The sequence below is a fragment of the Aptenodytes forsteri genome, unplaced genomic scaffold (genome assembly GCF_000699145.1).
Source record: "Aptenodytes forsteri isolate BGI_AS27 unplaced genomic scaffold, ASM69914v1 Scaffold2, whole genome shotgun sequence".
NCBI lineage: Eukaryota > Metazoa > Chordata > Aves > Sphenisciformes > Spheniscidae > Aptenodytes > Aptenodytes forsteri.
Window position 1 is genome coordinate 12,492,384 of NW_008795695.1, and position 66,396 is coordinate 12,558,779.

The 66,396-nt window shown below is 46.9% G+C and overlaps 1 protein-coding gene across 2 annotated transcripts; it reads left to right on the forward strand.

Moving 5' to 3' along the window:
• Positions 1 to 10,313: 10,313 nt before the first annotated feature.
• Positions 10,314 to 58,531, forward strand: PDE9A (phosphodiesterase 9A). Of its 2 annotated transcripts, XM_009283005.1 has the most exons (18): positions 10,314 to 10,382; positions 23,050 to 23,120; positions 24,750 to 24,827; positions 25,150 to 25,193; positions 32,263 to 32,317; positions 33,148 to 33,218; positions 38,152 to 38,236; positions 42,353 to 42,434; positions 44,790 to 44,864; positions 48,005 to 48,091; positions 51,215 to 51,319; positions 52,458 to 52,540; positions 53,419 to 53,575; positions 54,759 to 54,872; positions 55,547 to 55,651; positions 56,412 to 56,540; positions 56,730 to 56,825; positions 58,481 to 58,531. In XM_009283005.1, exons 1-18 carry the CDS (start codon positions 10,314 to 10,316, stop codon positions 58,529 to 58,531), a joined length of 1,557 nt encoding a protein of 518 aa, XP_009281280.1. The 2 variants fall into 2 exon arrangements, with proteins under 2 accessions (XP_009281280.1, XP_019328593.1); XM_019473048.1 differs by lacking the exon at positions 24,750 to 24,827.
• The last annotated feature ends 7,865 nt before the right edge of the window (positions 58,532 to 66,396 follow it).

Below are 66,396 nucleotides of genomic sequence, written 5' to 3' on the forward strand. Positions count from 1 at the left end.
CACATTTCTCGGGGGGGTGGGTGTGTTTGGGGGGGGGGGCATGTTCATAATGCACGCCATACTTTAAAGATTTATAGAGACTCACACAGACATGCATGTGCACACAGGCATGTGCACATGAACCAGGCACACCTCTGAACAGCAGCTCTTCAGCAACAGGCACAGTTCTTCAAATAAAACTCTGGTTTCACTCGCTCACTCTGGGAACATGCTGTGATTGGGTTGGGGGAGGGGAGAGGGATGTGTAGAAGACAAATAGACCAAAAGCACCATTTTATTAAGAGAAACAAAGTGATGTGTTGCCTTTGGCCTTCTCCCTAGCAAGAGCGAGGGTCAAGCACTCATACGCTCCAAAGCAAGCAGGGCTTGGTGTGTCTAAAGGGGTCCTGTTTTGTTGGTAAGTGATTCTGGCTCTGTGGCTTTTCTGCTGCTTGTCAGCACCGTCCCTTGGGCAGAGGGAAGGCGGAGAGCTGGTTGCACTGCTGGCAGGAGAGCCAGATGGCAAACGGTGGGGACACTGCGCCCCTTGGATGAAATGGGGCAGGGGGAAAAGTGTGGAGCCCCTTCGGCCGTGGCAGGTGAAGACACTAGGGCAGATAGTGGGGAGCAGACCACTGGTCAGAGATGATGATGGAAGAGCAGCAGCAGAAACAAAAAGTAAGAATAAAAGTGCAGGGAAAAGGTGTGGGGTTGGAGAGAAGAGCTGGGCACAACATTGTGCCCTTTTTAGTGGAGGGCTGCTGGGTCTTTACTTTATTTCTGTGTGTTTACTTCATTTCTGTATGTTCTTGATCTTCTCAGTCTCCTGTCCGAGAACTTGTTTGCTGCCTACAGGAAGCTTTTAGACAGTGGCTAAGAGCCAACAGTGCATTTTCATCAAACGCTTGGGCAGAGGGAGAGATCCAAGGAGGGGAAAACCTTCACATCCAGTCTCCAGGTTGTAGGGAAGCAGCTGAAGGTGGGAGGATAAGGATTAAAAAAAAAAACAAACGGGCGAATCCAGTGAAATCCATTCAAAGAAGGAGGAAAAAGAAGGAAGAAAGGAGGAAGAGGAGGATGAAAGACTAGGAAGGAGACATGGCTTCAGCTGTGTTGGAGTGTGACGGGAGAGGATCCAGCCACTAACAAAGCCCCTCTGGAAGAAGCTTCCCACTAAAAGCCAGCAGCTGTCACGCCGGGAGCCCTCGGTGACGGCCGCAAGGGTTGTCCCTGGTGATGGTCCCTGAGCAGCTCTCCTCAATTCTGGGGCTAAATTCATGATGTAGACCTAACCTCAATGTGGTGACGTTGGGTCCTTCCCTGTGCAGGAGCTAGGAAGGTAAGCACTGGCTTGAGCTTGTTTTCTTTACCTTTTGCAGTATCTTGGACTTTAATGTTCACATCTCAAAACGTATGTTACTGGTCTCGGGGTTCACCTGGGGCCACTTCTAAGAAAGGGAGGGTGCAGGAGGAGAGGGGAGGTGTGGGCTGAGACCCAGCACTGTGGTGAAAACTTGGGTTGTGCAGGGCAGAATCAAATGGAGGATGGAGAAAGGGTAGTGAAAAATATTTAAAAAAAAAAAAATCAGTTTTTGTGTGAGGCACTTCCTCCCTCCATAAGCTACTTCCATTTCATTTTCTGTAATACTTCAGTGCTGCCCTTTCTTCTGACCATACCATTAATTTATGATATTTACTGTTTTACTCGGGAAATGGAATCGTCTTATTGCATGAAAATCTCAGTTCAATTTTGTTCCTTAGTGAAAGTTTCTGGCTTTCAAAGTTGTAGAGGAAAGCTCACGTGTGTGACCGGGATGAACAGTCAGGTTCAGAAAATAGGAGACAAGTAAAAAGCAGAGCCACAAATGTGTTATTTGAAAGCAGATGCTAATGATTTCTCATCCAATCTTTTGAGTTCCTTTGGTCGTGACCTATGATTTTTAGAAAAGGTGATAATGCTAATAGAGAGACGTGTGACAGGTGATTGTCTAGGTAACGCTCCCAGGGAAAAGCGTCACTCAACTCAACGTAGTTTTGGAAACTGCAAGAATAGTTAAAAATTTCCCCATTTCATGCAGCCTTCAGTATTCTAGTGGAGCAGATCAGGTACTTCCAGTGCTATCTGAGGCTTTTGTCATCCTTTTCACACAGTGTCTATGGCTCTGTTCTGGCCTCCCACCCTAAAAGCTGAGACTCTTTAATCTCTTTTCTTGAGAAATTTTGCTTCTGCCCGTTAATGAAAACAGCACTGAATGATCTGTGCTAATAGAACAAATATGAGAAAATACGTACAATATAGAAAAATGTTATATATTTGAGGTATTATCTAGCTATTTATGAAGATCAGTATTTTTAAAATCATGTTAAAATAGAATGTCTAATTTTTTATGTGCTGCAAAGAACAGTGCAAAGTCCCTTTATGCCGACCCCCCCAGGAATTCACATGGATAGCTCCGATTCTTATGGGACGCAGGTGTGATGCAGTTGAGGTACAACCTCCCACCCCGGGTCCGAACTTTGCCAATGCACCCAGCTTGCTGAAAAGCAACCCCAAGTAGTGAAACATTTCACAGCCGTTCCTGCTGATGTGATGGTAGTTCGGTGTTGTAAGGAGGGGGTGATCGCCAGCGAGCGGACGAGGAGGCACCCGGGGATGAGTCAGGGATGCAGCAATGATTGCCTCCTGCTCTGCACATGTCAGGTCTTTAGCCCAGACACAAAAGTGCATGGACACCGCCATCCCTCAGGCCCCACATCTCGGAAGGCGTGAAATACATTACGCCAGGCTGGCCCAGTATTAGCAACCCTTTGTTAATCTTCGGGTTGCCAAGGCTGTAGGGTGTCTGAGGTCTGCTTGTCAGAAAGATGGAAACAGCTGATCTACAGTGAGTCACTGAGCTGCTCAGATGGCAGTCTCCCAAAACAGGCATCTGAAGTAACTTCACTTTCCTGCACCACATAAAATGCCAGGCAGTTTTCTCCAAGTCGAGCCATGTATCGCTTCCCTCCTGTTTGGGAGCACGGGCTGCGGCCCCCGCTCAGGCTTTCCCGCCAAGAGCATGAGCCAGCCTTGTCCAGTAGAGGGAATTGACTTTTCCATTTCTTGGCTATCATCCCTCTGAATGATCTAGCGGGTGACTCCGGACACAGTTAATTTCATTTACTGTTTTCTTATCAGCTCTTGAAAGTTCCAGTTGGGTCTGCTCGTTTCTTCCATGACCTTATGAAAATACAGCTTTTACAGCTGGGCTTTCCCAGAAGCCCTACACCAGGGATGCAGCAGGCTGGCTGCATGTGTCGTTAGCAGCTAGTTAGGGTCTGTGTTTACGTAGGTATTGCATGCTTCCTATCATATACAGCAGTGCCTAGGGCAAGATTGCAAGGCACTCAGGTACTCTTGGCTCCACCTCAGTACTTTAAATGAAGGGCTAGGAACAGATAGCTGGATTACAGAGATGGGAAGGGAGTGAGAAATGAAGGGAAGAGGTGGAAAATGAAAAGCAGAGAGGGAAGGGAGCCTGTAAATCAAGCTGCAGGGTTGCAGGATTGCTTAACGGAAGAGGGTGCAGCCAAGTCCCCCTGTAGGCAGCTAGCAGCACCCGGCACCGCGGCATGGGGATGCCCGAGGTCCTGCTCGCTCCTGGCAGGGAGAAGGAGGCCAGCAGAGGGGTCTCCTGGGGAGGTGATGCAAAGTGCTCTTAGCAAAATCAGGACCTAAGGTGGTCTGTGCCACTGCGTTGCAGAGCCTGTGTCAAGGACCTGATGCTAGTGCCGCAATGAAAAGAAACGCTTGTGGAGGCTGAGCTTCCTCCACACCCAGCAGGGAGCAGGGAAAGGCAATGGGTTTACACCGCTGGGAGACCTTCAGGAAATCAACCTGGGGAGCTGCCAGATATTGCAAGTGCTTTAGAAAACAGATTATTAAAAAAATTGCTAACATAGAGCTGGAGAAAGAAGTTTTTTTCCTCAGTAGACAAAAGAGGAAAGTCAAGAAATGCCAGATGCTGTAACGGACACACGCTTTCATTAAGTGGAAGGATCGCCCATGGCTTGAGACTGCTCCTCTTCTCCAAGCCAGTACTGTACACACGGACAAGTATTTGTGAGTTAACAGGGTTTGCTATTTTTACTTTCCCAAGATTTAAGCCTATTAACTGGCATGTGTGAGTGTTGAGACGCAAGCAAGAACTACTGTTACCAGAATTTTAACAATTGTAAACAGAATAAAGGCAGTATTATCACCGAGGTGGCCAGCATTGTTGGATTAAAGAGCAAGGCTGGTTCCCAAGTGGGTAATACTACATCTCCAGCCCACAGGGCTGTATATCTGCACCCTGCTGCCCTGGACCAGCCACGTCAGGAGATGCTGCAGCTCCCTTCCAGCCCATGTTCCTGGGGGTTTGCCATGGAAACCAGGATGCGGGCAATTACAGCTGCACCGCATGGATTAGGGCTGGGGCTGGGGTGAGCAACGGACTCAGAAATGGGGCTGGAGCCAAAAGCGAGGTGGAGAGCTGCGCTGCTGCGTGGTGAATGGCCAAATGCAGGCTTTCAGGACCCATATAGACAAATCATATAAAGGTCCTGGTATTAATAATCAGTCATTCTGTAATTAGCATTAAATATGATCATTTCCAGGACCGGTCCTGTGGAAACCTGGCAGTGTATAAAAGAAATGGGCAAAGAAGGGAGCTAAAATTTCTGTATACAGCAAGCCATACTCTTCCATAAAATCATAGAATCGTAGAATCATTTAGGTTGGAAAAGACCTTTAAGATCATCAAGTCCAGCCGTTAACATAGCACTGCCAAGTCCACCACTAAACCATGTCCCTAAGCACCACATCTTCACGTCTTTTAAATACCTCCAGGGATGGGGACTCAACCACTTCCCTGGGCAGCCTGTTCCACTGCTTGACAACCCTTTCAGTGAAGAAATTTTTCCTCACATCCAATCTAAACCTCCCCTGGCACAACTTGAGGCCATTTCCTCTCGTCCTATCGCTTGTTACTTGGGAGAAGAGACCAACCCCCACCTCGCTACAACCTCCTTTCAGGTAGTTGTAGAGAGCAATGAGGTCTCCCCTCAGCCTCCTTTTCTCCAGGCTAAACAACCCCAGTTCCCTCAGCCGCTCCTCATAAGACTTGTTCTCCAGACAAACCCAGCACCTCTGCCCCAGCACCTCGATGTCTTTCTTGTAGTGAGGGGCCCAAAACTGAACACAGTATTTGAGGTGCGGCCTCACCAGTGCCGAGTACAGGGGCACGATCACTTCCCTACTCCTGCTGGCCACACTATTTCTGATACAGGCCAGGATGCCATTGGCCTTCTTGGCCGCCTGGGCACACTGCCGGCTCATGTTCAGCCGGCTGTCGACCAACACCCCCAGGTCCTTTTCTGCTGGGCAGCTTTTCAGCCACTCTTCCCCAAGCCTGTAGCGCTGCATGGGGTTGTTGTGACCCAAGTGCAGGACCCGGCACTTGGCCTTGTTGAATCTCATACAGTTGGCCTGGGCCCATCGGTCCAGCCTGTCCAGGTCCCTCTGTAGCCCTCCATAGGCTTATGGAAAGGAGTGAGAGCTGGACTGAAAAGGTTAGTCATGCTCTGCAACAGGCGTGATGGAGGAGCTTACGCTGGCATAGCCATCGGTTTAGGTATTAACAGCGTAACCGCCAAGGAAAGTTAATTCCTGTACAGACTCAGCCCTGACTCACGGGTCTGTGGGGGAGAAAAATCTAGAAGCAAGAGTGGTGAAACACCAAAGGTGGTGAAAGGAGGGAGAGCAGACTGAGCGAAGCAGGGAGGTGAAGAGGAGCTGGGAGAGCGAAGGGGAAACCTTCCCAGCTCCAGGGGCTATCAGGCATTTCGGTAGGTTTGAGGAAAACGGTGTGGAGAGGTAAAGCAGTAAGACGAGGCCCTGTGGGAATGTGGAGACAGACAGACACATGCAAGAGACCTACAGCTGATAGAGGGGACCTGCAAGAGAAGGGATTAGTGGGCAGAGGAGGCAGCTGAGAGGCTTAGATACGGAGTAGGTAAGGAAAAAAGTTGATTTTTAAAAACTATTATTCTCTGCTTTTTCTTCTAGGCAAACTTTATTCAAAATATATCATCGTCCTTACAGTACTTGGCTTGAGTCATGCTCCAGCTGCCCATACCTTCTCAGGCCAGGCTGTACCTTTGCAATCCCAATGGCCCAGGAAGCATTTCCAAATACAACCTCAGACCCTAATCAGCCCCCTCCATAGGCACCAAGGTACTTTCTGTGCTTCGCACAAAACCCAAGGTTTTCCCTTCCCAGCCTCAACCACAGGCACCTCTTCCTACCCTTCAGGTGGGGTGAGCTATTTGGTGTTGAGTCCAGCCCCACGCAGCCTCCCCGGGAGGGTGGCAGGACAGGGGCAGGCACGGCAGGCAGGGCACCGAGAGGTCTCGCTCCATCACGGAGGACAAGGAGAGGCAAATTGTGGCAGAGAGTGAGGAAACAGGGTTCAGCGATGACTCGTGGAAATGCCTTTCTCTGAGGAAAAGTGAATGGGAGATCTTTCACTGAAAGGTTTGACTTATCTGGCTTTTTTTTCTCATCTAAATCCCTTTGAAGATTACCGCCCTGCACTCCCCCAGTTTGGATGTGCAGCTGCTCACAGCAGGTTGCAAGGGGCACTTCATTTCTTGAGTGCTGCAGGAAAACTAGGTTTTAGAGAGGCTGGGGGTCATGTTCTGCAGTGGGTGCCACCATGTGAGCACAGCGACTTCAGGATTGGTGAAGCGAGCCCTGGAAACCCTGTCCCATGGCTGTAAATAGGTGACTGTGATTGATGAGGATGCTTCGGAGAAAGGACAGATTTTGGGAGACTATTGCAAAAGGATGTTGCCACCTCAAGACATGTCTGACAGGGGCAGCTCCTCGGAGGGGCCACACAGGCTGGCAGTCCATGGGAAAGGCGAGCGGAGGCAGCGGAGGTGCTGTTCCTGCCTTGTCCTCAACGGCTCGCCACCTCGGTCTCTTCTGCATAGTTGCAGCTGTGGGCAGAGGGGACAGAGTGGACAGGGATGGTGCCATGCCACCCCATGCCAGCCCTGCATGGAGAGTGGCTGGGGCAGCCCTCTTCATCCCTAAAGCTTTACACTCACCCTTTAAGCAGGGTTTGCAGCAGTGGGGGATCTCGACCCGTGTAAAGACAGTGTGGATGTTTTGTGCCTTGACAGCAGTGAGTCCAAGTGCAAACCGTGTGTGATCTGAATATCCTACAGTTACACCTTGGAAACTCTAATAAAGCTGCCTCTGAACCGCATACATGGAGCAGACGCCGGGACTGGGAGACAGAGGCACCTTTTTTACTCCTTGGGAGCATCCGCCGGGGTAAGTGACATCTCGCTGGGGCACTGCCAAATCGTTGGGCCAAAGGCTCAAGCCCCACAGCCCTCTGAAAGCCACATCTGCTTATAAGGGTTGTGTGTACAAAGTGGTGTGTGTTGGCCTCAGTAAACAACTTAGCAGAGAAGGCAAAGCAGAGCTGTGCTACACTTGACATGCCTCCTGTGGTCTCGGGGATAATAGCTTAGTGCTCGTCAAAATGCTCCTTTAAGGCAAACAATGGAGAAACATTGTCTGGCGCTGTATTGCCAGGATTTGGCCCAGCTGATGAACAGTTGAAGGGTTCGAAAAGATAGGATAATTCTTCCAAGTCATTTTTGCCCCGCGTTGCACAGCGTATAATGAAATAAGGAGATTCGGGAGGGTTAAACTAGCTAAAGGACATCCTCTTTGATGAACGCCATCTTTTGTCGCATTTCAGGCATGGGCCTGAGCTGTGCCTTAGATTGCATCAGGCTTTTACCATCATTTCTGAGAGTTCAGCTTTTGTATATTCACTTCTACAAGAAAAGTTCTTGAAAAGTGCAGTAGTCAGCAATTTTACAGCAAAGCAATTTTTCCAACAAGTATTAATGTAATTAAGGGGGGGTGGGATGTGTGCTGGAGCTTAAGAAACACAATTTAAATACACAGGGACAATAGATATGACAAGGAGGATGGAGAGGCAGGAACAGGATCATCACCTGGATTTCGGAGCCTGTCTTTTTGCTGGCTGGAGAAGCTAGTCACTTTTTTAAATAGAAATCAAAAGGTGGATGCTCACCGATGTGAGATTCTGATCATTAGATGTCTCAATGACATGCGATCAAATCCTGCAATGCACCAGTGACCTCGTCTGACCACTCTTGGAGTGGGTCATCACAGGGGGAGATCTGAGCCTTCCCCTCTACAAGACCCAACACCCCATGTGCATCTCCCAGCGTGAGTACTTTTGCTGCCTCTTTCTAAATGGCTGCATTTTTGTCATCATGGCCATCTTCCTCGGGTAGCTGCTGCTTGTCAAGGTCAATCAAGTCACTCAGGAGTGAATCATGGTAAAACAGGGTTAAGGCAATGCTTAGCAGAGCAGGGTATGAAATGATTGGTCACAGAAGTCCCGACTGATGTACAGAAGCAGAGTGGGGTTGGTGTGGAAGGGCTCTTGCAGTGGGAGAGGCTGCGCCCACCTCAGAATAGCCATGGGGATAGCCTACGGGATAGCCTCCAGGATAGCCTAGGGGATTAGCCTCCAGGATAGCTTACAGGATAGCCTATGGGATAGATTGCAAAATAGCCTAGAGAGGATAGCCTGGGCGGTAGCCTCCAGGACAGCTTACGGGATAGACTGGTACATAGCCGAGGGGATAGCTTACAGGATAGCCCATGGGATAGCCCTACAGTGGCAAGGGCTCCCTCCTGGAAGACTTAAGTGCCTGCTCCAAGCTGGCAGAGGAAGGATATGAAGCAAAGGCTTGCACCCCCCCAGAAAAAGTCACCTTGCCGCTGGCTCTGAGGGCATTAGGAGTACCGCTGGCTTCGGTTCGAAAGGCCAGCCTGGCTCTGGCTCCCAGGCTGGCTCCAGGACACGCTCAGCCCCGCCGGCTCTTACGAATCCCCTTCTGACAGCGAACGAGCCCTGCCTGCGTGGTGCAGGGGGCAGCCGAGGCTGCACTTCATGCCGTGCTGTAGCCCGCAGGGCCACGTTGGCCTCCTCTGCACATCAGTTGTGCCTCGCTTATGTTGCAGCAGGGGCCTGGGGGTGGGCAGGGAAGGCAGCACCGACCCTGCTTCCACAAGCCCAACTCTCCCAGAGTGCGGCGCAAAAGAGGCTGGGAAATTTTTTCGCAGCTCCTCTATCAGAAACCTCACAGAAGACTGAGAACTAACGCTTGCAGGACTGTTTCCAGCCGCTGTGCATGCTTGCAGCCCATCAGACAGCCTCTCACCTGCGAGGGCGGAGGAGATGCTGTCTCCAAAGCTCTCTCCCCTCTGTGACCGAGTGTCACCCGCCGCTGCTTCAGCTCCCCACAGGCGCAGGCACTACAGCACAGCACAGACATGCAGCAGATGGCATTTGGCATCCGCTCAGAGAATCGACCGTCGGATGCTTTGCTTCCTCCTGGTTTTTGGCTGTGCCTTCCCATGGGAGATGCCTTTGCCAGGATACTTCACGTTCCCTTAAATCACAAATTCCTTCGCTCCAGGGGCGGCACGGAGGGTGTTGGGTGAGAGCATGGGCTTTACGCTTTCTTCATGCTTCTGGAGCTTACAGAGAAAAAAAAGCTGCTGCTTTTTCTTTCCGTCCTTGTAATGATAACAGAAGGGATGTGGAAATTAAGCTGCCAAGTTTGGGCTGAGATGGTCCGAGCCCTGGCTGTGGCAGGTGTCTGAAAGGACACTCCCAGCGCAGGGCGCAGCTGGGAGCCTGTCACACCGCTTGCAGGGCGCGGGCAGCTCACCAGAAGGGTCATCACTAATTAATAATTACGGTCCTATTTCACCACAAAAACAAATGACATCTCTCACCACCCTAACGAAGGAGGTTTCCCCCCCACCCCAGCCCCCCTGGGGGATAAGTGCCACTTGGTCTTGTGTGTAAGAGGAGCTCATCAGCCCCAGGGTCAGAGCTACAATGCAGCTGCCCAGCAGCTCTCAGCCCTAAAGCCAAGAGGGGTTGTTGCTATGGGAATCGAGAGGGCACTTGCAGACAGCATCTGGAGCCTGTGTCTTTCCCTGTCCAAGGCAGCTGGATTTGGAGGGAAGCAAAACTAAAAGGAGGTGGCAGAGAGAGACAGAGGCACAGCAAAATGCATGCATGTTAGAGGAGGGACCTTCCCAGAATGAGAGTACAGTGGGATACAGAAGAGTGGGGACACCAAACTGTCAGGCAGCGGTGGCTCGGCTTGGTAGGATAAACCTTATTTTCTGCTCTGTTTGACACTGGAAAAAGGTCCAGTGAAAGCCCAACTGTAACAAGATGGGATCTGCCTCCTCAACTTACCGGCCCAAGTGTATTTATTTGGATATTGATGGAAGAATTCAAAAGGTACTTTTGCTGTTTTTCACAACGTAGTGTTTCCGGACGCAGCAGCAGCTGCAGGCTGTGTTTGCTGCACAATCTATTTCTGTAACGCGAGTTAGACGCGTGTTTGCATTCAGCGCCGTTGCGGGCTTCAAATCTCTTTTTAAGGGGAGGGGGGGGATCTTGAGTGGCTTCTGCTTTGTACACGGATGTTTATTTAAAGGGGAAGGGGAGGCTGGCAGCAGGGGAGCGCTGGGCACTGCCAGCTCTCACTGCCTGTGTGGGGACCCTTGGTTTAGCAGCCGTGTAGGCTTCCTCTCCCGGAGCAGCGTCGCGACATGTTTACAAAGTTTTGCCTGCGGGGAGGTTTTCACCTAAGAAGTGGGAGCCGGAAAGCACAGTGTGCCGAGTTATTTGCAGATTGCCTGCCGGCGGGTTTTAGCGATGGGCATTTTCCTACCGCCAAGCTGAACGGCAGGCAGGTGCCCGGCTGTTGTGCGATGGGGTGTGCCGCTGCATCGGTGGGGGGCTGCGGGTCCCCGCCACCTTTGCCAAGTTGTTCGTAAATGGCGATAAACATTAATTAAAACTTCCACTTCCATTAGCCTGCCTTGTTTGCTTAACTACGGTTCACAGCACAGGGGAAACTGCGGGAGAAATGTGTTCTGGCTAAAAGGGAGAGCTTGCACGCTGTCGAGCTGACAGCCCACTGCTTTTAAACAGAAACAATGCCGCCGCATTTTTGTAAGTCGTCTTTTTCTTCTTTTTGTCAGCAATTCTTTGGCCACAAACCAAGTGCCTTTTTTGTAATAGAGTGAAAGCGGCTGCGAGGATCAAGAGCAACTAAACTCTGACTTGCAAAATTCAAATCTCTCTCTCTCGTCTTCCTGCTCTAAATCTTCATTTCACCCAGCCTCGCCTTTTGTTTCTCCTTTAAAAAGGAACAGCAAAGATACCCTTTCCCTTCCCTCCCCTTTGCTGTACGAGTGACCGCAGAAATGAGGCAAAGGGAAAGCTGATACTCACAGTCCCGTCCCACCGCACACGCCTCCGTTGCCTATGGTCCCCTCTGCCACTGCCCTGGAGACCCACCGTGACTGCCAGAGTCCTGTCCTCAGGAACAAGACCTCGGAGAATCCAAATCTGCACCAGATCCCCCACAGCAGGCTGCTCCTCTTCATCCATCTCGGGGCTTAGACGTGACGAAGGTCCCTCTGCTGCCACGGACTCCTCCACACCGGCGTGCGGGAGCGTGCCGGCTCTGCTGACCTGAAGGCGCCGCTTCTCTTTTGCCGGGGCTTAATGAGTTGGTCACCTGGCAGCCCCCAGAGGCAAGGCTTGTACGGAGCTCCCTGGCACCTTTACTGTTTCGGTATTTTGAAAGGGTGGCAAGTATTTCCATAGATGTTGGTAAAGCACATAGTCTGTTGTCTACTCTGGTTTTAAAAAAAATAGCATTTCTCAGAATCAGTCTCTGGAGAGTAATTTTGACATTAAAAACGCAGAAGAGGCACAATCGCATGAGCAAGCTAATACAAACTCAGGCAGCATTAAGTTTTTTTTGCTCGATAAACGTTATCTGTTTCTTTTGTCAGATGTGAAATTCCATCTGTGCAATGTTTGGAAGGATTCCTGCAGTAAAAATGCTGCGTAAATGGGGTTCACCCAGGGGTAAGCAGGGCATATCTCAGATTCTCGTGCCTCCTAAGTAACAACATCATTAGAAAGGAAAAAAAAAAAGCAACCCTTAATCTTCCAAGGAATGCAGTATTGGAGGCTTCTAAAGCGAACTCATTAAATCAATGCTAAGCTACTCGTCAACCCAGTAACGAGGTATGAGTTTCATTATAACAGCACTTGTTGAGTTAGAAAGGGCTCAGCTCCAACTTGTAACTGGCTTGCTGGACACAGCAGAGTCATGCAATAGAACTGGGCATCCTACGATAGCGCTAAGCTGTGATGGCAATTATTCACAGGTAATTCTGTGTTTCTGCGACCTCCTTCAGAATTTCCACCGGTGCGGCCACAGGGCATGCTGCTGACTTTGGGAGAAGTTGTTTCGCCTTGGCACTGGGGTGAATGAAGGGACACACCAGGCTCAGAGAGCCGCATGTTGCCTCCCCCAGGAACCTGCGCATTGCAGATGAGCACTTGAAAGTGCTCTGCAACAGCAGTGTTGAATTAAGCTAAGTAGGACCGTGTATTGGCAGGTCCAGGGGGGCACAGCGGGGAGGGCAAAGGGACGCGGCAATTGTTGGAGGAGAGTTTTCTGGCTTTGAAACCCTTCTCAGTGGTTGTTGAAATAAAGGAGGCACCATCAGCAGGGGTCGAACGCAGGACCACGCCTGAGGCCAACACGTCCCAGAGGAAGGGCTGAGGTCCATACCTGCAAGGCCAGCGTCATGAACACCCAGGAGTCCAGTAGCCTCCTGCGGGAGGGCGGTGGGAGGCTGAGAGCAGAGGGGAGCCCAGCCCAGTGCTGCAGTGCATCACTCCTACATCACACTGGGGAAGCCTAGCCCTCGTCTCAGTAACTTCCTCAGCTCCTGCCCTTTCCCCTCGGACCCATCCTGCCTGCACCCACAAAGGCTCCCGGTCATTTGTCAGTTTGATAAACTGACCTTTCAGAGGCACGGGAAGGCACAAAATGGTCTTCACCAAAGCTGACCACGGGGACAGGCTCTCCTCCAGTGGGCAGAGTTGACTGAGCGTCTCCCCATGCTGGGGCAGCAAGGGCTCTGCTTTGGGAGGGACATGGGATGACCCACCCCGGCCCAGCAGACATCAACTGTGAAACCCTCCACAGGCACCTGAGCTCAAGATCCCCAAAGGGGTGGCTTTTGTGTCCACCAGGGGGAGGCTTTGGGCTGCTGGTAGCTGTGTCCTGGCCAAGGGGCAGAGGATGGGGGTCTCCCATGGGGCGGCCGCCTGCCGAGCTGGTGGAGGTAGAGCCGAACACAAAGCAGGAGGTGGAGGGGACAGCTGTGCCAGGGCTGCTGGAGAGGGAAGATCAAAGGCTTTGCAGCGTTACAGCCACATGCTGAACTAGGGCTCTGTGCAAACCGGCTTCAAAAAGGTCACTTGTTCTTGGAGCTGGTTGAAAAATGAAGTTACAGTGTAATGTGCTTCCTATCCAGTGCCTATGTAAAGGGGATGCACGCCTGGGGGAAACAAGCGCTGCTTGGTTTATTTATTTTTAAAGGATCGTCTTGCCCAGAGACACCCAGCAGTTCATTACCCGCTTGCCTGGACACACACCTCCCTCTGCGCTTCGCACGTGTGCCCAGGGCTTAGCACACCCGTGAAACACATCTGTGTCCCACCCTGCCACAGCCTGGTCTGCTGCCACGCAAAGGAGAAGATGGCAGGCCAGGGGGAAGCCATGGCTGTGTTTCATATAGCGGTAAGGTGATCTTGCAGTGCCACCGTGGATGGGGATTTCTCGTTGTTCCTGGAGTGCCAACTAGATGGGGTCGAGCACCCAAGCCCCCAACCTGCCAGCGGAGAAGTGAGGTTTGCTCTGCCAAACTTAAGCCGGATCTAGAGTCTTCTTTTCCTTCATAATGTTATTAACCCTTTGGCTGCGTTTTTAAGAAAAATTCCTATTGAGTCTTTCGAATTAGAAATCCACCAGCAAGAAAATGTTCCCCAGCCCATGCCCAAATTTTCTTCATGAAGAAACTACTGGGGAACACTTTCTTTTGACCTTCGAGATTTAAATGGTAGCAGAGCCAAACCAGCCAGTGGCCATATTCCCAGATGGGTGGCTTCATGGCTCTCGTTTTCAAATGTCACAGGTAGTGGCTTTGCTCACAGAGTTGTAAGGAGTTCCTCTGAGAAAAATGCTTAATTCAAGAGGATTTCTGTTTCCAGTGTCTTAATCAGCATCACATTTGTAACAAGGATGGAAAGTCAGAGGGGTACAGAGCCTGAGCTAACTGGAAAAAAGAAAAGGACCACTGCCTTTGTCAAGGATTCAAGGAAATCACTCAGGATGGTATTTTCTTCCTCTTCAGAAAGCAAGTAAAGAATTTTGGAGCCGTTTTGCTGGTTGACTGGGTCATTCTGGATGCCAAACAGAGAAATGACCTTCTTTTTTCTCAAAGAAATGTATTGAATTCAACCTTTCTGGGTGTCTACTGTACTGACCTGTGGAGCAGGACACTGATCCATCCACAGCCATTGTTCTTCTTTGCCCGAGGTCCACAATGAACAGAACAAAGCTAAGATTGCATTTTGGTGCTGTGGTTATTGCACTGAAACATCAGTGCATAGGAATCATTTCTGTCATGTGAGATTTTCTTTTTAATTAGAGCAACAGCAACTGTGGTATAAATGCCTAGACTCTAGCAAACCCAACAGATTCTTCCAAAGCTTGCCGTGCTATTTTTAACACGCCAAACTAGATTCAGATTCAAAACAAAACACAGCAGAAAAATAATGGCGTGATGATCAGTTCAATATTTTTGCATCCCCGTGACTCTCTCAGCACAGCAGGGCAAGCATGCTCTGTGGTGCCCACGGACCCAATTCCCTGTCTGTTTGGACCGGGGATTTAGGGCAATACCCTTTCAGCTGCCGACCATCAGAGGGGTGCACAGAGGTGGGGTTCCCAGGCAGTCGGGACATGGAGACCTCCGGGGGCTGCTCTGCCTGGCCGGTGTTCACAGGTTCCTCCCGCACATGGACAAGCCGATGCCAAAACCCTCTTTAGCATGGTGAGGCATAAGTATGGTTTTGTGGGAGCGAGGCCATTTTCTTAGTGCTGGCAGATCTCTGTGGGCAAGGGAGGGTGCAGGGCAGCACAGCCTGAGTCTGGCCAGTGGTCTCGGCTCACCTCGGCTCTCTGATTTTAGCTGGCCCTGGTGAATTCAAGGCGGCTGCTAGATGTTCTTGTTGTAAAGCAGCAAGAAATGAACAGCGGGTTTCTAAAACTGCATCACATTACAGCACATAAACATTTTAAAGAGTAAAAATGGCTTAAAACCAGGCTTTTAAAACAGTGAGAGAAAATGTCATACTTGAGGCCTCTCTCTCCCTTCTCTTTCCTCCCCAGCGAGGGATCCTCAGAGCATTTAGAGAGCCAAACCATAATCCTAGCACAGCTCCGTAATTCCAGCATAGCTCCATCACTCTTCTGTACCCATCACCCAAAAAGGCTCGTTTACTGCTGTTTATCTTTCTGAAGTCACATGCAGTCTATCATAGTTATTACAGTTTATGCTCACGTTAGCCAAGGCAAAGTGTAGGTCTTAACTCTCCCGCTAGCCTTACCTATGGATTCAGACAAGCCAACCGTAGCAACTTATGCTACTCGCAAACAAACTCTTTTGGCTTAATACAAACAAGACAAAACCATTCTGTTTCTATCGCCTTTCTAGTGAACTTACTTCTACAGCTGCAAATTGGCCTTTCACTGGCCTCTCACCATACCTGTTTTTCCTTACTCCGTTAACTAACATTACCCTTCTGACAGTCCTGTATTATCAAGCGTGTTGTAATGTCAGACGTTAATTGTGTGAGCAGTTTTGAAACAAGCAGCCTAGCTTCACTCACATTTAGTGAGGACATTTGGTGCTAAAGCATGCTTATTATTCAGTTTACGAAACATTTCAAACTTAATGCATTAATGTGCTACAGGGTTAATTGCACTTAGTACTCCATTAGCAGCAACCGCGTGTCCTTTTTACGTTAAGTAAAGCCAGAGTATAGACATTTCTGTCATTTGTCAAAGGTTGAAATACTTTTATGTCTGCTGCAGAAAATAAGAAACTTTCAGCTCAGCCTCTCACGACCAGCCTTGCTGGATCCTGGTTACATTCTGCCATTAATCATTAGCACCGAAAGATTGAATAGTAGCAATATGTCCCTTAGTATAGTCAGCAGGTTGCACAAGGCTCTCTTTAATGTAACCTGGCTTCCTCTACGAGCCCCAGAGACTCTAAAAAGTAATGAGATCCTTCCTTGCTCATAGTGACAGAGCCAACCCCCGCCATGCCATCCCTCTCAATGGACGTCCAAGATTGCCCTGGGGGTCACACGTATGAGTGTATCTCAGACAATTTCTCTTGCCTGAAAAGAGAAAAATCTCTTTTCCCGTAGCGCTCTGTTCAGGGATGTTATAAGGATGGGAATTGCGACTTACCATATAGCCACGTGCCTCAGGATCCTGATATGTCAGCTCTGTCTGGCGGCTCCTGTTTCTCATTTTAAGGTAACGTATATAATTAGGAAACTAGTGGGATTCACCCCACTTAACCGTTAACCATAGCCATCTAAAAGTTAGTGATGACTGCTCCAAGCTAGTCACACAGGTTCCCCCGTAGTCACTGGGGAGGTGGGTGGTACCTCCAGAGGATGATTCATCCCATCTTAAACCGGGTTTTGGGGACGTGTGGGCTGATTTACCCTTTGGAAGTTGTCCTCTTTCTCTGCTGGCAAGAGAGGGAGTCTAGCAGAGCAACATGCATGAGATGCCAAACTTGTAGATGTTTGAAGTTACGTCAGACGAATCCCACCCGTACATTTCACCTAGGTGTCGTGTTGAAATGAATGTTGTCAAGCCGCGTCACTGCCCGAAAGTAAGTGTGAATCAGCAGGACTGCAGAGCTCCAGTTGTTGGAAGTAAAACATCTACCACGCCTCTCATCCTCTAACAGAAGCAGTGTTTGAAGAGCCCGGGGGAGCCTTCATTTTCGCTTGGTCTCTCAGCTGAGGGCTCTTGCGCTTTCTTCCCCACACACGCACATGCACACACACACTTATTCTCTGTTCCTCTCTTAGAGAAGCTCCTACTGCATCAAACAGATGGCAAATCTGGCATACTATTTTTAATACTGCCTAACATTTGAAGCTCAGATAAATGGAGTGGTTTTCCGAACATCGACTGTTAATTAGTGCGAGAAATAAAAAGCAGGTATTTTGGATATAGCTGGGCTCATGCTATGCCCGTATCTGAATTCAAAGAATGAGAAACCTGGGAGATGTTTAGATGTGGGGTTTTAGTTAAGGCTTCTGTTGGATATTGGGAACTATGACTGATAAGGTCATTTATCACCATTTTTTGAGGAAGACTTACTTGCTTATGTGTTTAGAAATATGAATTCCTTCCAGTGATTTCTACAGAGTGGTATCTAAAAGTTCTGGATCCTGCTTCATTTTGATATGAACAACAAAGACCGCTGGAGAGATGGGGAAAATCACAACGAAAAATTTCACGGCAGCCTTCTGCCTTAGCAATTCAGAAATCCTCCGTGAAACCTGCTGTTACAGAAGCAACAACAATTTTCACAGTCCCTGCAAGATACATAACTGAGTTTTACCAGACTTTTTCCTGACACACTCTCCTCCAATCTCATTAATGAAAGATTGTCATTTTAGATTGTTTCAACTCCGCACTTTCAGCCCTGACTCTGAACATTGCTCACTGAGCTGAATGAAAGACATCACCACGTGCTAAAAGTCTTGAACAGAGCAGGTTGAGACCAGCAAAAGGAAGTAGGACTGGAAACTGAGGATAGGCGGCTTTGAAAATATGTCTGCATTATTTATTTAGGAATTTTACTAGGGTAAAAAAAACAAACATGAGTTAAATTCTTGGAAGAAAACTCAATTACCAACAACAGATCAGAACAGGATAACATTCTGGATACATTTTACAGTTTACAAAGAGGATTAGCTGTTCTGAGGATCAAATATAAAACAGAAATTGGATTTGTAGGCTGTGTTTTTACACATCCTATCTGAAAGCAAAATATAATGTGATTAGTTGTAAGCTGGTGGGTTGCAGAGTATATGCACTATGGTTCCTTAGTAATATCTCCATCACAATCCTTAATATTGAACTGCTCCTCTGCGTGGGAAAGCCAGCCAGCGTAGCAGGGCTCTTAATCCCTACTCTTTCTGATAGGGCTTTTAAAATCCTTGTCCTCGACCAGAGGTGGATACTATGGATTAAGAGACAATGGCCCCTTATTTCAGAGGAAGATGTTTCCAAAAATGCAGAACTGTCACCAGGAAAGAAACCAGTCCCACAGAAGTGAGCTCTGGGCCAGGAACCAGGCATCCCCATCTAGTCACGCTGTCATACTTCACAGTCACTGCATGCTTCATCAAAATATTATTTCCACTCCAAAAAGCCTCAGTTATTATTCATTCTGCTTTTCCCCCCTTTGCTTCATGTTACTTTCCAGGGCAGGCAGACAACGTTCCCCACTTAGATCAAATGGCTACTTCTTCGTCTTGATGAAGAATTACTGAAATGATCAAGCTGAGCATTCAGGGAAGACTAGTTTTCCTGTCTTTTTTTTCTACACATGGTAGAAGTTTTGCTAACAGTAACAAGGACAGAAATATGAAATAATGTTAACTCTCAAACAATTAATTGGTTTGCAGATTGCCGCATCATTTTTGAGGAATACATTCTTTTTCCTCCTGGCACAAATTCAAGGGAGATGCAATTTACAGGGTTTATATGTGGCTGATTTTCTTAATGGCATTTAGTCATCAATCTGCAGGCTGAAGCAGAGGCCTCTGTTTCCCTTTCCCATGCGGCGTATAACCTCTGTGACTCTGCTTACATGATTTTGGATCTGCCTTTGCTTTCAGAAATCACACTGGCAAATGAGTGTCTTGTGTTGTCCAGTCTTGCAGGAGACTCTCATGTCACCAGGCAATATTGGAGTCCCTGTGTACACTCTTTCTCGTAGGAGGTGCATCAGGAGCTGCATCCCTGGCTTTTTTGGGCTGTGCTGACTTGTGTGACTATGCACTTTTTTGACACGTATTATGGGGAAACCTGTGTGTGCCTATACATGTATGACCTTAGCCCACTACCACAGCTGTAGAAACTGCTGTGGCCTCCTGCCTTTGGCTTCTGTTATGCTCCATAGCAAGGTCTCAGTCCTGTCCTAACCAGTGATTTCTTCCATCGCTGGGCACTAATGCAGAGCGCGAGGTGCTGTGAGACACGTCGTAGCAGTGGCTTGCCACCCAGGGATAGGAACTGGGACCTAAGCAAGATGATGACTGTGGGTCAGAGACAGCTGAGACAGGTTTGAAGGGAGATGAAGTCCCTCACTGCTGACTGTGGGATAAGACCCACAAACAGTTCCAGAAAGGTATCGTCATGGAGGCCTGGGTTGAAGAGCAATGGCTTCAGGACATCTGCCCAAGTAAGGACATCTTCACAGGACTGGGTAAGATGCTCACTTCTCCACCCAGTGCCAACAGGGCTGCCTATCCTCAAAGCTGCAGGTCAACCATCTTCCATGGTCACAGGAGAAACCATGTGTCCCATCTGGCTGAAGCATGGCTGCAAGCCAAATGTCACTGTATTGCCTTCATGTTGCTAATGTCCCTGCAATGATAATGGACTTTAGGGAAATAGGATTCCTATACTGTGCTGGAGCCATCAATCATACACAGTACTATCCTCCTGTCTCTCCAAAATACATTCCAGTCATATTCCATCAGCACAACTGACATTGACTTTATTGGGAACATAAACCTGCAGGCAATAACAGGAACAATTGCATATTGCCGGGACACGTCTGAGGCTGGCTGCTTTGCTTTAGAACAGAAGGAAGTTGGTCAGAAAAGCTCAGCAGGTTGCAATAGAAGAAAACTTTAGTAGCATATGCTCTTTGATTAAAAAAAAACAACCAGCTGAGGACAACCACCCTGAGATGAGTATCGAAGTGTGGTGGGTGATTCACAAATCCACTTTTAGCCAACTTAAGTAAAAATGCCAAGTATGGAAAGCTAAAAAGCATGTATAGAGATAGCTCATAAGCTAGAAAATAGCACTTACAGTCTCTCTTTTGCTTCCCACTCTTTCGCTATTACATGGAGTAAAGGAGCATTAAAATTCATCCTCAATGCATTGAAAGCTCCTGCTGTTTTCTGTGAGTCAGGCCGGCTTTCTTACCTTTAATGTTTTTTAATTTTTTTTTTGCTAATCCTCTCTTCTCTTATCTGTCCCGGTCAATAATAATTGATTTCCAGAATAAGAAACCTCAATACCTGAAATAGCACTCCCAGCACATCACAAGCCTATACCCTCTGTTCAGGGTAAATTAACATCATCTCCTCAGTTACTGCGTGTACCAGTTGTTGTACCCTCCAATACTCTGTCAGCCAATTTTAGCAGCTGTCACTCCAGTAGGATGCTGTGTTCTGCTGGGAGTGGGGTTTCAGCCCTATCTGAACTTGACTGGCTGTTTTTTATTGCTTTGATTGCTGCTATTTTAATAACCAAGGGTCCGATCACTGGGCAAAGCAGGCTTTCAAAACACACCTGGGCATTAATCCCACCCATTGCCCCGGTAGGAGTTACTAACTACCTCAGCAATCAAGTGCCTTGATGTTTTGTAAAGTAAAAGATATTGCCTGGTGTAATCTCATCTGGGTTGGAAAACGGGGAAGGTGGGTGTGCACGCACGTATCAGTCACAGCCACCTCTTGAGGTGACCAGTATTGCTCTCTTCTCTACCACAAAACCCCTGACGCTTCTCTCAAGAGTAAGAGGGCTCCTCACCACCCGTGAAAACTGAGGTCTGAAGCCTTGCTTCAGCATCACCTCGAGTGTCGGTGCGTCACACCCCAGGAACAACAGGACTCAGCCAGGCTGACCAGATCTTGCCATTTTGTCCTGACTCTCCCAATACTTCAGGCTCGCGATGTCCTGAGCATTAGCAGCTCCTCGCTGGCAGAACGTCCCGCAGGCTCTCCCATGGCTTCACCATTGCCAGTGGCAGAGGTCCGGGTCAGCGCCACACGACACCTCTGGGTGAGAGATTTCCCCTGGTGTCTGAAAGCACCTTAGAAAAGGCACATGGGAACCGTGTTTTTGCAACGCTATTACGATTTAGGAATTAAAGCACTCAGAGACCAAGACTGCTGGAGTGAGGCTGCAGGCTTAACTAACTCCTGGCACCTACACCTTTCAGAAGGGTCTTTAATTAGATGATGACACGCTATTTTTCCAGCATGGTCCTCACCTTGCAGAACACATGGGGCCTGCTCGACCGACCAGATCCGGGGAGGGCGGCGGCAGCCCCTGCTGCCTGCAGCCCCCGCTGCCCACAGCCCCTGCCTCCTCCTGGCAGCATGAGGCAAGGCAGCGAAAACAAACCATTGGAAGGCTATCCAGGGTGGATGTTCCTCATTTTCTGGGTCACCAGCCCCGAAGCTGATCTGTGGGCGTGCACATCCCCTGTGCCCGCGATGGACAGCAATGGGAACTGTGCCTGAGGATATGGGATGCTACAGGTGGTCATGAGGGGTGGAAAATAGCGTTTCCAGCAAGGCACCCGCAAGGAGAAGAGACTTTTGACCTTGCTCTCCCTGTGCCTCAGACCTCATCTGTAAAATATCACTTTCTTGCTCCTCCTGAGTTTTGCCATTAGGTCTTCACAAGTCCCTTTGAGCTGCTGCATCCCGAACCCAGTTGCTCTGTGGCTATTTCTTCTTTGGGGGCACGAGGCAGCTGAGCTCCAGCGCTGGCCAGGGAAGCTGCCCTGCTCCACACCACCACTGGCCCCCACAGCCTGCAGCCACCCTGTTAACACCAGCAGCCCCCAGACAAATCAGCCCTGCCACTCGCTGTTGTTCCTGGCTTTGAAAAGATGAGCCGGACCTGACTGCAATGAGGCATTTTATTTCCATGGCAGGTTCAAAGCCTCCACCATAGTCAATCAAAGGCACACAGAGAGGCTTTCTGCCAGCCACCCTGTTAACACCAGCAGCCCCCAGACAAATCAGCCCTGCCACTCGCTGTTGTTCCTGGCTTTGAAAAGATGAGCCGGACCTGACTGCAATGAGGCATTTTATTTCCATGGCAGGTTCAAAGCCTCCACCATAGTCAATCAAAGGCACACAGAGAGGCTTTCTGCCCCCCACCCCAGCTGCAGAAGAGCTTCTCAACCAGGGAGCACCATCACCCACATGTCCTGGGGGACACAGGAGTCTTGGGGAAAATCGTGGCATGGGATCGCGTCATTGAAGGCTGTATCACAACGGGATCAAGGGGATGTTGTGTTCCCAGACCCACCACTCGAACAGTCTTCTCCACATAGGGGCTGCCTGGTGTGTGTGGAAGGGCAGGGTGATGAAGAGGTGTTTGGGGGCATGGGAAGGTAACAGTGGCAAATCTTGTAATTCAAGGTCTGAGCTCTGACCTAACAGCAGGAACGATACAGCCTGACGGCAGGAAATTTGGCACAACCTGGGGGGAAAAAAAACCTCTGTTCTGTTTCAAGTAAGCTTAAGCTGGTGTAGTCCAAAAAGCAGTGCCCTTTTATACCATCCAAGGACCTCCCCAAATCTGGGCTGTTTTCTTCCTAAATCTGGGCTCTTACATCCTTAAATTTGCAGTTGTTATCATCTTGCAGCAATACTGCATTATGAGATACCTTTTGCTCTCAGTTCACATACGTTATTGCTCTACTTCTGAACAGCGCAATTAGGTCTCCAGAGCCTGCTTGCTTTATCGAAAAAAGCACAGGTATTAAACAGGAGTAGAGAAATATTCCAGCTCACAAGTCAAATCAGATAATTGAAGTGGTAGGATGAGCCTTAAAATTAGCCCAGTTCACCCCTGAATAGAGTTCATATCGCACTGGGAACTAACCGTCCTTTCTCTTCTTTGTCTTTCCTTTTTTTTTTCCCCTGCTGCTGTTCGGTTTGGAAGGTGATCTTTAGTAAATATTGCAACTCCAAAGATATCATGGACCTCTTCTGCATTGCAACAGGGTTACCAAGGTAGGTCTCTCTTTTAATTTGCCCAGCCCTGAGTGCACACGGTTGAGTGCACCTACCAGTTATACCTCAGCACTACATTTTTGCCCATATCGAGTGAAACGCAACCATATGCTTAGAACCTGTTTTTTAGGGAAAAATTTGGGGCCAATGAGAAGCATTGCCACTTGGTGATAAGCTTTCTATTTAGATACAGTACAGTCTAATCCCAGGTATGGAACAGTCAAACACAAAGTACCCCAGCAGAACCATTTTATAGAACATGAATATCCCCAAATCCGTTGCCCAGGCCAAGTATTTCCTAATTTATAGAATCATAGAATCATAGAATCATTAAGGTTGGAAAAGACCTCTAAGATCATCAAGTCCAACTGTCAACCCAACACCACCATGTTGTCCTGCAAAAGTCCATGCATCTTTCCTGCTGTGATTTCCTGTAGGGTTTGTTTCTCTTACCTTCAACCTAGAGAGCAGCATCCAACTTAAATCTCTGTGTTGAGAGGGATCCAGGATCAGGCGTTCGTGTGTGTCAGGGTGGGAGAGGCCGGCGTGTGGTGGAGGGTGGCACGGTGTAGCACCCAACCACTTCTGCACCGCCTGTTCAGGGCGGTGGTGCAGGGGGAGGGAACCCCCCTAGTCACATCTAGAAGGGGGCATCTGCTGTCTGCATACGGGCCTTGAGCAGCACAGGCCAGATGCACAGCAGCATGCAAAAAGCCATAGTCTTTACCTTTGTACAAACAGGTTTACAATACAGAAAAAGCACAGGAAAATATAAGCCAATCCTTTAATCATGGGTTTATTGCATGGCTCCAGCTCTGGGGATTGAAAGAGAAAATTGTCTATATTGACTCAGCATTTGCATAAACTGCTGGACAGAATTAATGCCCTTTGCTGTTTATCCTGGCTATTTCCTCTCATTTGACATTACAGAGGTTAATAACTCTCATTTGCCTATGATGTCAAATACTTCCACTCCATCACCCAGGAAACTTTGTTTAGCAGTTTTAGTCATTCATGAACAGGGTGTTCACTGCGTAGTTGTAATTTTATTTTTATCAGAAGACTTCCAAAGAACTGTTCATTGAAATAAACCAGGGTCCTGGAGCCAGAGTAAACCTTCAAGGTTTACATCTAAGCCTATGAGATCACACCTAGCACAGTATAAAAAAGCAAAGGCCTCATATTCAGCATTTGTTTTGTTTGTTTTGGTAAAGGAGTAACTAGACAATTTTAAGACATTCATAGCACCGGTAGTCATTTGTATAGTGTGAGTCAATACATAGCTGCCGAGTCAATGTATAACAAAACATAGCTTTTTAATAGAAATTACTAGTTGATGAGTCAACAGAATACATGACTTACAGGGAGCAAAGTCTGCTCTGAGATCAAAGATGATCACACTTAACATTTTGCCAGAAACATCTCTGGTAATTGAAATGGGTGAAGCATCAAGCCTACCCCATCCTGTGCTTTCACCCTTTCTGCACCAAGGTAAAATGGGTCCAAGACAGTGCCAGGCCAGGCCAGGAGTACAGCAGGAGGGAAGATGGCTGTGCACCGTATGCAGCAGCACAAAATTTCAGCCAGCATTTCTAGGTCAAATAAACCTCCTTGAAACTTGCTTTTCAGGAACACAACAATCTCCCTTTTGACGGCAGACAATTGTATGGTATCCATTGATCCGACAATGCCTGCAAACTCAGAGAGGTAAGCCTTCAAAAATGGGGTCAAGCCCAAAGGAAGGGGTGGTGGTTGCCTGCAGATGCCTTTTGTGTGCAGGGAGGTGAGCAACTCCCTGGAGGGAGGGAGATGACAGCAAGAATTGCATGCTGGCTTATAACACTAATGCCTGCTGGTTTTGAAGATTTTTGCTTGTTATTAAAGTAGGAGTAATTGTCTGAGGAAAAAATACTGCTTTTAAGTGTTTAATGTAGAACATCTGTTCCCATCCCACCCTCTTTGCTGTCAAATATGAAATACAAACTTCTTTCTGAGTGTTGCTAACATCAACCCGCTCTGACTCTTCCAGGTCTCCATACAAAGTGATACCTGTTGCCACTGAGCAGCTCTCAGGTAAAACGACGCTTTTGAACTCAATTTACTAAAGCTGAATTTGCAAACATTTGCACGTGGAAATTATGTGGCTATGATGCAAGAAAGAAAGATGATGCTGTCATGGTTGTAGCTATGGCAGAATAAGAAGTGTTTGATCACAGTGTTCTGGAGGAAAGCTAAAAAAAGTCCCCAGATTTCAAAGTATTTGAGGGTGAGGTGGAATGGCTGGGGTCCAGGGGACTTTCACAGTGCTTAACTCTGGTCTGACTCAGCACCACTGATGTCTTGGGGAAAGTTTTGCATGGAGCAGTGGTTTTTTTCAGGCAACGCAGACGATGTTTGAAAGCCTGTCCTGCAGTGTTTTGTTAAACTTTTTCACCTCTCAGCAAAGCTCTGCTGGAAAGCTGAGCACAACATTTGAACCTCATGTTATTTCCAAACGGCTGAGGCGAGAGCACAATTTCTGTTGTGGGCATGGTAGCTCTAAGTGTAATAAATATTTAAATACACCTGAAAAGATTAAAGAAGGCCTGGTTGAAAGAACACATCTGGAACACCTTCCCCAGTGCACAGTGCTGTTGTACTCCACAGGCAGGACTGCAGTGGCACTTCTACCATTTCTCTTCGCCTGCCAGTGTCATGCTCAGGCCAGTAGCTCTCAGACACCGGAGCAGAGCATTTGCTTGGAGAAATTCCTGTAGGGCATCTGGCTCACGGTCTCTCTCAGCAGTGCAACTGCAGTATCTCCTGCCACTCGCTCCAAGGCAGCCTGAGCAAGAGCCCTAGCCTGTACACTGTGGAGCTATAGGGAGAGGCTGGCCACTGAGGCAGGGGCTGCGGACGGGTAGGAGACATCAGCTGGAGACACAGTTTGGAGCAGTAAAATGAGAAGATAGGAGAGACAAGGGGCAAGAGGTTAAGGTTATCTTGGAAACGTAGACTGCACAGAAAGAACAGGAGGGAGCCAGAAAGTCTTGGGCTGGAAAAAGTAGTTTGCAGGAATGGGTGAGGCTCTTAGATTAGGGGCAAGGCAGTTTTGCTGGTCACACCTCGTCTTCTTGCTAATGCTAATTGCAGGTCCCACCTCTTCTTGCTTAGGCTCCTGTGTGACACAAGAAAACGTAGTGTCTCACAGCACCGCCTTTTTTTAGATGGGGAGACGGAGGGAACCAAAGCTACTCTCTGAGGTACCCGTGTCTGCTGCGGCAGAAACATCTGTAGGAAAAGGGCACAGCAAGGCAGTGTAGGAGGATGTGCGGGGGGGACAGAGAGGCAGCAGCGGGGAGCTTGTGCATGCAGAGAGCAAAGGCGAATTGAGAGCAAAAAGAACAAAGAAGCTAGGAAACAGGGAAGAACTTTATCACAGTAAGATTTGTTACAAGCCATAAACAGGTCCCATGTCAGTGATTGCCGCTGTTACCAGAAGGAAGTAGTCAAAGCTGAGGGACGCACATGACTGCTAAGGGAAAAGAAGCTGTCTCCTTATTGTAACAAACTCTGCTGGAACAGCATCACTCTTCTGGTCCAGGAGTACACTATTTGCATTATCAGATCAGAAAAGGTGGGGTCTTAACTGGAGCGTGTGTCCCTGTGTACCAGCTGGCATGGGTAATCAATAGCCATTTGCCCCAAGACGGAGAAAGACCAGCAAACAGGGCCAGCGGGGCTGGAAAATGGCAAGAAAAAATCTGGTGGTAGGTTGCCAAAACATAAGACAGTCTGCTACAGAAAGAGGACGAAAGTTGAACGGAGTGTGATGGAACTAATGTTCCTTGGTATCTGTTTCTCTTTCACGTGGGTTGCCATTAATCTTAAGCATTCCTGACATTTTGCTGAGAGTAGGAAGAATAAACAGAGTGGGAAATTGTTCCTCTTCATTAAAAGAAAAAAACCAGCTCTGTTCTAGTCTTCACTTCTTAAACAAACAACTCTGCGTGATTCTGCTTCCCAAAGCAACTTGTCCAAATACATGCCAAAAAAGGGGTCACCCCAATTTTTACAGCAGTGGGAGGTAATGCACCTCTTTTCAGCAGTATCCCAGGCAGCTGGAAAGGAGTGATGCATGCTTCAGCAGAACAAAGACTGTAAAAGGTGGGACTGGAAAATATGATCCTTTGGGAGGAAAATATAAGCAGTGGCTTTCATCCAGCAGAGGAGATATCCACCAGAGTCCTGCTAAGAAACCATTCTTCATTTCCTGGCCATAGTCATGGGAGAGCGTTGGAATTAAAAAAAATTATTATTCCAGTGAGCATCCGTTGGATGCAGTGGTGATCGCCGTATCACTACGGGGTCAGCTGTCTGCAAGGCAAAGGCGGGGGCCCAGCTGGCCGGCTCTGAGCCTGTGGGACCGTTGCATCACGTGCTGTCCCTCCTCCCGTGGCCCCGGACCAGAAGGCGCGCGGCTGTCCGAGCAGAGCATCAAACACCCGGTGCCAAACCCTTCCTTCTCTCTGGGGTGTTTAAACTCCCAAGCCCATCGAACGGGTATCTTCTCTCTCCCGACAGCGGAAAGGCTCTGGTCTGCGTCCTCGTGGCGGAACAAACTGATGGCTGTGTTGTGGTTGTAATTAGTAGGGTTCAGGCACTCTGCAATATTGCTGGAGATGTCAATTAAATGAACAAACCCTACTAGCAGCGTACTCTTGAGAAATAAAATTGCTGTCTGTTACATTTCTGATAGTGCAGAGAAAGGAGCTATTGTGAAGCTCAAGTGAGCCTGATCCACCACGGTCCTAAACGGGGGGGCAAACATGTGCAGGGGCTTTCCTAGTGCTCCAAAGTTAGGGCAGCAAAGCACACAGGCAGCTGAAGGAGCCCTTAAAGATGTCACCAGCGATGTGACCTGAAAGAGCATGACATGTGCCGAGCTCAGCCCCAGCTCTCTCTGCACATCTGTCTCCAGCTTGTTCTGGTGGGTCCTTCAACACAAGCATCCCCTCATCCCTGGGGAAACAGGTGAGGAAACCCAAAGAGAGTAGTGCCCGATCGGGATGGAGGCCAGCACGCGGGGAGAGCTCGCCACCTGCCACTCCTTGCTCAACAGCCTCAGCGCCGGGGAACCCTGCCAGCATCAGAGGCGCTTGGCCAGGCTGAGGCTGTAGGCAGCGCCTTTGCCTCCCGCTTCACTTGCTGTTCAGTTATTTGCCTTTTCAACTAACAAGCTATCTAGCGCTTGCACAGAGGAAAACCCACAGTCTCTCCCCAGGGATATCGGCTTGCAGCGGGAGAGCTAGCTCAACCAAGACCTGTGTAGCTGCCTGCTAGAAGGCCCACATCTGAATTGGTGCTAGCCCTGCCTTGCCCACCGCTGAGCCCACAAATGATGTGTACAGCTGCACCAGAGGTCTCCGGGACTGCTTTTTTCCCCGGAATGATTAAATACACAAGATCTGGTGCAGATTGCTATTGGTAAAGTGACAGAAGCTTGTCACTGTGTCTAAATCTTCTTATTCTGGGATGTCTCTCTTCTCCTTTTGGAGGCATATTCATGCTCGCAGCTCAGGCAAGAGGGAAAAGGCAGAGACTGAGAGAGAAAAAAACCCTCCTGCCTGCTGCTTCTTACGCGCATCCCACGTGGATGCGTGCATTGGGATGGGGGCAACTGCTCAACTGCTTCAGGATTACTCACATAAGCAGGGACTTGCATGCGGTAGCCCGAATTAACCTGAGTTGTCAAGCGAATTTGGCACTCAGTATGACGTGATTCACAGACGTGGGCTTGGACTTGAAGCACACCCTTTCCTGAGGCTTTTGTCTACCTGGCTGTTTGTTTTTTTAAATCCCTCTGACTGCCCAGATCCAAACAAACCACAGAAAGGGAAATACAGACGGGAGCCAGAGGTACAGGCACACGTGAGAAAGAGACTGTGTGGCAGGAACTCGCCAGCCTGACACTGGCAGGGAAAGGTAGATGCCCACGTCCTTGCAGCCTTGCTTGGCCACAAGCAGAAAAGACGGGGGGAACCAACCCATCCCCACAACCCCATGCACTCCCCGCTTGCACCTCGTTGAGGCTGGCAGGATGGCGAGGGGAGCCGGGGAGGGCGGGAGGATGGAGGTGGCTCCCCAGCCATGGTCCCAGCGTGCAAGACAGGAAAGGAACAGCCACTGCCAAGCAGAGTGGTGAGGAGCAGAGGGTGCATGCCAGTGGGTTATAAGCCATCTGTGTCAGTGCACGCGTAACCTGAGCTGCCCCAGCGTGTACCTAGTCCCCGTCTGGCAGGGAAGGTGCGTGCTTGCTGCCAGCCCTCCGACCCGGCCGCAGTGGGAGCCGCAGGAAAAACTGCTGCTGCCATATTCCCCCGCACCTGCTTTCTGCCCAGACCTGCTGAAGACGGGGCTGGCGGGAGGGAGGGAAAAATGGCTCCTTGCTCTGTGATGCCCTGGCCAAGCTCCCTGCTGAGCTTGGCAGGGGCCAGCAGGCGAGGAGCCAAAGTCCCTGTGCCCGCAGCGAGCACGGGACTGAGCTGTGGGAAGCCCGGGGAGGCCTGAGCTGGCCTGTCCCCTGCCCAGCATTACGCTATTGCAGCATCTTCTGGAGGGGATTTTTCTAATTTTCATTTGTCAGCTCCAAAACGCCGTGCGTATTGTGCAAAAATCTGACTTGCTGAACACCTGCATTTGCAAACGTTGCACATTCACAGTGCCGGCGGGGGGTGAGCTGAGAAGAGGGTTGCTGTTGGCTTTTGGGTTACTGCAGGCAGGAGCTGGCAACCCTTGGCAAGGTGCACGGATTGCATCTGCCCATGCTACGTGCAGTCGAATTTCCTTTTCCCAGAGGGAATCGCAGCAAAACCAATGAAGCAACTGAGGGAAAAGGTAGCTGCGCGCACCTGGGGTGTCAGCCCTGCCCAGAGGTATAAAAAAAAAAGAAGACAGAGGGTAATGAAGGGAGTAAAAGGACACCTAGCCTTCTTGTTTTACAAAGGAGTGGGCAAGCGAGGCTGAATGATGTCGGTGCGATGTCTCATTTTCTTCAGAATCAGGGGTTAGCAGAGGTCTTCCCCTCGGAAAGGAACAGGGCAAAGAAATGGATCTTTGTCTCTTTAAGATGAGACGAACTGCCACTCTTAGTCATATATCTTTACTGCACCCTAGGGTTATAAAAACATACATCTTCATTTTGAAAGTCTTTTATTACATCCATAAACATCAGATTGCAGCTGACTGTTCCCTGGATGAGAATGTCCTAGTACTCCAAGTGAGTTTTGACAGGGGGAGGGAGTGAAAGTAAGATTGTTGTTTTTTTTTACTGGAACGGTGTTTATAGGGAACTTGTCAGTCTCTGGCATGCTACAGCCACTGTCAGAGAGCTGAGCGGCACCGAAGTGAGAGGACACAGGTTTCTCTGCTTATTCTCACTGTTGGATTCTGGTACCATCCCAGGTGCTGCATACGGTAAGCTTTCCTCCCGTCTTAAATAGGACGCAGCGTTTGCTTTGTTTCAGCGCTTGGGTTTTCAAATGGGTTTTGTGAGAAAATTGAAAAATGGGTCTCTGTGAAAAGAACTAATCTCTTCATTTGCTCTGCTAGCCACTCTGCTGGGAGTCGGATCGCAGCAAAAAAAAAAAAGAGGGAATTAGATCTGAGATTTTCAGAGCACAGAGTGCTTGCTCCAGTTTAGAGACATGGGGGTGACAGCCAAATTGTTTTGACCAGAAAAGTTAATGCTCTTGACAAATATTCCTGACATCTGTAATACCTGAGGAATTGCAAATCCTTTCAACAGGTACAAGAGCTATTATTTAGAAATACATTGTAAATGCTGGGCTGTATTTCTGTCTGCTGTTTTTTGCCTGGGTGATTGCACTCGTGAGGCATCGTGCTCCCTCAGGCAAGTGCAAGAAGTAGCTTCAGAAACGGCATCAGGGTATTTCTACGTAGGGTATAAATGGATGTTCTGTAATCTGCAGCACATATATGAGAGCATGCGATGTTTCTTTTTCCTTGGTTTTCCTGAGAAACCAAGAGTACATCCACATTGCAGGCATGAGAACAACTGCAGCACAGTGCAGTTTAAATTAGCTGGTGGGAGAAAGTGGAAGCAATCTCAAAACAGCAGCTCACAGCTCAGCAAAGGTGATTTATGCTTCCCCTGTCTGCATGACTACAGTGTGGACAGACTGAAAGATGGGAAAACATTGCTCTCGTACTTCTTCCTTCCGAAAGTGTACTGTTCCTCGAAATCTAGGGTCTTGTTTTAAGGACTCGTTTGCTTTTCCCTGCGTTAGTGATTGCAATCCTGTGATGGTCCCAGGAAGGGGCTGAGGCTTTACCAGGCTGACTTTCCCGAGCTGGCTGAAGCACCTGGGCGCTGGAGTTGGCAGTGGGAGGCAGGGAGCTACTGGTGCGAGTGCTCCCAGTGCTGCCACTGCCGCCCACCCCCCCCCAACAACTCAGGCAGCGATGGGATCCCCACGGGATCCCCGCGGCGGCTCTGTCCAAGTTATGTTCTCAAGGGAAAAGGGGTTGGGAAACTCGTGCCCCGCTGTGCCCATCCCATGAACCAGGAAGGGTGGACCTCATTCTGCAAGGACAGTCACTTTGGCATCTCATGTTTGCCTGAAGTTTATGCATAGCAGTACGAGCCTTATGAATTTGCACCAAAAAATTGGTCTCCAGGATAATGTCCCAGTGTAAATCTGAAAGGCAAGCTGGGTTTTCTTGTGTTCATAAGCTATTGTGTTGTTCGTGGGCACTCTGGCACAGTGTGCTGATGGTGCAGAGGCAGTCCTTGTGAGCCAGACCTTTCAAAAGCGGATGGCGATTCTGGTTGTCCCACCCAAGGAATGCGAAAGGGGTCTCCTTTCCAGAGAGTGCTGCCTTAAAACAAGCCACCTCTCAGAGACCCAGGACCCCCAAAAGAAACTTCTGAGCAACCTTACTGTAATCTGCAGGCAGAGAAAGGCAGGTGAGACAAGGAGTCATTCCCAAACGCTGTCACTGTTCAAAGGGCCAGAACAACTTTTTTGCTAAATGCCTCATCATCAGAGCTGGAAGTCTGAGGACACCGCTTTGCAGCAGGGTTGAGGGTGTCTTCTTTCCTCTGCCATTTTCTGTTATGTCTCTCTCCTATTTTTTTCAGAGAAAGAAGAATTGTTCCAGAATTTATTGGGACAGATTGCCGAGCAGTTCTCGAGGTAAGACGCTTAACATCATTATTAATTTAAAATGCTATTTCTTTTATCAGCCTGAAGTGACATTTTCACAAGAGGCAGAGGGGCATTTAAGATCTCTTTCAAATCCCACTCTTCCTGCCAAATTTAGGTCTGGTACACACGTTATTTCCTGCTGACAGCAATAAGGTATCTTAAACCAAAAGTGATTTGGGCGATTATCTTTGATCTAAAAAGAAGATCAAGTATTAAATATAAATGTTCTTATTGTGCTCCTGCCCTCTTAGGAAGCAAAAGAAATACTTCTTCACCGAACAGTCAAATCATGTGATTTGTTTCATTTTTCCCTTTATCACCCATACATGTCTCTCCTCTGAGAGGGTTTCTGAACATCTGTATAGCTGTTTAATTTATTCCAGCTGTTTTCAGTAAGACAGCTAATCCCACCACAGCTGAGCAAATCACCAGCAAAACTCAAAAGGAGGAGGGTTTCAGGGTGCGCAGACACCAAGATGCTGCTGTTAGGCAAAGCATTATCAATTTCACTTTGCTTCCCTAGGGGGTACAATAACAAGTCACTGCGGAGAGAGGGGGTGATGAAGTGTTGCAGAGCCACAGTACATTCCAAGGGCCATAACAAAATCATTTGTTGTTAATTTTTCTGAAAATTAAACTTGGGTGTATTTTCTGCCCAAATTTTAGCACTTCCATGGAAAATTTTCTTTTCCTTATGGCAACCACCGTCGGACTGATCAGTCCTCTGAAAAATGTAGACATTTCTAGCAAAAGTCCTTTGCACCTAGGGTAGATATGGCACTAAATGTATAACATTAATACGAGGGTTTTCTTTTCAGGGTTTTTAAAATCAATGAGCTGAAAACGGAAGTAGCTAATCACTTGGCAATGCTGGAGAAAAAGGTTGAATGTGAGTGTCCCTTTACTCGTATCACAGTGGGAACCGGTGCCTCAGAAACCCCCCGCCTCGCTGCCCCCGTTGTACCCCCACTCCATCCCGCTCCTCACAGCCCCTCTGCTTTCTCCAGTCGCTCATAATTTAGCTGGCCTTGAGCCCGAAAAGCCGCAGGCCAGCCCGGGGTTAGGCGCGGGGAAGGCGGGAGCCCGTGGTGGCACTGACTGGTGGGGTGAGGCTGTGGAAGGACACCTGGCTTTGTAGGCATCCGGAGCGCCCCGGCAGGCTCCCCTTCGAGGGGCCGTCGAGCCCCCACCGAGCTTTGAGCCTGGGGCCACGTCCTCCTGCTACCATGTCCCCATGGCAGAGGGTCTCCACCGCCCACCTGCCCGTCCCCCACCTCCAAGCCCCCCGTCCCGCCCCCCCCCGGCCCCCCCCCCCCCACGGCAAACGTCCAGCCGCTGCTCCCACACGAAAGGGGCTATTCCCTGCAAAACACCTGGACACTAGCACTCGCTGCTGCACTTTGTAATTAATTAAAGGAGGGTAACACAGCTGCCTTCCTTCTACTTTAAGTCAGATATTTGCACAGGTCAAACATGTTGTCTTGCAGAGACACTTTCTCCTTTCAAAAATGCATTTACTGCGTATTAAGCAGTCAGGTCTGTCCTTACCGCTGACCTAGGCCCAGCGCCAGCACTGAGACCTGACAGTATTTCTGCTAAGTGTCATGTCGCACACCTCCCTCTGCCGGGAAAGGGCCCGAAATGGCACAAGGCCTTTCCCCGCGGCACGCGTGCATGCTACACGTGCAGCACGAATACAGCATGAACACCGAAGCATCCATAAACGGGCAGCGTAGCATGTGCTGAGATAACAGCCGGAGGGTACATCTCGTCGTCTCGCGAGGCAGTAATTTCTGGGCTACAAACACGGGGGTTCACCCCTCGCTGGCCATATTGCCCGGTACATCTCATCGTCTCGCGAGGCAGTAATTTCTGGGCCACAAACATGGGGGTTCACCCCTCGCTGGCCATATTGCCTGGCAGACTACTAGGCAGCATCAATTTCCTCGCTTGTTCAATGTGTTAACAATAATACAACAGTTTTCAGTTGCTGTGCAACAACCAAGTTAAGTTCATCTGGTCAAAGAGCTCCTTTTCTGGTTTTTGTGGGGTTTTTTTTTCCCCATGCAGCATCTGACTTGTTGTTTTTCAGTATATTATGCAGAACACAGACCCCAGAAAGGCAGAGAAGGGGTATGAATAAGGCACTGTCACACAGCACTGTTTTGACACCAAAGGCCACATCCTCGCTGATAGGCAGCATTTAAGTCAGGCGTGGGCAGAGTCTTCCCCGGCATCACAGCTGCAGCAAGCACTTTCTCACTAGAGCTGGCTGGAAAAAAAAAGTTTCTGGTTCATGGAAGCAGTTGTTTCCTTGAAATTTTCCCCCGACCAGAAGCTACCTTGACCCTGCAGCTGCTCAGTGAGACATGCCTTCGTCAGCAGGGAGAGGAAAAAATGTCCTTATTCAAAGAGCAGCTGCAGGGGGACTTCTCCCAGAGGCCACCCCCGCCGCAGGCTGCCGGTGTGGTGGAAGCCCTCTGGCGACGTCCATGGAGGGGGGCACCCTGCGGCATGCCTACCCCCAGCACAGACCTCTGCAAGGAGCCCGGGTAGCAATCCCTCCCAGTCTGCTTGGCTGCAGTTTACCCAAGGCTCCACTGATTTATTCTTTTGTCCAAAAGAAAAAAAAGAAAGGAAAAGAAAAAGAAAAATTAGCTCAGTCACTCCACATTGTCTGTGAAACTTCTGACCGACTCCAGTCTTCAGGGCTAAGTGCCATGGACTAGAGCAAATGAGGCAAGCGTTCCTGTGGGTCTTCCTATCCTCTTGGCAGCCCAGGCGAGAAACTACCCCAGCCAGCTAGGGGCTGCTTTCAGCCACTGGCTCTCCCCGATGACCCCCTGGGACCCTCGGCTGCACCCTGCACACACGCTGCCTTTCAGCACCGGCAGCCAGCGGCAGTGGAGGGAGATAACAAAGATTTGCATGCCGCTGCCGGCGGGGAAGAGCTGTGCGTTTGCACTCTCCGGCGCTTTATCGGTGGTTTAGGGAAGGCAGCGTACCCAGAGCTGCCGTGCCGTGCAGGTGAACTGAATTCACTGGTCCCCAGATGAGGCTTCTTTCTGTAAGTGGGTCTCTCCGCTGATGGAAATAGCAGCAGATGTAGCAATCTGCTGCCATTCCGCCTGAGCGCTCGCGATCGCATCTCCAGCAGCCTCAGCCTGTGGGAAGGAGCTCCCTGGGTTGCCTGTCTACAAGTGCACCCATCTGCTTGAAATTGGACTTCCAGAATTTGCAACAGAGCCAAATCCGCATCATTTTGAAATAATCCCAGGCTTTCATGTTTAAAAAGCAAAACTGTGAGGGGAAGGGAGCGTCCAACCTCCCTACTCGAGCTGAGCTCCCAGAGGTTTCTTTAAGAGCCGTGTTTCAGTGCTGGATTCAGCCCAAGGATTTCTTTAGACAGCACAGGGTCTTTTCAGGAGGTATTTCTTGCTGCAGAATAATATAATGGGCCCTTAATCAGTGCACATGACAAGGCCATTTATCATTTGTGAGCCAAATGTGAAAAGAATTGTGCTTTTGTTTTGCCGTTTCTCCTACCTCCCTCGGAGATCCCTTTTCCACCACTTTCACATGTGATCTCCAGGATTTCTTCCCCAGAGGGGATATGTGTGTGTGGGGATAAGTGCTCATGACAGCGCTACATCTGCACCTCACATAAAATGTTCTCAGTGTCCTTCCCATTGCTGTCTAGAGACCACATCACAGACATATGTTTTCAAGGAGCCAAATCTTCTAACTGATTTTTACATCCCATCTAAAGCTTGTGACTTCCCCTTGGAAAATGCATCCACGCAGAGCAAGCACTGGGAATGCTTTGTCCTGTGGCTTGACTTACTCTGCTCCAGTGTTCGCACAGCAGCCCACACATGCATAAGGAAGCTGGCAAAAACCCTTTACAATTTGTAAGCATCTCACATCTACCTTAAGAAAATAATTATGTAAATTCTCTGCTCCCTGGAGAGGTTTTGGAAGAAAAATAAAGAGATGCAATACGAAAAAATGCTCAGGGCTGCCATTTTGCACCATAACTCCTCTTCTCTCTGCAGTTGCCTGCCCCACTACCCTGTCAGTCCGATAACTCTGCTTTGCTCCTACTGCTTCAAATAGGCACTGGCCACCATTTAGACAGCTTGGCAAATGGGCTACCCACAAACTTCTCCTGGATGAATGCACCGAGGTGGCACATAGCAGCACAGGGCCTGCAGGTCAGCTGCAGCTGATCATCGGCAGCTGAACCAAGTACCGAAAAAAGTGCAGCCAGATATCCAGAATGAAGATATTGAATAAGCAGGACAGCATCTTGCCTCTATCATCACATTGTGATCACCCAAAGAAATTACTTGTTACAATGCTAGACAAAAAAAAATTAATCTGGAAATGGGATTTTTAAGTGGAGGGTGTCCCTGTAATCAAGCATAAATCAAAACCCTTTCCCTTTCCTCTCCTACTATGTGGCATTTTGGACTCGGTTCATACACCTCTCTGTTTTTCCCTTTTCCCAGTTCCAACAGCAATCTTTGTTGTTACTAGCATAAAGAAAACAAAACTGAGGTCTCTGCTTATCTACAGAGTTGTGCCCTTCCAAGGCAGTTTTTTATCACTTACATGCTACCCTCCAGATAAGTATGATTTTGACTATTATTTTCTAAGAAAGTGACTGAATACTGATTGTACGATTGCACATTCCCTTGAGTTCCCTGAACCACAGCTTGTCCATGCAAACAATGAGTTCAGTAAACAAATGAGCTGTGAAATGATTGCATATGAATGACATGTACTTAATAAATGGTGCTGCATTATGTCCTTGAGCACGCTGATAGTTCAACGAGAGGGAAAGAAAAGGGAGAATATTCTCATACTTGCGCTGCATTAGGTTCTCACAGCTACGTGGAATGAAGTGCATCGCTGCATAAACAGGCAATCAAACTTTTTGCCTTGTGGCTCTCATAATTACATACAGAAGGGGAATATAGGATTTTTTGTGCCACATACAGAAATAACTTTTGATCACAAAATTGATTGGCAAAAAGTGACAGATCTTCAATACCTAAAAAAAATGAAATCAATCATTAGAGCAAAACTTTTCAACATTTGTCTCTCTCTCCTGCAGTCTCACTTTGGTTTTTCTGTATCTAGCAATGCCTCTCAGAGCTCCTTAATGCTATGCGTGAACTTTCAAATTAAAACCTTTTATCCTAAAGGGAATTCTAATCCTACCGGGACGTGTTTGCCTAGCTGCGCTTATCATCCCATCACGGGAGGGTTTTTTTTGCTCAGGATTTCCTTTGATTCGTGTTCTATAGCAGAGAAGTGAAGGCACCAGAACAGCTGACTGCTGCTAACAATCGTGGAAAAGCTGAGACGTTACAGCCATTCTGTGAATTAAAATACTGTAGCTATTATCTAAAATTGGCAGCAGAGAATTGTTTGCCTAGCTGCGCTTATCATCCCATCACGGGAGGGTTTTTTTTGCTCAGGATTTCCTTTGATTCGTGTTCTATAGCAGAGAAGTGAAGGCACCAGAACAGCTGACTGCTGCTAACAATCGTGGAAAAGCTGAGACGTTACAGCCATTCTGTGAATTAAAATACTGTAGCTATTATCTAAAATTGGCAGCAGAGAATTCCTATGGGTTTTCAAGATATATCGCTTTGGCAGCACCTGCATATGTGAGAACCGGGGCAGACTGTAAGCGCTTGCTGGCTCACTGGATAACCCCACTGTTAAAGTCCTTTGAAATTTTGTACAATTGTGAAACGAGATCCTTCGACTTTCGCCATGGTAACACCCCTGTTGTTTTCCTTTGTTGACAGTGGAAGGCCTGAAAGTAGTGGAGATTGAGAAATGCAAGAGCGACATTAAAAAGATGAGGGAGGAAATGGCAGCAAGAAGCAGCAGGTAAGTTCTGCTTTGGACCTAACCAAAGAAATAAGCATCTGGTTTCAAACCCTAATGCGACGTTTCCGCAGAATTGAGTTACCTTCTGGGCTTAGAAGTAAAGGAGCAAGGAAACCAATAACCATTAAGGACAGTGGCTTTAATTTAACATTTGAAGATCTATAGCCATTCGACTGTTAAAATAGCTCAGGCCACGGGAATAGAGAAGAAGGTCTTGCCACAGAGAGTTATTTTTCACCATACAGACTGGGAATTCTTCAACCAGATTTACTAGGAGAGAGGGAAAGGGAAAAGAACTTCTGCAAAGTGCGGTGTTTGGTTGGGAACCAGCTAACGCTCGAATCAGCTCCAATATATTCTGGGAAAATATCAAATAAATATGTAGCAGCTCTTCTAATTATGATCTCATGCTATTATAAAACATCCATTTCAATTTCAACAAGAAATTGGGAATTTACTTTCTAATTCAAGGGCTCACTGTGATTGTGAAGCTTGGTTTCGCTGTAATTAAAACAACAGCAGAAAAAAATTGCATTTTGTACGGTATGCGGTCTCAGCTGGAAACCCTGCCCCCTGTGTCACTGAAATACCCCATTAGGACAAACAAATCATCACTGTGAGATTATGAATACTTCTGGGAAGGTTGCTCAAAGTGTGGGTGAAGGGGATTTTTCTCAGCAAATGTAACTATGCTATCTTGACAGCCTCTCTCTTTTTCTTCATTTGGGGTCAAATTCTCTGACCTTTAATCAAAGCTATTTCCTATTGAGGGCAATGGGAGATTTGCTAAAAGAATCAGGCTTTATAATCACTCGCTTTTATAAATTTTGCTTTCCAGATAGGTCGGGAGGCACAGCGTTAATACATTCCTTTTAAGTCTAAGGCCAAATTCAGCTGTCATACTAGCATAAATGCAGAGTAACATTATTAACCTCAGATCTGCTCCAGATTTATACCAGTAGGATGGATTGCAGTTTGCCCTGGGGCTTGCATCATTTCTTGTTCAGGTGTGTGAGGAATTCTCATTAGAAAAATCAGAGCTCAGATTGGCAGCAAACGCAAAAACACGTATGCTGATTTGTGCCGGGTGTGATGTGAATAACATGTGTGCCCGTGCATGTGTCTTTACTTTTCCTCGACTGTTATAGGGAGCTGGGAGAGCTGCGTTTATGAGCATAGTGACGCACAGGCAGGTATGGAATTAAAACCAAAAAAAGAAGTTGTGGCAACTTCACGTTCACCCAGTTGCCGCCACACACATCAGGAAGTACAAGACTGTCCCAGCAGCAGCCATGACTCATTCCTGTCCCAGACCTTATCACCTTACAATCTATATTTCGTAGTATAAACAGCAATCTGTTAACAAGAAAAACAATGGGGAGTGCTGCATCTGCCCAGTGCAGCTGGCTCCAGCTGAGGTGTAGTCTTTGCCGAGGGCTTCTAGTGGGATATGACAGCTGCCAAAAGTCAGAGACCAGCATGGAGTGTGATGCTGGAAAGCTGTGGTAAAAATGGGTGCGGTGCTCAGCAGCAGGTAGTGCTGGGCACAGACACCCAAGCTAGCTTGCGCTGAGCTTGCACTGCATAGCTGCTTTAGCTGAAGCAGGAGCCTAACTCACTCTGCTCAGCATCGCTTTGTGCTGTATCGATGTGGCAGCTACCTGTCACAGCTCTTCTTGGTTGCCTTGAGCTGGGTCTTCCTCCTCCCGGCTGCACAAAAGCTCCTCCTCCTTGCACAAAATCCTCCCCATGGTTAACTGTTCCCTGAGTGCTTGGGTCTCAAAGCAGCAGCTAGATGTGGCCAGGTTCAGCATATAACCAGGGGTGGCTACAAGTCACCTCTTTTTGCTATAAGAGTGAGGAGAGGATGCTCCTTGGTGGCTGGCCATTAAGAGGGACCCCATCGGGAGCTGCTGAGGAGTGAGCTGTGGTTCCCTATTCCTGAGCGACCACGGCTCCGCAGGGGCCATGCCACTAGCCCGCGGTGACCCCAGCCTAGGGGTGCTTCACCCCAGAGTGGCTGAGCAAGCTCTCTCCCATTCGCGTGAGATACGTGCATGCTGTGGGGGGGACAGAGGCATCCCAGGGCAAATGGAAATGGTTTTGCTCCTATTTAGACTTGTCATCCCTTGCGCAACGTCATTTGCTAGATAATGCCTTACAGTTGCAATTAGAGATCACACCTAAATTTAATTAATATATAAGTATGTGTGAGTGCGTATATTCCTTCAATAATATCAGTGTACACAGCCATATTCTTTTATGTTTACATATTCTTACATTTGCTGTTACATTAGCAAACAACAGAGTAAGGATGAACAGCTAAGTTTATAAAAGTAATCACGCACAGTGAATCGTGCATCCCTCCTCTTCAGAAGAGCAAAGCAGCCCCACTTGCATCCCCTCAAATTGCTTTTTTTGCTAGTCTGCTTTTTGCACTCATGACTGGCAGATGCTAATAACATTATAGCGTCATTTAAAATCATGATCATTTGCAGATACAGTTTTACATTTGTAAAGGTCTGATGCATCCTGGCTCTGGTGAGTTCCCCAGTGCGGTAGGATGAAGGCTTCAATGTCTTAATACAGCTGAGGATTACAGATAGTTGGCTGACCCTCAGCTAACCCTGGCAGCCAGTTCCAATTAGGGCAAGGAATGCCCCAATCTCACTATTTTTATCCTACTAATACCCCTCACAGTGGTGTTTTGAGGAAACAGCTTTAGAAATTATTAAGACAGCTTTCCATCAACTGAGAATCTCCTTAAACAGGGCAGGAAAAGGCAGCTGGCTGAAGCCAGATGGCCACCATGAACTATAAGATGACATAAATTTCACAGGATTCAGACAACACCATCAGAAATGATAGCAGACAGCAATGTTAAGAGGAGAAAAGAAAAGAGACCCGGACCAATTCCCAACAGAGACGAGAAGCACTAAAAAGAGACACAATACAGAACACGTGAAATAATTTAAAAAGGGACAAATGAAGTTAATGGAATACTTTGGTTGGCTTCTTTGGAGGGTTTCTTTTAGCTTCATTTGGCAGGAGGCTTTAAAAATGGGAAAGGATAATCCAAACGTTGCAGGAGGCTTTAAAAATGGGAAAGGATAATCCAAACGTTAGGACTACAGGGATAAATGCAAAATGCAAGCAGATCAACATCACATGAGAGTTATTAAATTCCCTGTGACCAACTACCTGGGAAACACATGTTGAATTAAAGTATCACAATTGCCATGGGTGATACCACAGAGCTCTCAGTTTTGTTGTGCCCCCCGTGGCTGTAAGGCAAGAAATTGCTCTCGCACTGCAATGCAGCAACCTAGATGTTCTGCAAAGGCTGTAAGGCTGGTGTGCACCTCCTGCTGTCATGGTCCTCTGCTCAGATGGGATAGCGTCAGCTTGGCTCTTCCACATGCAGCGGAAGGAAGAGTAGATAACTGGCAGTGGGTGCTGGTGTTAATAACCAGACAAGTGTTAATTACCTGTAATTGCTGGCAGCGGCTTGCTTCCTCCAGGACTGGGGAGCCAAGCAGACTCTCTGCCGAGCCTGTGCCTCACTGCTGTTGTCCTGCCTGAAGGGCAGCAGGCAAGATGGTCATGCCAGCAAAATGGATGGTCTTACCCAAGCTTTTACCGAGGCCTGGAGCTGGGCTGCAATAAGCCATGGGCTCAGTAGGTGCCTACACTAGTAAATAAGCACAGGCATGCCAGTGTCCATACTCAACGTGGCCCCAGGCAGGGCTCTGCCATCCTCTGCCATAGGACGACTATGCCTGCCACAGACAGCAAGCTGCTCGCTGAAAGGAAAGTTACTTGGTTTAAATAGGAGTGATTGGGTATCCATGGATACTTGTCTGAAGAAGACAGACGCTCTTCGCTTGAATTCAAAGAGATGGAGAATGGGCGACAGGAGTGGTGCACAAGGAGAGAAAATCCTAAAGAGGATCACACTTTTAAAACATTTGAGCAACACCACGTTAGAAAGGGAGAGATTGGGGAGTGGGGTAATTCTCCGAGTGATGCCTACCGAGAGAGCAGAGTACTTCTGGCATTTTTTGAGGCACTGTGTTTCTGTTCCCACAATGTTAAGAGCTGAATATTTCATTTCAGGACGAACTGTCCCTGCAAGTACAGCTTTTTGGATGAAAACAAGAGGCCGACTCCCCGGCGGGATGTACCATCCTACCCAAAGGTACCACGCAATGCTTGCTCTTCCCAGAATCCTACCACGTGCTTGCCATCCTGACAAGTGCTGGTTTACAATGCATGACTCCCTAGCCATCTACCTCCTAGTTATTCTAAACCCAGGGCCTGATCCAAAATCCCTGGAAGCTGATGGAAAAAGCTGTCATTGCCCGCGGTGACTTAAAGTTGGATCCTCAGTAGTCTTTAATACTTGAAAATTCATTAGTGTTTGAAATGTTAATGAACATTTTGCATTTGTCAACATTTAATGCTCTTTCGTCTAATTATATTTGTTTATTCTCCATGCTCGTAGCAAACAATCAAAAATAGCCTATAATGTTGTACTCTAATTGAAAATAGTGCTGCTGCCTGTTTTCTCCTAATGGATTATTTTTTAATTTAAAAAGTAATTTATGGAGATGCTTCACCTAGGGAAACAGAGAAAATGAGACATTGGATTCTCTCCAGAATGATTCATTGTCCCTGTGAAAATGAGTTAGTGTATTTGCTAGAGAAAACAGTAATGCTTGAAGAAAAATGTCTGCTGGGCAAGTACAAGTACAAATCCACAGTGATGAATGAGGCTGAAACCATGAAGCACATAGGATCTTTGGTCCTAGCACCGACAGTCTTTGCCCACAGGAATTACTCAAAGCTACCAGGTTATGTCTGCTCAGTGCCCGGCTCACACCTTGACAAAACACCAGCTCACACACGTGCAAATCATAGTTTAACAGTGGGCATTTGCCTGCACACATCACAGCTGGCTGAGCCGCTCTCAAGTTCACACGGTCCGGTGTGATGCAGGTGTATGATATGGACATGCATCCTGGCATATTTGTCTTCAGGGCCTTACAGAGCAACAAATTGTAAGTTCTGCTGTTTATTCTGCTCTGCCTAGCAAAAGTGACCTCTAGGTCTCTGAAGCAGACATCATGAGATTTACATTTCTTTTAATTAACCTTTGCCCAAGAGGCTTGTGCTCCTGACACTAACACATTTTTGCAAAACGTATCAGTTCTAAAAATTATTTTTTCCCTTGATAAGTATATATGTCAGCTCAACCTTTGATCTACTGCTATGATATTAGGATCTTGAATTAACAACAAGTACAACAAAGAGTTGTACTGACTGACTGCAGAGTAAACTGGTAGTCTGTGTTGTCCCTAGACCAAAGCTCATCGGAGTTTTGGTTTCAGAAGTTTGGGTTCTGTTTGACAGATTTGCAAAATTTGTTATCAGTTGTCAAGTGCTGGATTTGTCCAATGTCAGTGAGGCTAGGAAGTGATGAGTACACTGAAAGAAGATGTCATTACAACACTGTTATCAAATAACAAATCTGTACTGCTAATTCACGGATTTCTTGCAGAACATCATATTAAATGTACATTATATAGGCAAATGCAAAAATCATTGCCTTCTCAAGAAGGAAAATTAATCTTCAGTGTTATTCTTCTTTGGATTAAGTATCAATAATTTGATGGCTTGGAAAATTTCATTCACCTGCTCAGTACAGTAAGCCCAAACTAATTAGAGACAGCCATGGTAAATGGGCCAATTAAAGCTACAAGGGTTTTGTGTCCCAGAAAGACTCTGATCAATAGTCTCAAAAATAGGATTCGGTAGAGTCCAGATCTCCCCTGGTCTTTTAACCCTCCACATTCCTTTTTTTTTATTTTGTATACAAATCATAACTGGCCAATGAGCTTGATTTTGTTTTAAGCCTCTGAGCATAATGATAAAAAATCATTTGAATCTGGCAGGCTAACAACCAATTGGGAAATGTAGGCATTCTTGAAAAAATACTCAAAATGAGAGCATAAATCGTCTGAAAGTAAATATATCATACCCACCAGCTAATTTAACACTATAAGCATAGACACTTCACACTACCCAGCCACGACTGGCTGCACTGAGTGTCGCTGATGCTCTGCAGGCAGCAGAACCAGTGCAGCCGGGGATGGATCTGTGCCCTGCGCCCCCTACATCCCCTTGCTGGATCTACCCACAACCCCATCCATAACACCTCCGCTCTCCTCCCTTTTCTCCCAAACCCTCCACCTCCCTGCTCCATAAGGATCTCCACCGATCAGTGGACTGCCGGCTGGTGCCGTGGCAGGCAGTGAGCTGCCTGGGGGCTTGCTGCCTGCCAGGCGTGGGCATCCTGGCGTGACCATGAGCAGCCGGTGGGGAGGGAAGGAAGAGTTGGGCAGGCAGAGGGAGAGCTCTGTTGCTCTATCCTTGGGAAATACGGCTAAACTCCGCATGAATGGGACCCCAGGAGTCCCAGGGACATGCTGATGGCAGGTCCCACGCCAGGGCAGGGGACCCTCACTGACACCGACTGCCATTTTGTCTGCAGTACATGCTGTCCCAGGAGACCATAGAAGCGCTTCGGAAACCAACCTTTGACGTCTGGCTGTGGGAGCCCAATGAGGTAAGGATGCCATGTTAGCTGGGTTAGCACTCTTTCTGAGAGCCAACAAGGCCAGAAGAGCCCTTTGAGATGGTCTGCAGGGCTTTTCCCCTTTTCTGCCCCTTAATCTCTATATTTTTTTAATTTTCATATCACACCAGAATACGGTACTTTTTCCCTACAGATGCCAGCTAGATTATGCTGATTGTCATAACCTGATCCCTTTTTATTTTTTCTTTAATCTCTTCCTAGAAATGTCCCATAACAACCAGAGCACTATCATTACTGCCACATGAGTTCTCTTGTGCCATTTTATCTGAACAAATCGATCCCTAGCAAAATGTATGCTTAAGCACATCATCAATAACCCTGCTCAAGTCAATGAAGCTGTGTGCTTCTGTGTGAAGCCAGGCAGAGGTGCATGCATTGATTCACAGCCTTTTAGGCAAGGGTTTTTCTGCTGTGTATTCTGAAGAGGTTGCAAAGCTGCGTGCATGGCCTATTAGTATTTTCTTATTGCTTCATTTTCTTATTTTTCTTATAGCTATTAGTATTATTCTTTGTTTGTCACTTGTATTGCAGAAGGTTCTGGAAAGCCCATATGTAAACCTCTGCAGAAACATGAAGGAGAAGGATGTTTCTGTAATGGCCAGCTTATAATATAATGTAAAACTAGATTAAGCAAATAGGAGCAAATCTCATCTAGGAAAAACGTAAGGGAGGGCAGGACTAAACTAGGGTTTTAGTGTTGGGTTTTTCCCAAGGGAAGGGTTGGGTGGTTCTAGCAGCACCCCCAGCAGCAATCACCTTAATTACCTTCTCAATCAGATGTTGTGCATACAAGAGTCATTCTGGCTCAGCACCTGCAGATCAACATGACAAGGAAAAATACCCCATACTGCACGCACGGGAACAGCATATTCCCTTCAGGAAATTTCATCTGGCTGGTAGAATAACAGAAGGACTTTCTGGTGGCTTTAGGTCCATCTCCTATTCACAGAGGCTGGCAGAGCTTCCCTTGTGCAGTCCATGCCAAGCTGAGGCTGGTGCTCTGCGGTTACTGCTCCCTCTTCAGCCCCTTTTCTCTGTACCACAGCCATACAACTGCTCAGGCAAAATGGCTCCCCCCCCAACTTTTGAATGCCTGTCAGGTCTTTACAGCAAGAGAGAATTACGACCTGCCAGGTGGACCATAACACTGTTGGGTCATTGTTGTTCTGACTGTTAAGAAAGAATAGGGAGAGACAAAAACCATTATCCACGGATTCTTGTGTGCTGAGGCATAGTATTTTAGCACAGTAACCCATTCAGAGTCCTAGGAATCACTATATGGTGGCATGAAGGAGGCTAACAAGAGGGTGCGGAGATTAGACATGCCTTGCAAGGAGGAGTGCTGCTCAGACATAAGATACCACACAAGCTCTAGTGAGCCGAGCACCATATGGGTTTATCTCACCCTTTTAGCTCTGGTTTATGTTTACAGAGAATATTTCAATTCTGTCAATGCTTGTTTAGCAATAAGCATTTGCCCACATGCTCAATGTGGGGCAGGCAGGTTATAAACCGTAGACTTCTGCAAGCAAATTAATAATGTGCTCTGCAGCATCTCAGTAAACAGAGGTATGCAGCAAGCTTGCGTTCTCTTTCTCAAACACCCACTCACTTTCAAGCCTTAGGAGAGTCCAATATTCAAGCTTTTGCTGTTGACCAAGAAAGCTAAAAAAGAAAACTGAGATTCTCATGTGTTCAGGGGCAGGAGCTTTGGGACTCAGAGTCACCCTGCCACTCACCCAAAACTCTCTTGGCAACAGCTGGAGGGAGATAGGCATTTCTGAGGGTAATACAGCCCTTCTGGATCGAGTTCATTGTCTCGGAAAGTCTTTTCTGAAACTATTGCAAAACATATATTCTACCTCAGGGACTAGGAACCAAGACAAGGTGGTCTACAGCAAAATGCTCTCCATGTGATGTGGGCACAATTCAGCTCGTGACATTGTCCCTCAAGTCTTTCAGGAAAGTCTCTTTCTTCCTGTTCAGATGACTCAAGACCGGCCCCCTTGTTACTGCATGAACTATGTATATTCCCTGGGTAAATATAAAGTTTCATTAGATGAAATCATTCTTCTGGAGAGTTTTTAAGAGCCTAAATAACAGAAACCTAACTAAAAAGGTCTCCAAGGCTATATTTGTGACATTACACTCATCATGTTAAAATCCCTGGATCAGTCTACAGTCTAAAAACTGCATCTGCTAATATAATGGCTACATTTCATCCCCTGCAGATTTTGCCTTCAGAAGTGGGAATGCAGATATATAAACTCCTGAACTCCTGGAATGCTGTTCATTTCTGACTGGTGGCAGCTGTTAAGTGCCCAGACGCATCAGATTATCAATACCTTTCTTTTGCAATATTTTCAAACCCAGAAGATTAACTGGGAGTGGTAGTGCTAAACTATCTGCATCCCCCTTCCTACCTCAGAGCAGATGTTGTCTCAAAAGAGCAGCCTGCCTTTGCATTTCAGCTATTAGGATTCATAGTTATAGTTTATGGGAGTGGATGGTCACAAACCTGCTGCAATTTTCTAGGGTTATAATGGGAGATCTTTTGTTAAACAAGAAATACGAGTTAAGACAGTGGAGTTAGGAACTCACGAGAAGTCATAAAGAAAGAAGATATTGACACATATCTAGAATAAATGTTTCTTTAAGGATCTCTTATTTTCTGCTGCCATTTTCTACACAGCTAGGACCTCATCCATTTCTGTACAGCTAGGGCCTTTGGAGTCAGTGGAAAAACTCCCACTGATTTCATTGAGCATTAGAACATATCCCAGCTGAATTAGAAAAATGGCAATACTTTTTTTGTGAGAAGGAATTGCTATGATACGCATGAATTACAATTACTACAGAGAGCTGGTGTGATTCAAATCCCTGCACAAAACCTATGAAGTCAACAGCAATCTGTCTACTTCAAAAAGCTTTCAGAACCTCTCTGTCTCCCCTCTTGCACTGTCTTTAATCATGCAATCTTTGAACATCTTTCTTTCATCTTAACAAGAGGGCTCTGCAATTATTCGATGCTTGCAAGGAGGAAATTCATTCTGCAATGTATCATAAAGTGCTATTTACCAAGCCAATAACCTCTCTGTTCCTGGCTGCAGATGCTGAGTTGTTTGGAACACATGTACCATGATCTTGGGTTGGTAAAAGACTTCAACATCAATCCTATCACGTTAAAGAGGTGGTTGGTAAGTATTTGAAATTCCTGATATTTGCAATTTTTCAAATTCAAAAATCAATAAACAAAACATTTACTCATGGAATTGCCTTGACTCACATGAGTAATCCCACTGAAAACAGTCCATCTATACAAATTCTTAAAATTTAAGTACTTCAGCAAATGTTTGCATTCCTGTGGTAACAGATGACTTTTTTTAACTGTTTCACATTTGTTTGCTGAGCTTTCTATTACTAAAAGCAGTTCATTTCTGGTGAATTCTCTTGGTACCTACTGTAAATAGGGACAACGCAAGTGTCTTCAGATATGGCCAAAAAAAGCCAGTGTGTGCAATAATCATTAGATGTTCTAAATCACAGGGAGTAAAAGAGCAAGGCAGGAAGGAAAAGGAATTGCTGAGAAGATAAGTAACTTTCTTTGCCTTGGTCTTTAATGTTGAGAACGTTGCAGAGATGCAAGAAATGATAAAGATGAGATCATACCAAAACTAAGATGTCTAAAGAAGAAACACTGGAGTATTTAAAAATCAGTAAGTTATCAGGTCCAAGGGAGAGCATAAGAAAGAATTTGCTAAAAAGCTGAAGAATATATTGGCTTTCTCAGAAAAACCCATTGTGTTCCCAGAGGACCATAGAACAGTAAATATTTTACCCATTGTTTAAAAAGGATCTAGGGATACCCTGAAGAATTATGGTTAGTAAAACTTACATCTCACCTGACAAATTGATTGAAACTAATTAAAAACACCATGATGTGAAATCCATTATACAGATGTTTCATGTGATTCCTGTAGCGAAGAATTATATCTCACTAATCTCTTCTAATTACCTGAAGAGTATGGACAGAATAGAAGGAACTGTTTTACATGACTGATGTAGACTCCCAGAAAGGCCTGAACAAATTCCACAAATTCAGAAGGTGGCTGGAAAACACAAATCAAAACACTGGATTCATCATATCACGAAGTAAAGCAAGAGCAAAAAGTACCTGGGCACCAGCGTACGCAGGGCAGCGACCGTCACTGCTTGGTGTGCTGCTGCCGGCTGAAGCTAACAAGGCATTAGGCTGATCAGAGACTGGAATAAGGGACAAAATGAACCAATGTTAACGTGTCCACAGAAGGCATAAGGCTTACCTGGAATTTATGCCTAGGACTGGTTAAGTCTTTTTAGAAAAATGGTATGACTACATTAAAGGAGATACAAAAAATGATCGAGACCTAGGAAATCTCTCCCCAAAGAAGGCAGATGAAAAGCTCAGTATTGTTGACCTTAGAAAGCAGCTGAACAGAAGGGGTGGGGTGAAACCAAATACAATCAAGGCTAGCACAGAGTAGATAAAACAGAAAATTTCCTCCTCCTGTCTCACAGCCTGAAAACATGGGAAACAAGGTGATATGTCAACACACATCAACATGCCACCCACACGCATTACTGCAGGCAGCTTCCTGTTAGCTTGCATCTCCAAGTAATTTGTTACCACTAGCATTTAAGACAGCCTCGTTCTGGACAACGAGGGGAGTTTATTATGTATTTTCTACAAAGGTAAGACAGCGTGAGATTTCCTTCCTTAAACACTAGCTTCACAGAAAGAAAGATGATTAAAAAAAGCCCCGAGGACTCTGCTTCAAACTGTGATACTTCCCCAGGCACAGTATGGACACCAGTTTGAACTTAAGTGGGTGAGAAAAAGCCACCTCATGCATATGCTTGCTTTCTCGCTCCCGCATCCACTGGCTACAGAAATGTTCCAGAAAGGGGAGGAAAGGATGACTAATACAACCCAGCCACTCCAGCCCTTCAGTGCTCTGAGTCAGGAGTCCCCTGGGATGCTCTGGGCTCCACTGCTGGATGTATACATTAAATCCGTGCAGAGGTGTACGGTGCCTGGACGTGACCGCGGTGTCCCTGTGGAGGCTGTGAGATACTGCCCACCACCTGTGAGCCTGGCTGTCAACCATATTGTGCCATTAGTTATTCATTTTAAAATCATGTAATATATTTCTAAAGTCCTTGCTGCAGAATAATCTGAACAACTTTTGCAATGAAGCCCCCAAATACTGACTAAGCATTGAAAACCCACAGTTCTCTTGACCTCATCCAGGGCTTTGAGGCTTCCTAGAAGTCAGGTCCCAGGTTGAAGGGTTTGATCCTGATGGGGCTTGAGGACTCTTTAAGTAAATTCACTATTTAGCTGGAGAAGGGGACACGAATTCTATCCATGTCATTAACTGAAGCATGTGCATAAGGGCTCTCTAGAATCCAGGCTGCAGAGGGTTCAGGAGAAGGGGTCCAGCAGTGCTGCTGATTCTTGGCTGTTTTGTGCAGGACAGGATACCAAAGGCTACCCAGTGCATTGGAAGAATGACTGGCATGTGTTAACCCAGCTGTGCCAGCTTCACTCAGCTAGCCCGGCTGACAGTAGCGGGGACACATGGAAAGACAAGCTTTAGCTTGCATTTGTAATGAGGGCACATAGCCAGGATCTGTAGAAAGTTAAAACACACAGAAATCAGTCCCATGTGCCTGTATGGCTAAATCTCTCCCATACTGCCTAGCGCAGGAAATCCACACAGGTATGCTAGTGCATGTGCATTCACATCTTCACTTTGCCAAGCAACACATCCCAAAGTGCCACCTCTGAGCATTTGCAAATGAAATAACAACTACATTTCAGCCTTGAAGATTTCAAAGCTGCAATTTGCATTCAGCGAGAGAGGGGAACAGGGATGTACTTTGAGTTCTTTACACACCCCAAAGTCACCGTTTAACCACTGCATGGTTTGAAATACAAATTCAGGATGGGAGCACAGAGCCCTATCTCAAGACTGAGATACACTTGCAGCTGTGCTGGGATGTTTACCCATTGCTAGCTGGTATGAGAGAGAAGTTGCTATGAGCTTTACCTGCTGACAAATTCTTGAAAGGCAGTAATCTCTCACCCTCCCCCAGGAAGGCAGAGAGTGTCAGAGGGCCTTGTGCTGTCACTCTGTCCTAGCAGAAAATAATACTGGGCTCCATAGAACTCCTGTAGGGATGTACAGTGCTTCCAGGGAGGCTGGGAAGCGTATGGAATCATGTTTTTATAAAGAAAGAGCTCTCCTGTCTCTGACTGCTTCATTCCCTCCCTGCAGCTGTGTATTCATGACAATTACAGAAACAACCCCTTTCATAATTTCCGGCACTGCTTCTGCGTGACCCAGATGATGTACAGCATGATCTCGCTCTGCAGCCTCCAGGTATGCCCCCCACCTCCATAGTATCACTCCATTTCCATCATGGGGCACACTGAGCACCACGACACCTGTGCCACTTTTCTTGCAAAACAGGCCACCAGCTTGCTAGCAAGTGATGAGCTTTGCAGTAGCTGCACTTGTTCAGTCCCTGGGGAGAGGAGGAGAGGTGTTGCATTTCCACCTCTGGCTGCCCGCTCAGCCATCCCATCCCAGACCCCAAGCACCTACACAGCTTTCTGAGGCTGCTGGGAAGCTACCTTCACCTCCTAGATATCCCCAATTTGTACACTGAAGATCTTTTGACACTTTGATAGCATGAAACATCTATGAATCAGATCCCAAAGCCTACTGAATTATGGTCTGTGGATATGGTCTTCATCTGTGACACAAAATGTTCCCACAAGAGGTTTTCTCCAAACGTGTGCTTGCGCCTGGGTGAGCTACTGCAAATAATGCCTTGCATGTACTGTATGCAAGATTCACATTCGACCTGTACTTTGTCCAAAACTATAGGCATCATTTATTTTCATTGACTGGATAATCTGTGTTTATATATTAATTTCATTTCTGTACAAACCAGATTTCATTCTGTTAAAAAAACCCTTTCTTCTCCATAGTTAAACATCTCAGTTACTGGCCTAAGCCTATTTCCTTGTCAATAAGAATATGAAGAAAAAGTTGCTTTAATGGAAGTTCATCCTATTCAGAAGCTGTGGGAATGCAACACTTAATTTTTCTCACTCTTTTCATAACTTTAGTTAATGCAGAATGCAATGGCAACTAAGCTATCTTCCAGCCCTCCCTGAACTAATCAGGATGCTCAAATGACTTGTAAGAGGCTGTACTAATATCTCAGTGCTTTTATATGATCTCTGCAGTAATAGCAAGTTTCAAGCAAATTGCTTCCTCTGAGCTGCTGTTATTTAATGCAACAAAGGCAAGTCTGAGCCATTTTTACTGGAAGGGAAGGCAGAATTCTCTTTCTTGACTGAAGTAAATTGATCTATGGAAAAATACTTCATTTTGCTCAGATTTGCATTTCTCTAAGAAGTAAATGTGGGTGATTTTTTCACTTAGTTTCATTTATGGGGATAGGGGAAGTAGAAAACGTAATACTACCTTAATGTTTTGTATTTTACAGGAGAAATTTTCCCAAATTGACATCTTGATTCTCATGACTGCAGCAGTATGCCATGACTTGGACCATCCAGGCTATAACAATACGTAAGTCTGTCTCTTGCTTTCTCTTCCCTTAAAATTTATTGGGAAGGTATACCAGCTGGCATTTTTGGTAGATCAGGTTTTCCTTCTCACAGCTTGAGCTGGCCACAACCTTCCCCCAAGGCCCTGCTGTTCACTCACACGTGGGCCAAGGCAGAGCTTCATGCAGAAAACTCGGGTCTGGGTTGGGGTTGCCAGCTGTCCTTGGCTCTGTAAGGAAAATGCTTTTTCAGATTTCTATTCCAATGCTTTCCCCCACTCCTGAGAAAACAAGGTAAAATGTTTTACAGCTGAGAGAGAGGGCATAAATAATTATAGCTCCGTTGACTGAAATGGAATAATTACACTAAAATGCAAAGGGTGATTTAACTTACACGTTATTTCGTAATTATAAATCATGAAGTACATATTATTCTATTTATTATCACGTGAGGAAATTAGAATTGTTGACCCATGGACACTTTTGTGTGCATGTATGTGTGTGTGAAAAAGAGACAGAGAGAGAGAGAATCTAATTTATTTGTAGCCATTCATTAAATAAGGGCAGAACCCAATTCCGACTGGGATCAGTGAGAATCTCTCCGTTGACATTAGTGGGGCTTGAATGAAGCCCAGACAGTTCCTTCTGTATTTGTTCTATGTCATTTTAAGCTACAGAGACTTGGTACAATTTTTAAAAAAAACCTACAGGGGAATAGTGCCTGAGATGATATTAAAGTAATATCTTTCTTCTCTAAAAATCTGATTTAGTATTAACAATCAAAAAACAAACTGCAGCTAATTCAATAAGTATTGAAAAGAATGTAAATAAAAGTAAGCAGCATGGTTTAGAGCAGCTGATGTGTGTCTGCAGGAGTTCTCATTGTTTTTCTTCATATCAGCTATCAGATAAATGCACGAACTGAGCTTGCGGTACGCTACAATGACATCTCCCCACTGGAGAACCACCACTGTGCTGTGGCTTTCCAGATCATTTCCCAGCCAGAATACAACATTTTCTCCAACGTCGACCAGGACCAATTCAAACAGATAAGACAGGTATGAATGCTGCTCCCATCTGTGTCGTACAAACTGTTCCTGAAGATGTAAGCACGCGCAGACTTCCCTGCTGTACGATGCGAGTGAATCATTCTCCCTAGAGGGTAGGACTGAAAAAGCCCCTCACACTGGAAGGATCCAAGAGGAATTCTTGGAAAATTTCCACAGCAGCACTCCCTGGAATGTCTTGCTGAGAAATAATGAGTACATCCTGACTATTAAAGCCTATGACATTTTGGGGGTAGATATTTATATTATTGAAGGAGCCAATTAGCTCTGACTGGGAAAGGATTAAGCTCTCATGGCAGAAGTTTATGCTTTAAGAGAACATTGTATTAATTTTAAGAGGGGTTTCAAAATGGGAAAAGGTTTACAACAGCAGAGCACTTGTACTGCTGGAAGAGGCTCTGGTGGACTGGGAGTCATCACAGTTATCTCTGAGGCAGTGAACAATGCTACAATTCCAATTAGAGCACTAAGGGCCAAAATTTGGTCTTAGTTTCCACGTTGCACCTTCCTTACACACCAAATGAAAAAGCAGACTAATGTAAGGGCTCAGATACCAGTCTGGTTGGAGTTACTGATTCTGCCAGTGCGTGGGAAGCAGGCATGGGCCCAAAATGGATAGATCTGTATGAAAACCCGCAACTTTAAATTAACGTTTTCCCATCATAAACTCTGCCTACCAGGAGAATACAGAGCTCCTAACACATAGGCTGCATCTGGGTATTTCAAAGCCTTTAATCCAAGGAGGATGAGCACAGAGGACATCCACGTCTACTGATCTTTGTCTCCTCCTAGGGCCACTAAGGGTCAGCAGCAAAACCTATAGTGCTTTCCAAGGAGCCAAAACTGGATCTTGGCAAACAGAGTGTGGCTTTTAACATCCTGTTGTACAGTTTGTTTTTCTACAATTAGTCAATCAGAAAGGAAAATCCTCAATGCCTCTGGAATGTCACACCAGTGTTACCGATCAATCCAACCATGATCTTCATATACCATGAACTCTTTATAACCCTCTTCCAGTTTGCTTGGCAGTTTCAAGTCAGAAACTTCCCCTTTCATTGTTAACAATGTAATGCATCTGAGGCTTTTTGTGTGTAAGAAAGACCCTACTTTGCTCTGCAATAGTAGACTTTGTAAAGAATGTCAAGTTAAAATGTGAACATGTTTTCTTTGCTAGGGGATAATTACGTTAATCCTGGCTACAGACATGGCGAGACATGCAGAAATACTGGACTCTTTCAAGGAAAAAATGGAAAATTTTGATTACTCAAACGAAGAACACATGACCTGTGTAAGGAGGTTTTGTACATTATTATTTTTCTGTGCATAGTGTGAAAGCTTGTAGATTAATATCCATTTGTTTAAAAACCAAGATTCAATATACGTTATCAAAAACTAATCCTTCCTACATCCTCTGCCCCACCAAAAAGAATTGAAATTTGGAAGTGCTCTATATAAAATAGATTATTCCAGCTTTAGAAATCCTGCAGTCCCATCAAGAAAAAAAAAAATATTTACTCTGTCAGGATACAAATTCTTACTGTCCATTACTGTGGGGCAAAAAGTATCCACAAGAGTACGAACTCTAGTCTCCTCTACTTCCTAATCCAGTCATCTTTGATGTCCAGGGAAGCATCTCCCCAGCTGCCTCTGAGTGCTCCACAAACAATTTCATGGTCATTTGTGGCTGAATCTCTTTATGCAGCAGATAAGTACACATTCCACTGTGGCCCATCCCAGTGCTACAGACAGGGAAATCAAGGCAGAGAGGGGATAAGTGATTTACACAGGGTAAGTGAGAGAGTGGAAAAGAATCCAGATCATTTAAGACCTCTGATTTAATCCTAAAACTGTCCTTTCTGTTTGAAAACGTTGCCTCCCGTTGCATTGTAATGACACAGGTTCTGGATAGGGGAAAAAGGGCTGGCAATAAGACTGCAGTATTAAAGCATTATGCTCTTTCAGCTGAAGATGGTACTGATAAAATGCTGTGATATCTCCAATGAAGTCCGCCCGATGGAAGTAGCGGAGCCCTGGGTAGATCGCTTACTAGAGGAATATTTTATGCAGGTAAGAATGAGGGAGAGATGCAGCTGAACAAATTGCTGCTCTTCCTGAATCCCACCTCGGCTACAGGTGCTCTGCTGTCTGACAGCCCAGTCTAGCTCTAGGATGGAAAGGCTTCTTACCCAATAATTAAGAGAGAAAGTCTGCTACAGGATATCTTTTTTGCACACATAGTCTGTGACCTCCTTGCACATGAACCCATATAGAAACAGTGAGTTATGTAGTCAAGTAGGTAGCTTGGTAAACTCATTGCAGTCAGTGGAACTGTCCTCCATTGACCCAGCTAGCCAGAACTAGTTTTAATCATTAGTAAAGAAGGATATGTAATATCTGGTTGAATACCTGAAAATAATCACTCTCTGGAGAATGATGAGGAAATCAAAGACCTATTCCTTCTCTTCCAGAGCGGCAAAAGCCATTACCATCTTTCTGAATGCTCAGAAATATTTTACCTCACAAGTCCCATGGGTTTGCAAAGGGAACCAGGTGGCCTCATTGTCCTGTAAGCCTGGAGGTGAACGCTTTCATGCCAGTACTGTGCAGGTGTAACTGAACAGAGTTCTCTTTATTCAGATGCTTGCTCTCAACAAAGCAGGATACATTGGCCCCAGGGAAGCATATTGCTATTCTGTGCTAATCTCAGACACCACTGAGATCTGTATCCGAAGGCTACTGCTCTTCAGCTAGTGATCTACTTGGTACATTACTCTCCTCACAGGCTTTTAGCCGAGATTAATATTTGTTAACTCTGGATTTTTTCCAGAGCGACCGAGAAAAATCGGAGGGGCTTCCAGTGGCACCATTCATGGACCGCGATAAAGTGACCAAGCCGACAGCACAGATAGGTTTCCTGAAGTTCGTTCTCATCCCCATGTTCGAAACAGTAACAAAGGTAAGTCACCCAAGGCCAGAAGCAGAGGTGGGGGTGTGCAGAGCTTCAGCGTTTGCTCTGACAGGTGTTTAGTCAGCCAGGGAAGTGGGGATGTATAGTTCACACCCTGTCCTTCACCCCATTTCTAGCATGTACAAGTTAATGAATACAAAAGGAAATGTTGATATTCTCTCTCTTGTTTTCACCTAGCTATTCCCAGAAGTGGAGGAGGTGATGCTCCAGCCCCTTTGGGAATCCAGGGACCGCTACGAGGAATTAAAACAGATAGATGATGCTATGAAAGAGGTAAGCTCTAAATATGTCTTTGATAAAGCAAACGTTATGATTGAATAAGTCAAACTTTATCATTTAATAGCAGCTTAATTCTGAAACAGTAGGAATGCTTATGGCATAATCATAATCATGAGAAACACATTCATTATACCTGGCTGGAGAAAGTCATGTGCCATGAGCAGTAAGTGTGCACAAAAGCATGCCCTTGCAGAGTCGACCAGGCACCACACAAGTACGGCCGTGGGAAGGGAGCTGCTTGCAAGAGAGGGACCTCGAGACAAAACCCAGAGATTACCACCTGAGGGGAGTGTGTTAGCAAACAGCTCTTCCTGGAGGGAGCTGCCATTCCCTGGGAAGGAGTTAGGCTGGGCTAGATCGCAGCAAAATGTCTTGCTGTTGGACAGGCACTGCACCACCAATGCATAAGTTTATTTTCTGGGAAAAAAATTCCACTCACGTGTCTATCATCAAGGATGTGCTTGAAATTTTATGAGGAATTACCCTCTAATACACAGCACCCAGTAGGATTAAACACACAACCAATGAAGCCATTTTGTGGCCCAGGCTGAGTGGGGACCTCCATTTACAGTGTCTCTCATTTTGACATGTAAGGCTTAGGGGAGGTAGGTAACCACGTTCACTGTCTCCGACCACGTCTGCATTGCCTCAGGAGCCTGACAGGGCAGAGACCGAGGCCAGGCCCCGGGAGCGTTTGCCCCACGCCCGCAGTGCAGCAGCCGGTGTGCTGGCCTGGCTCCTGCAGCACCCTGCAGCCTGTGACACTGGGCCTGCACGCCTTCCTTGCATGCCTCTTCAAGTGCTTCTTTTCCCTGCCAAGGCAGATGACAAAACCAGCCCAAATGGCATCGCAGCATAGGGGTTTTCTGACATGAACAAATTTATCATGTAGACAGGATACTATCAGTCACTCTGTCATTAAAATAAATTGGGAAGTACCCTAGAGCACTAGTTGTGCTGGTATTGTTTGATATGTGGGAAATGAAGGTTGATTCACTTGATCATTCTTGGCTGGATGAGGGGAATAGTAGCTTTCTGGTGTAGCTCCCACCTCCTCCCAAGTGGGAAGGAAAAGCCCCTCAGCAGCACAAATACTAAGGCTGATTAATCAAAGAGCACATGCTTTGACAGCTCTAAGTTATAAAGGTGAAGAAAGTCTTTTAGGCATTCTTCAGTTCAGAGTGGAGCATTTCTCAAAGCGGGGAAGAAGAATTCAAATATGACTGCCAGGCTTTCTGAGTCCTATTCATCTTTCAAGTTGAGCTGAGATTTTACTTCTGGTTTACAGAAGCTGTCAAAACAGAAATTTTATACAAACTGATGGAGCTTTAATTATGGTGTATTGGCACAAAAAGACTTAGGAAAATAGCTGCCTGAATTCAGAAACATCCTGAAACAAGAGGAGCTAGTTAATAATCCTAGAGCCTAGCATGGCAGATGATGAGAAACACCAAGTGCTGTTTACTCAGGACATACATCCAGAGCTGTTTGGATTAAATGCTGCCTGTGATATATCATGCTGCTGCCTATTATTTCCCAAGAAACATCTCACATGCCTTGTGGAGAGACGAGTGTTCGACTCACAGCAGCAGTGGAAAACGGCACTGTGTGAGCCAAGGGTATTAATCCTGCTTTGCTCTTCATTTCAGTTGCAGAAGAAGAAAAGTGAAAGTTTGACCACCGGCAGTGCCGAAAAGTGAGACGAAAAAGACTTTGAGCAAAACATAAGCCCTAAGGTTATTCTGGTTTTGAGAAATACTGAATTTGCCAAACAGACATAGTGGCTATGTCAAAATCCAACTGGGACGATGTATGCAGAGAGGTGGCAGGCACGGATGTCCTGCCTGCCTGTCTGCCCGCCCAGGCGCCTTGTCTACAGCCTGCAGCCTGCTCACACAGGCGCTGCTGCCGTCGGGCACCAAGGGCTCCCCTCACTCCGGCATGCCCACCGCAGCCCCCCCGGCAGGACTTCCCCTGCGGACATTGCACAGGTTGCAGCATGGCTCAAATCTTCAGCAGATTTGCCTTTTTGGTGACCACACTGACCACAGCCTGTAGAGACAAAGCGGAGTTTAGCTAAGGAGCCTATTCTGGAAAATGATCCACTGGCATCCAAAAACAAAAGAAAAAGTTGTTTTAGTCAAGATACTATATATACGTGTACAGCAGTATGCTAATTACAGCATAGCTTAACAGATGCTTATATTCTGACAGGGGTCCGGTATATATTTTTGTTTGCCTAGCAGGCCCTAATGACACATTTCTCTGTATTATTCTCTGAATTTTATACAGTACATTCAGAAGCCCAGCATAGTGGATGCAATTTTTTTTGTTTTCTACACTAGAAGAAATCAGAAGAAACCTTAGTGAGTTTGCAGGTTCGCTTTGTGGCCTGGTACAGCTAGACGTCACGGGATCCTTCAGCACGAGCAAAGAAGGGAGCACAAAGCTGAAACCACTGTGCAAGCATATTTTTATCCTCGTGGATGAAAAAAGCAACAACAAGAAAAACCTTCAAAGATGTACAGATTTTTTTTTTTTTTACTTTTAAACTGATCTGCCAAATAATATATTCTTCTACAGAAATGGGTGTTGTACTTGTTTTCTTTTGCGTACACGTTCACGTGAGAACTGTCTCTGTTCCTAAAGACAAATGCTTTCATAATGAATACAAGGTAAGGGGCTGTAAAGGAGAGGGTCAGGTCGGTTCTCCTTAAGAGGAGAAGCTTTAGAAACATTTTTTGTGGTATACTTGCATCATAAGCACAATACCAAAAGAGCTTCACTTCCCTTGATGACTTTATAAAGATTGGGAGCCAAGCTCTGCCTGGAGTTGCAGTCATGCAAATGGACAGCAGGCAATACTGTGATCGACTCCTGTGTAGTGCCTCGCCAAAGGCAAGGCCGGAAGAAATCCCCCTTCCTTGTGGCCATGAGAGGTGAGCCACGGCCACGCTGCTCGCCCACTCCTGATTTCTCCCACCGGGGAAATGGTTGCCCTCCCTGGGGGTCTCAGAGGTGCCAGTTCCTATCACGGCATGGCTGCTGAGACCAGTGATTTGCATGCACCCTGGCTTGCTGGCATCCCCCCCGGCAGCCGTAGGCATGCAGCCAGCGAAGAAGCATGCGTGTTGCTCTGCTCCTCCTTGGCTCAGTTCCCGAGGCTGCCCCATCAACTTTGCTAGGTGTGTTAGCAATAAAGGTAACACTAGTGCTATGCCTCTGCAAAGTCCAAAGCCGCATGCGTTGTCTTAGCTTGTTTTTCAAAAAGAGGTGAGCAGGTGGGGGCCAATCTTTCCCCCCAAGACCCAGGAAACACCTTAGGAAGCTCAGCCTCTCTGGCAGGTGTCTAGTACCAAGCTCACCGCTGAACAACAAACCCTGCCTCCTGCTCCGGAAATTCAGATTTATTCTCCTGTTCCTTCTGCACGTTAATTCTGAGCTTAACTCTTGTTTCTCCCCCAGTGCCATTTCCCATGTTTGGTCTCTTTCTTTTGCACAAAACCGTATTACTTCAGCTACTCTCCAATCTCTCAGGGAGATCAATATTACCTTGAAACATCCCCCCCTCTACCCTATTCCTGCTCGCACATTTCCAGAGACGCAGGACAGACCCACAGCTAGTTCTCTCTGCTGGGCCTCTTTCTGCCCAAGCTGCCTTCTCCTTTAAACAGCTTTTTGTGTGTGTGGTTTTGGCCTTTCTGCTGCAAACTGGAAAAGGGTCTGATCCCTGGCTTTGAACAGTCCTGGGGGACCCCAAGGGAGATGGAAAGATCCAAGCACAGGGTCAGCTCCAAGCTACACAGACATCTTCATGAATGGATGAACTAAACCCTAGTTTTGATTAACCTCAAACTTTTGATGCTTGAAAGTTGGATCTGAATTATGTGGTTTGGGCCTTTTTTCTGTACTAAATCTTATAATCCAAAGTACATTGTGACCTAGATTGTTGTGCTGTGGAATTCTTCACTTCTTTTTCACAAGCAAATCAAATTTACCATCTCCATTCAAGCGGATTTCCGTCACAAATCATCTCCCAAAGCAGATGTGCTGTGCAGGAGCTATAAACAATTGCTTAGGATATGCCAAGTCTTGCATCGAGCTAGTTCCATTAGATGAGAAAACCTGCTGTAGGAACTTGACTGCACCCTCCTCCCGCTAAAACTGTTTAAGAGTTAGATCCTGATAGGAAGTTTTGTTTCAGTTGGAAGGATTTTCTCTAACCATAAACGCTAATCCAACAAGTATATATGCGTGCGCTTAACTCCCACAAGCCTAGTCATGGACCCTGGCATACAGTAGCTAACTGCACAGTGCAGGCTCCTTAGCTTTCTCTAATTGAGGCGCATGGGAGTTTGAGAATTGATGGTCCTTGGTGCTTGTTTTGGCTCCATCATTTTTAAGAGCAACTTGAAAACTGTTTACTGGAGAGAGATGATCAGAAGACGTTGGTGAAATCCCGCTGCCTTCATTGGAGCTGCATCAGAAACGTGGAGAAGGGAATGCAACCCATCCTCAGGGCTGCACTAGTGACTGTCATGATGCTGTAACACGCTGTGCGGCTTATTGAAAGAACAGGCAACGTCCAGGCTGCTATTCATAGCTGTAAAAAAGACCAGATGTAATCGCAACCAGCTATTGGTATAAATGGGAATACCACAGCATTTTTTAATCTCATTTGCCTTCGTAATATTAGATTTCTAAGAGACAATCCTCCCAACATATGTTTAACCAAGGGGAATGCAAGGCATTCTCTCATAATTGTGGTGTCTTATACTTTTTCCATAATATTTGACGCTGTGATTCATATACAAATTAACAGATTTGAGAATCTTGGCAATCAGCCCATTAAAATGTCACACATTTTCGGGATGACATTTTAAAACTACACTTAGCATGAAAATGAAGTTTTCTGAGGCAGCCAGACAGATGTCTCAAGTGTGATTTAATCTTTTCTCTCCCTAATCCAATGAATAAGAGTGAATATTATATCTCAGCGGTGGTGTTTCATCTTATGGTAGGTGCCTTACAAAGAACTTTCTATGACCTGTCGCATGCATCTTTTCAGCATCGTGACAGTGCCACATGCATCCCAGCCTTACATTGCTACTCCTATACTTGTGATCAAAGATGAACATGAAACAGGTTGTAACTATTCCACGCCATTTAACTTGGAAAACTAACAACGAGCCCTGGGATTTTACTTCTTATTTTTTTAAAACTATGAGATCCCATAGCCCCATACTCACTTCATTTTTTAGTATGGCTCTCATAATCGGATCAAATGAAGGCTATAGTATAACTGCATGTCTTGGGAAGGAAACGGCTTTTTTCAAATGTGAATACCCCCACAGCAGCCAATTTGCAATGAAAATTTAGTGTGTGTTAAATACATGGGTTATGTAATGTTAAAGAAGTACCTGTACATGGAAATTGTTAATCTCAGTGCTGCCTCTGAGCAGCAATAATAACAGCATCTGTTCCATATGGGAGCGAAGCAGAGTGCTGGTGTGGAGTATGATCCCGTCAGGAGGAGCACTGTCAAGGAGGATTCAATTTTCCTGTTTAAACAGTGGGCTTTTACTGCAAACTGCCCCTTCTATCTGGAAACATCTGAAGAACAAGTCTTACCTTTCTGTCCGGTTTGCGGTATTAAAAGCACACACACACTTATTTTATCCTCCTAGCATATTGTTCTGTTTTGTTGTGAAGGTTTCTGTGAGAGAGCAGACACAGTGGGGCAAATCACCTACCCTACTAAGGTAAAATCTCCCCATATTTACCTCTTTCCCACACTATCATCTCCTTGATTTCTCTGTGGCAAGGCAGGGTATAAAACACAGCAACATGCCTGTTAGTGACAAGGAGCGCTCAGCCCCAGCCTGCAGGAAGGATGTATGCGAAAGGACAGCTCTGATGTAGAGCCATCCAGCTGCTGCTCTGACTCCCAATGTGAAAAAATCACTTTCCAAGAGGTTGCTCTGGAATCAGGCACATCCCAGCTCCAGGCTGTGGTCCAGAGGACACCAGGCAGGTCCTGCCCTCCTGAGCCACCCCTCTGTATGCACAACCTTCTGCTATGCAGCAGCCTTGCGATTAAGGCTGTTCAGCGCCAGCAAAGTGAAGCAAAGACTTTCTAAAGTGTGTGTAAAACTGCTTGGATGCTGCTTTTCTAGGCAACATGGCAGTGCAGCAGGAGATCTCTCCTTTCTCTCAGCTCTCCAGGGGAGTGCCTAGGCAGAGGTAAAGTTTGTACTCTGAAAAACTGGCACATTGGAGTCCTGGTCTGTGTGTGGGTGCTGTGATAGCACAAGAAACCAGTAAGTCTTAATAATAAACCTAGCTCTGCCACTGGCTTCAAATACCACCTGGGGCGAGTCACCAAGCCAGGTCTTCTCTCTCCTTTCAAACAGAGACCCACCTCTGTAAAGCACCTTGTGGTATTCAGATGTAAAATGCTCCTCACTGCAAGAACCAAGAGTTACTGTTTTCAGAAAATATTACTTCATAGAAACTTCTAGCCAAAAAACTTATTAGATGTTCTCGTAAATGAAGAAGCTATAACTGACAAGTCAAAAATCTCTTTCTTTGTGATCATGTTGTAGTAGATCTGACTCTTTGCTAGTGAGAAGCCATACTTCTCACTATCTCACACACACAAAAAAAAGCTTTCTGACTTTTTTGGCATGTAATCAGGAATTACAGGTTGTTGTGGTTTAACCCAGCAGGCAGCTAAACACCACAGAGCCGTTTGCTCACTACCCCCACCCCCCAGTGGGATGGGGGAGAGAATTGGGGAGAAAAAAAAAAAAAGTAAAATTTGTGGGTTGAGATAAAGACAGTTTAATAGGACAGAAAAGGAAGGGAAAATAATAATAATCATAATGATAAAAGAATATACAAAGCAAGTGATGCACAGTGCAATTGCTCACCACCCGCTGACCGATGCCCAGCCAGGCCCCAAGCAGCGGCCCCCCCAGCCAGCTTTCCCCCAGTTTATGTACTGAGCATGACGTCACATGGTATGGAATGTCCCTGGGGCCAGTTTGGGTCAGCTGTCCTGGCTGTGCCCCCTCCCGGCTTCTTGTGCACCTCCAGCCTTCTCAGTCGGCAGAGCATGGGAAGCTGGAAAGTCCTTGACTAGTGTAAGCACTGCTTAGCAACAACTAAAACATTGGTGTGTTATCAACATTGTTCTCCTCCTAAATCCAACACACAGCACTATGCCAGCTACTAGGAAGGAAATTAACTCTATCCCAGCCAAAACCAGGACACAGGTGTACTCAGGTACATGCACACACACAAAATGGCTATCTGTAGACATTTTTATAATACCACTCTTGGCTCTGTTGTTGCAAGACAAACTTAGAACCAGGAGCGTTTGGAAAGTGTAAACTAGTCTTGTCACAGCCAACATTTGCTATAATGTCTCTGAGGAAAAAAAAAATTTCTCTTTTCCAAACTGTGTGGAAACTGCCTGGCTGACAGACCTGGCAGATCCTCTGCCCTAAAGGAAACTCCAAGGTGACAGGAGTTGCCCACTGATGGTGTTCTGGGCACAGGACACCTGGGACACGCTCCAGGCTGAAAAATGCAACAAGAAAATCCACATGAAAATGTATAAATCCCCCTCAAATCTGTGTGCCCAAGCCATGCCTTCTAGCATGCTGAGTTAATAGCTTCCCTGGATAACCCCTGCAAGCCAGATGCCTCTCCAGCTTGTCCCACAGCACTCATGCCACTGGAGAGTTGCCAGGCTCTGCAGCCACCCCATAGCACACAAGAATGTTCTAAAGCACCCATAACTAATGGGCTTGTGTACGGACAGCTAAGCTATAAACCATTAGATACACATGCATCTCAGTGGAAAGGCAGACCCAGACCTGTCCCTGGCCTGGCCTAAAACAAGAGAGCACGCCGAGTCAGAGGGATGGAGCAGCCAGGTCACCGCATGGTATGGGGACATAGCATCACCTTATAATTTTTCAGCCTCAGATATTATGAGGTTTTTTTCAGGCTTTCCCAGCTAGGTTTAGTGTTTAGCTGTGTATGGCTCGCTCCTGGCGTGGTGTCTCTGGCTGTTCTGCTGCTGCCTGACCTCCCCTGTTCCCCACATCCGAGAGGTGAAAATGTCCCCCCACAAAGGACTGTTGGTGACGGACACATTGGGCTCTGACCACTGTGGCTCTTGTGCCCAGCCACGACTGCCCTCAGCAGCCAGCACTGCAAGGGCTTCAACATAAATGCAAGTGACTGGCAAAGTGAAGGCCACATGAACGGGACGCTGGCGCTGAGGCTGTTCTGCTCCTTCCAGCTTCGTATCAGGGAAGCTGGTTGAGGTTGCTTTTTGAAGGGGACCTTCCTTTTAGGGCTGGATGGGGTTTTTTCAAGCACTTTTCCATCTGGCCCTGCAGCGCTTGGTCTGCTTTTCAAATCAACGTGCTGGAAACATAGCAGCCATGTTTGCGTACCGACTGCAGTCAGTGCTGGGGATCAGCCAGGCTTTCTGTCACACAGAAGCCACCCTGTCAGGCCTTCACATTTGGGGCCACGTAAAATGGCACTGGAGGCTGAAATCCCCTCTTGTAGTTTAATTATAAACGTAGCCTACAAGTGGGCCTGTGGCTCTGGAAAGCACACGGTGAGGCAGAGCCGGCGCCCACGCCATGCGGGGTGGCTCAGCAGCAGCTTAGACAGCACGGGGGCGGTGGCAGCACACTTCTCACCATGGGTACCGAACCCCCCGGGGGACTGCATGGAGCAGGCCGCCGGCCCTGAACTACCACTGGCATCAGTGCACCCCAGCAGCCCCCATGAGACGAAGTGGTGGGGAAAGAGGGAGCAGAGCATCTCTAGGCCGCCATGGCACCTCTCGGCTGCTGGCCCCAGCCTTCCCCCTCAGCCAAGTCTGCCCCTGCAGCCACCCGGGTTCACAAACAAAGGAGGGGAGCAGTGGGGAAAAGCCTCTGACAGCTTCACAGCTTCGGGAATAGAAGTTACAGGAATAACAGATTTTCTGGTTTGATGAGCAAATTCTTCCCTCCCCCTCCCAAATTTCTGCACTAACTTGAAAGCTTGAAATTTCATTTTCTTTACTAAAAAATCCTCAGCTAAATGAAATGAACATTCAGAGTAATGCTTACGTGTTGCTTCTTTCTTGAGCTATTATTTCTCTTTCAAAAAATGTTAATTTCAGGCAAAGTTATCCTTGAAACAAACAAGCCCACAACGTCCCTATTAGAAATGTTTTCCACCATGTTTCCTTGCCCTGCTTTGAAACAACCTGCCCAATTTGACTTCAACCCACAGGTGACACCGTGGTGGCTCGCGGCCGTGGCTGGGATCCCTCCTCATGCGCCCTCGGGCCCTGCGGAGGATGGCGGGGGGCAGAGCACGGGGGTCAGGCTGGGGGAGCTGTGCAGGGAGTAAGTAAGCGGCTTGCACCCAAGAGGAGGCCGGCGCACACCAGAAAGCGGGGGGAAGAGCGGGACGGGCACTGGTGGGCCCAAACCCCACTTGCACCAGGAGTTTGGTGCCTCCTTCCCCCCCGGCAGCTGTCCCCCAA

Bases quoted from the DNA above. Each gene is read 5' to 3' on its own strand.
- PDE9A (XM_009283005.1), top strand. From the start codon at position 10,314: ATGGGATCTGCCTCCTCAACTTACCGGCCCAAGTGTATTTATTTGGAT. The intron at 10,383-23,049 runs GTACTTTTGCTG...TCGGTTTGGAAG, and splicing joins TTGATGGAAGAATTCAAAAG to GTGATCTTTAGTAAATATTG. The intron at 53,576-54,758 runs GTATGAATGCTG...TTTCTTTGCTAG, and splicing joins AATTCAAACAGATAAGACAG to GGGATAATTACGTTAATCCT.